General features: G+C 40.8%; 1 long non-coding RNA gene across 1 annotated transcript; it reads left to right on the forward strand.

Annotated features, from left to right (window-relative positions):
- Positions 1-25,595: 25,595 nt before the first annotated feature.
- Positions 25,596-58,379, forward strand: LOC148094343 (uncharacterized). Its single transcript, XR_015714290.1, has 5 exons — positions 25,596-25,674; positions 40,266-40,367; positions 45,567-45,759; positions 56,982-57,056; positions 58,342-58,379. It is a non-coding gene; the product is annotated as an uncharacterized LOC148094343 (long non-coding RNA).
- The last annotated feature ends 2,569 nt before the right edge of the window (positions 58,380-60,948 follow it).

The following is a 60,948-nucleotide window of genomic DNA, read 5'->3' on the forward strand; positions in this document are numbered from 1 at the left end:
TTCTAGACCATGTCTGTTCCTGTAGTTTTATAATCTTTGTATCCAACATAGTATGTCTTTCAATTTTATTCTGTACATTCAAAGATTTTTCAACTATTCTTGGACCTTTGGATTTTTATACCCATTTTAGGGTCTTATTGTCAATTTTCACAACACAGAATTTATTGGGATCTTGAATAGAATTATATGTAATCTATAGATCAGTTTGCAAACAAAGACAATCTTTATAATCTGATCTTTGAACATAATATATCTTTCGATTTATTAAGGTCTTTAATTTCTCTCAATAATACTTTTAGTTTTCTATATAGAGTTCTAACACATCATTCACTGTATTTATTCCTAGGTATCTGATGATGCTTGATGGTATTTCAAATGATACCTTCTTAAATTTCATTTTAAATTGTTGTTTCACTATAGAAGGCAATTTAATATATTATATATGCATTTATCTTAACTGTGATCTATTAGTTATTATTTCACAATTGATTTAGTGGTAACTCAATATAACAACATGCATCCCTGATTTATTAAACTATAAAAAATATATTTTATCACTTCTTATATAATTTAAGGACCTTAGAATATTTTAATTTTATTCACTGTGGTTTGCTCTTTCAGCCATTGTTGTCACATAATTTCATTCTATATAAACTTTGAATGTTGAAAGTCAAGATAATTTTTTAAAGGCAATATTCATTTAATTTTCTACTGTTTACCCTTTCTTTTACTCTTTATTTCTCACTACTTCTCTTTAGTTTTATCTCAGACTATTTTGCTCTTGCCTGAGGATCTCTTTTAGAATTTTCTAATCACAAGTCTGCTGCTGATAATTACTTTTTTCATTTTTCTCTGAAAATGTCTATTTTTACCTTCATTTTTGAAAGAAAGTTTTTGGAGGTATTATAACTCTAGATGGACAATTATTTTGTTTCAACCTTTTGTCTTCTATTTTTATAGTGGGCTGAATTGTGTTGAAGTCCTAACTAACTTCAAAGTGTATCAGAATTTGACTGTATTTGGAAATAAGGTATTTAAAGAAGTAATTAAATTAAATGAGGCATTGGGGTGTGCCCTAATCCAGTATAACTGGTATTTTTATAAGAAAATAAATTTGGATATTTCTTGTCAACCCCTTCTGGCCTGCAAAGTTTCTGTCGAGAAATCGGCTGAAAGTCTTATGGGAGAGGGCCCTTGTAGATTATGAACTTCTTTTCTCTTGCTGCTTTTAAGATTCTCTCTTTGTCTTTTACCTTTGGCATTTTAATTTTGATATGTCTTGGTGTGGGTTTCTTTGGGTTCATCTTGTTTGGGACTTTCTGTGCTTCCTGGACTTGTGTGTCTAAACCAGGTTAGGGGTGATTTCTGTCACACAGGTTTTGAATTCCTTGCTTTCTCTCTCCTTCTAACACCACCATGATGTGAATGTTGGTACATTTGAACTTGTCCCCAGGGCTCCTTATACCATCCTAACTTTTTGGGGGGGATTCTTTTCTTTTTGCTGTTCTGATTGGGTGTTTTCTAATTCCTTAGCTTCCAAACCTATGATTTGATCCTCTGATTCATCTACTCCACTGTTGATTCCCTGTAATGTATTCTTCATTTCAATTCATGTATTCTTCAGTTCTGACCTGTACTTTTTTATGTTATCTAATTCAAATTTATGTCTTCTAGCTCTTTGATGATGTTCTCACTAAAGGAATATAGTCAATAATATGGTAATAACTATGTATGGTATCAGTGGGTAATAGATTTATCGAGTTGATAATTTTGTAAGTGAAATAATATCTAATCACTAGATTGTACACCTGAAACTAACATAATATTGTACGTCAACTGTAACTGAAAAATTTAAAAATTTTTTAAAGTGGAAAAAAAAGAAAATTTGGGCACAGACACAAAAAAGAACACATGAAGACATAGGGAGAAGACAGCCATCTAGAAGCTAAGGAGAGAGGCCTATGAAGGAATGAACCCTGCTGACATCTTTATCTCATATTTCTATGCTTCAAAACTGTCCTTCAAAATAAATTTCTGGGTAAGCCACCCAGTCTGTGGTACTTTGGCATCCCTAGCAAACTAATACACTTTTTGACTGATTCTCTCAAGAAGTCAGCTATCTGTGTCATTGTTTATCCTTTGAAGATATTATGTATTTTTTTCCTGGCAATTTTTAAGGTTCTCTCTATGGCTTTTGTTTCTAATTCTCACTTGAAGATATGTTTTCATTGATTTTTTGAAAGAGAGGAAAAAGGGTGGGGAAGGGAGAAAGAAAGAGAGAGAAAGAGAGAGAGAAAGAGGGAGGAGACATCAATGTGAGAGAGCAGCTTTGGTGAGTGGCCTCCCATACACGCCCCTACTGGGGATAGAGCCTGCAACCTAGGCGTGTGCCCTGATGGGAACTGAACCTGCAGCATTTTGGTATATGGGATGATGCTCCAAAAAACGGAGCCACCTGGCCATGCTTCTATGTCTTTTGTTTTTAACATTTTAATGGGAGAAGCAAAAGTATAATTTTTCTGTTTTACTCCTCTTTTGATTTGTAGTGGTCTTTGAAGCTGTGGATATCTTTAGTTAGTTTTGTAATATTCTAGGCCATTATCTCTTCAGATATTAATTCTTTACTATTTCTTCTCTTCCACTTTCTAGTACTCTGATTTCATATATGTTAAAAATGTTTACCAGATGAGATATGTTCTTTTATGTTATTTTTATTGGTTTGTGTCTCTCTGTTTGGATATTTTCTTCTTATTTATAATTCACCAAACTTTTTTGGCTATGTCTATGTGCTATTAATTCCACCTATTTAGTTCATAACTTGTTATATTGTTCTGTTTCAGCAATTTCATAATATTCTTTTTAAAGTTTTCAATACTAAGAAAATTCATAGCTATTTTAAAAACTGTGCTTGATTACTCCAATATTTGAATTTCCTCTGAATCTATTTCAATTCAGTTTTTCTTCTGTTTGTTTTTTTTCATCAGTTTTCATCTCTTGTTTGCCTATTTGTCTCTCTCTGATCCAGGGATTATTAATGAAACTTTGAAGATATGATTTGAGACTTTGGAAATGATATCTTTCTTCAGAGAGGATATAGTTTTATTTCTAGGAGGCATTTAGGACATATGCAACTCACTTTAAAGCAAATAAGAATTCACTTGATTCCAAAAGGTGGTTTTGAGTTTTTTGGGGTGAGGAATCTATGTCAACTTTATCTTTACACTTAGGTATTGTCTTTTGGGGTCCTAGTTGGACGCCTAAAGCCATTACTCTTTATGGCCATTTATATCCAATCCAGGCATAACTTTCTTCTGAAGTTTTTAGTCTCTCAGCTATTGCTTTTAAATCAGCAAATGTAGTACATTAAAAAGAAGCACCAAATGTTGCACTCCCCTCTCTGGATTCTGCATTTTACGCTATGATCTGGGAATATTTCCTTTAACTTCAGTTGAATTTCCTCAAGTATTTCCTAGAGTGAAGTTCTGCTAGAAATAAAGCATAATCCACTATTGTTTGTCTTAGAACGTCTTTGTTTCATTTTCATTTTGGAAGCATATTTCAGTGGTATAGAACTCTGGGTCAGCATTTACTTTTTGCTATTTAAAGATATTCTATTTTCCCAGCACAATTTATTGAAGTAACTATATTTACTCCATTGTTTGTTTTTGCCTCCTTTGTAAAATAGTAATTGAACATAAAGATGTGGGTTTATTTGGGAGCTCTCTGTTCTGTTTTATTGATCTATATCCCTGTTCTTATGCCAGTACCAGGATGTTTTGATTATAATGGCTTTGTACTATAGTTTGATATCAGGTATTGTGATACCTCCAACTTTGCTTTTCATTCTCAAGATTTCTGAGGCTATTCTGCGTCTTTTTTGGTTCCATGTAAATTTTTGGAATAGTTGTTCTAGATCTATGACATATGCCATTGGTATTTTACCAGGAATTGTGGTGAATCTATAGATTGCTTTGGGTAGTAGAGACATTTTTTTCTTTATTGGAGCACTTATATATTTATTTACTTGCTTATTTTTTATTGTACAAAATATTACAGATGTTCCCTTTTTTCCCCATTGACCCCTTCTACTCACCCCCCCATGCACTCCTCTCCCAGGCCTTTACCACACTATTGTCTGTGTGCATGGGTTATGTATATATATTCATCAGTTAATCTCTCCCACCCACCCACACTTTCGCTGAGATTTGTCAGTCTGACCCATGCTTCCATATCACTGAATCTATTTTGTTCATCATTTTATTATGTTCTTTAGATGCCACATATAAGTGAGATCATGTGATGTTTGTCTTTCTCTGACTGCCTTATTTCACTTGGCATAATATTTTCCAGGTCCATCTGTACTGTCCCAAAGGGTACGCGATCCTTCTTCTTTATAGCTGCATGCTATTCCATAGTGTAAATGTCCCACAGCTTTTTTATCCACTCATCTACTGATGGGGACTTGAGCTGTTTCCAGATTTTAGCTATTGTAAATAGCACTGCTATGAACATAAGGGTGCATGTATATTCTTTCTGATTAGGGTTTCCAGATTCTTAGAATATATTCTGAGAAGTGGGATCACTGGGTCAAAAAGCAGTTTCATTTTTAATTTTCTGAGGAACCTCCATATTGTTTTCCTTAGTGGCTGTACCAGTCTGCATTTCCTCCAGAAGTGTACCAGGGCTCCCCTTTCTACACATTCTCACCGGCACATGTCATTTGTTGATGTGTTGATGGTAGCCATTCTTTTTTTTTTTACTTACAAATTAATCCAAATCTATTCATTTATTAATTTCATATAGGATCAGTTCCTGCAACGCTGGTGTTTTTTTCCCTATATCAGTAGGGAGTCTTTAACTTTCTGTGACAGCTATTTTTAACATCCTTTGTTAGGAAAAAAAAATTTTTCCCATACCACAAAGCAAGATTCTTAGTATCATCATTATTAACAGGTACTGTAAGAGTCTCCTATTGCTGCTGTAACAAATTGCCACAAACACATAGTATCTTAAGACAACACACATTTGTAATCTTAGTTTAGGATATCAGAAGTCTAAAATAGATCAGCAGAACTGTGTTACTTCTCGAGGCTTTAAGAAAGAATCTTTTCTTTTCCAGCCTCTGGCTTGTTGCTTCTTCCTCCATCTTCAAAGCTATGTATGTATCTGCTCTCCTCTCTGACCTCTTGCCTCCCTCTTCTAAGGACTCTTGTGATACATTGGGCCCACCTGATGTAATTGAATCAAGTGCAGCAGGAACTCCAATGAGCCTGGGCAGCAGCTGGGATCCTCTGGCACCAGGAAGAAGTCGTAACCTGACTTCTGGGACGCCAGCTTGAGCCTCTACACGGGCAATCCTATAGCGACAGCCCAGGGCCAACGCTAGTCCACCTCCTAAAGCAGTGCCTTGGATAGCTGCCACCAGGGCCTTCTTGCTTCTCTGCATTTCATCTACTAAATCTCCTAAAGTCAACCTAGAACTAATGGGAGGGCTGAAGCCGCGGATATCAGCACCTGCAGAGAAGTTGCCATTTGCTCCACAGATCACAATGGCTTTTACTGCAGGGTCTGTTCTAGCTTTCTGCAGTCCCTCTTTTATTCCATTTAAGACAGCTAAACTGATTGGCTTGAACGGCGGTTTCAGAGGCGAACCGGCGCCGGGCAGGGCTGCAGCCGAGCGCTCGCCCAGGTTTCCTCCGCGCCGGGCGGCCTCCGCCTCCAGCCTCAGTCTGCGCCCCGAGCCGGCCGCGGACCCCCGACGGCAGCCGCTCTGACAGGTGTGAAGCGCAGCTCGCTGTGGCTTTAATTCGCGTCTCTCATGATTGGTGGTGCTGAGCATCTTTTCATATGTCCCTTGTCCATCAGTGTGTCCTCTTTAGAGAAGTGTCTGTTCAGGTCCTCTGTCTGTTTTTAATGGGATTGTTTGTACTTTTCGTGTTGAGTTCTGTACGTTTTTTATAAATTTTGAATAATAACCCCCTTACCAGATATATTATTGTCAAATATGTTTTCCCCTCAGTGGGTTGTCTTTTTAGTTTGTCCATGTTTTCCTTTGCTGTGTTTAAACTTTTTTGTTTGATGTAGTCTCATTTGTTTATTTTTTTTTTTCTTTGCCATGTTCAGGTGATCCATCAGCAAAACAATATTACTAAGAGAAATGTTCCAGGTTTTACTGCCTGTTTTCTTTAGGAGTTTTATGGTTTTGAATCTTACATTTAAGTTAATAATCCATTTTGAGTTTATTCTTGTATATGGTGTAAGAAGGTGGTCTACTTTCATTTTTTTGGAAGTGTCTGTCCAATTTACCCAACACCATTTATGGAATAGACTGTCTTTACTCCATTGACTGATCTCTCCTCCTTTGTCAAATATTAATTGACCATATAGGTTTGGGTTTCTTTCTGGGCGTTCTATTCTGTTCCATCGATCTATAGGTTTGTTTTTATGCCATTACCATGCTGTTTTGATTACTATAGGCTTGTGGTATACTTTGAAATCATGTTGCATGATACCTCCAACCTTGTTTGTTTTTCTCTCAATTGCTGTGACTATTCAGGGTCTTTTGTGGTTCCATATAAAATTTTGGCTTATTTGTTCTACTTCTGTAAAACACCATTGGTATCTTGATAGGAATTACTTTGAATGTATAGATCGCTTTGGGTAGTATGGACATTTTGAAGATGTTAATTTTTCCTATCCATGAGCATGGTATATGCTTCCATTTATTTGTATCTTCTTCAATTTCTTTCTTCAGTGTCTTGTAATTTTCCAAGTGCAGGTCTTTTACCTCCTTGGTTACATTTATTCTTAGGTATTTTTTATTCAGTTATATGTGGGATTGTTTTGTAGTTTGCCTTTCTGATAGTTCATTATTAGTATATAAAAGTGCAACTGATTTCTGGATGTTTATCTTATATCTGGCTACTTTACTGAATTCATTTGTCAGTTCTAATAGTTTTTTGGTGGAATCTTTAGGGTTCTCTATACACAGTAACATGTCATCAGCAAATCATGACAGTTTTGCTTCTTCCTTTCCAATTTGGTTACCTTTGACTTTTTCTTGCTGTCTGATGGCTGTGGCTAGGACTTCCAGTACTATGCTGAGTAAGAGTGGGGAAGGGGGACATCCCTGTCTTGTTCCTGATCTTAAGGGAAACTATAGCAATTTTTCTTCATTGAGTATGATGTTAGCTGTGTGCTTGTCATATGTGGCCTTTATCATGTTGTGATATGTTCCATCTGTTCTTACTTTGCTGAGAGTTTTTATCAGAAATGGGTTATGGATTTTGTCCAATTTTTTCCTGCTTCTCTTGATATGATCATTTAGTTTTATCTTTCATTTTGTTTACCTTTTTGTGTTTCATGTAAATTGATTTGTGGATATTGTACCAATCTTGTATCCCAGGAATTAAGTTCACTTAATCATGATGTATGATCTTTTAAATGTATTGCTGAATTCAGTTCGCTAATATTTTGTTGAATATTTCTGTATCTATGTTCATCGGGGATATTATAGTATACTTTTCTTTCTTTTTAGTGTATTTATCTGGTTTTGAAATTAGGATAATGTTGTTTTGGTAAAATAAGCTTGGGAGTCTTCCATCCTCTTAAATTTTTTGGAATAGTTTGAGAAGGATTAGTGTCAGTTCTTTGAATATTTGGTAAAATTTACCTGTGACATCATGTTCAGGACTTTTGTTTGTTGGAAGTTTTGTTTCTTTTAATTATTACAGCTTTTATTTCATTAGCTGTAATCAGTCTATTCAGATTTCCTATTTCTTTTCTGTACACTTTTAAGATTGTGTATTTCTAGGAATTTATCGATCTCTTCCAGATTATCTAATTTGTTGAAATATAGTTGTTTATAATCTTTTCTGATAATCCTTTGTGTATTTCTTTGGTGTCAATTGTTCCTACTGTTTCATTCCTGCTTTTATTTACTTGAGTCGTCTTTATCTTGATGAATCTGGTTAAAGGTTTATCAGTCTTGTTATTTTTTCAAAGAACCAGATCTTGGTTTATTGATCTTTTATATTATTTTTTTAATTTTTATTTTGTTTATTTCCACTATGGTCTTATTATTTTCTTCCTTCTACTCGATTTGGGCATTGTTTGTTGTTTATTTTCTCATTTCTTTAGGCATAAGGTTAGATAATTTATTAGAACTTTTTCTTATTTCTTGAGGAACACCGGTATATGAATTTCCATCTCATGACTGCTTTTGGTGTAATTAATAGACTTTGTCTTGTTGTGTTTCCATTTTCATTTCTCTCAAGGTACCTTTCAATTTCTTCCTTGGTCTAATTGTTAACCCGTTGATAGTTTAGTTAAACGCTACTTAATTTTTTAAAATCTTCATCTGAGGATATGTTTTCATTGATTTTTTAGAGATAGAGAGAGAGAAACATCCCTCAGCTGCCTCCCATACGTGCCCACACCAGGGATTGAACCTACAACCTAGGTAAGTGTCCTGATAGGGAATCGAGCCCTCACCCTTTTTGTGTATACGACTGTGCTCCAACCACATGAGCAACCCAGCCGGCGCAGCTGGGTGTTATTCAGCCTCTATATGTTTGTGTGTTTTTCAGTTTATTTTGTGATTAGCTTTTAGTATTATACACTAAAGGCTTAGTGTATAATACTAAAAGTTAATTTAGTGTATAATACTAAAAGATAATCCGAGAAAATTCTTGATATGATTTCAGTTTCCATAAATTTATTGAAACTTGTTTTGTGCTCCAACCTGCTGTTTATTGTAGAAAATATTCTCTGTGCACTTGAAGTATATTCTGCTTCTTTGAGGATAAATGCTTTGAAAATATCAATTCAATCCATATGGTTTAGTGTATCATTTAAGATGACTGTTTCCTTGCTGATTTTCTTTCTGGAAGATCTATCCATTTATGTGAATTGGGGTGTTAAAATCTCCACCTGTGACTGGATTACTGTGGATTCTCCCTTTATGTCCATCAAGATCTGCTTTATGTATTTAGGAGCTCCTATGTGTGTGAATAAATGGTTACAAGGGTTATATCCTCTCGTTGGATTGATCCCTTTATCACTATGTAGTGTCCCTTTTGACTCATATTATAGCCTTTGTTTTAAAGTCTATTTTGTCACATACAAGTATTGCTACCCCACCTTTTTTCCCGTGTGCATGAACTATCTTTTACCATCCGTTTACTGTCAGTCTCCATATTTCTTTCATTCCTAGCTGGGTCTCATGTAGACAGCATATAAATAAGTCTTGTATTGTTATTCAATCAGCTACCCTTTGTCTTTTGATTCCAGCATTCAAGTATTTACAGTTAAAGTGATTATTGACCAATATGTATTTAATACCATTTCATTCCTTATAACTATATGCCTGTTTTTCCTTTCATATTCTTTTTTATTTTATTTTTAAATATTATAGTAGTCCCTTTTTCTTCCCAAGGACCCGTTGCACCCTGTCCCCTCCCCCTCCCCAGTCCCTCTCCCCACCACTGTCCCTGTCCTTGGGTTGTGCATATATGCATATAAATTCTTTGGTTACTCTCTCCCCTTCCACCCACCCGCCCTCCTGCATCCCTCTGACATTCGTCAGTCTCATCTATGCTTCCATGTCATTGAATCTATTCTGTTCATCATTTTGTAAGTTCTTTAGATTCCACATGTAAACGAGATCCTGTAATGTTTGTCTTTCTCTGCCTGGCCTATTTCACTTAGCATAATATTCTCCAGGTCCATCCATACTGTCCCAAAGGGTACGGATCCTTCTTCTTTACAGCTGCGTAGTATTCCATGGTGTAAATGTCCCACAGCTTTTTTATCCACTCATCTCCTGATGGGCACGTGGGCTGTTTCCAGATCTTAGCTATTGTAAACTGTGCTGCTATGAACATCGGGGTGCATATATTCTTTCTGATTAGTGTTTCAGGATTCTTAGGATACATTCCTAGGAGGGGAATCACGGGGTCAAAAGGCAGCTCAATTTTTATTTTTGTGTGGAACCTCCATACTGTTTTCCACAGTGGCTGCACCACTCTGCATTCCCACCCGGAATGGACTAGGGTCCCCTTTCTCCACACCCTCGCCAGCACATGTCGTTTGTTGATTTGTTGATGGAGCCATTCTGACAGGTGCGAAGTGAGACCTCATTGTGGGTTTTTTTTGTGTTTTTATATATATATATATCTTTATTGATTTCAGAGAGAGCGAGAGAGAGAAAGAAACATCAATGATGAGAGAGCCATTGATCGAGCCCACACCCCAGGTATGTGCCCTGGCTGGGAATCGAACCCCGATCGCCTGGATCCTAGGTCGACATTCAACCGCTGAGCCACACCCCGCCAGGCTGATTGTGGTTTTAATTTGCATCTCTCTGATAATTAGCGCTGTTTAGCATTTTCTCATGTGTCTCTTGGCCCTCTATGTGTCCTCTTTGGAGAAGTGTCAATTCAGCTCCTTTGCCCATTTCTTAATTGGGTTGTTTGTCTTCCTCTTGTTGAGTAGGATGAGTTCTTTGTATACTTTGGAAATTAGGCCCTTATCAGATACATCCTTGGCAAATATGTTTCCCCAGGCTGTTGGGTCCCTTTGTGTTTTGAGGCTGTTTTCTTTTGCTGTGCAGAAGCTTTTTAGTTTGATGTAGTCCCATATGTTTATTTTTTCTTTGGTTTCTCTTGCCCTAGGAGATGCATCAGTGAAAATTCCAGTACGTGGGGTGTCTGTGACTTTACTGCCAATGTTTTCTTCCAGGACTTTTATGGTTTCATGACTTACATTTAAGTCTTTTATCCATTTTGAGTTTATTTTTGTGTATGGTGAAAGTTAGTGATCTAGTTTAATTTTTTTGCATGTAGCTGTCCAATTTTTCCGAGCACCACTTATTGAAGAGACTGTCTACTCCATTGGATGCTCTTGCCTCTTTTGTCGAATATTAACTGCCCATATGGTGTGGGTCTGTTTCTGGGGTCTCTGTTCTGTTCCATTGATCTATATGCCTGTTGTACAAATACCAGGCTGTTTTGATTACAATGGCTTTGTAGCACAGTTTGATGTCCTGAAAAGTGATCCCTCCCACTCTGTTCTTTTTTCTCAAGATGGCTGCAGCTATTCTGGGTCTTTTTTGGTTCCATATAAATTTTCAAAATATTTGTTCTAGGTCTGTGAAATATGCTGTGGGTATTCTAATGGGAATTGCATGGAATTTATAAATTGCTTTGGGTAGTATGGACATTTTAATGATATTAATTCTTTCAATCCATGAGCATGGTGTGTTCTTCCACTTGTTTACATCTTCCTCTATTTCTTTTCTGAGTGTCCCATAGTTTTCCAAATACACATCCTTGGTTAAGTTTATTCCTAGGTATCTTATTTTTTTAGTTGCAATGGTAAATGGTATTGCTTTTTTAGTCTCTCTCTGAAAATTCACTGTTGGTCTATAAGAATGCCATTGATTTCCAGATGTTGATTTTGTATCCAGCTACTTGCCAAATTTGTTTATTAAATCAAATAAACAAATTTTATTGGCCTATTCAGGTTTTCTGCCTCTTCTTGATTCAGCTTTGAAAGGTTGTATGCTTCTAGGAATTTGTCCACTTCCCCCCTGTTGTCCAATTTGTTGGCATGTAGTTGCTCATAGTATTTTCTTACAGTCTAGTAGTACTTTGATGCAGTCTTTAGGGTTTTCTATGTATAATCTCATGTCATCTGCCAATAATGACAATTTTACTTCCTCCTTTCCAATTTGGATACCTTTTATGTTTTCTTCCTGTCTGATGGCTGTGGCAAGGACTTCCAGTACTATGTTGAATAAGAGTGGTGAAAGTGGACATCCCTGTCCTGTTCCTGTTTTTAAGGGAAATGGTTTTAGTTTTTCACCATTGAGTATGATGTTGGCTATAGGTTTGTCATATATGGCCTTTATTATGTTGAGGTATGATCCCTCTATTCCCACTCTGCTGAGAGTTTTTATCAGAAATGGGTGCTGGATTTTGTCAAATGATTTTCCTGCATCTGTTGATACGATCATATGATTTTTGTCCTTCATTTTGTTTATGTGATGTATCACATTTATTGATTTGCAGATGTTGTACCAGCCTTGCATCCCCGGAATACATCCCACTTGGTCATGATGTATGATCTTTTTAATATATTGCTTTATCCTGTTTGCTAGTATTTTAGTGAGGATTTTAGCATCTTTGTTCATCAGGGATATTGGCCTGTAATTTTCTTTCTTTGTAGTGTCTTTATGTGTTTCTGGGATTAGGATGATGGTGGCCTCATAAAAAGAGTTGGGGAGTTTTCCCTCCTCTTGAATTTTCTGGAATAGTTTGAATAGAATAGGTGTTAATTCTTCTTTGAATGTTTGGTAAAACTCGTCTGTAAATGCGTCTGGTCCAGGACTTTTGTTTGCTGGGAGTTTTTTGATTACTGCTTCGATTTCATTAGTTTTTATTGGCCTATTCAGGTTTTCTGCCTCTTCTTGATTCAGCTTTGAAAGGTTGTATGCTTCTAGGAATTTGTCCACTTCCCCCCTGTTGTCCAATTTGTTGGCATGTAGTTGCTCATAGTATTTTCTTACAGTCCTTTTTATTTCTGTTGGGTTGTTGTTATATTGCCTTTTTCATTTCTGATTTTATTTATTTGGATCCTCAATCTTTGTTTCTTGGTGAGTCTGGCTAAAGGTGCATTAATCTTATTTAACTTTTCAAAGAACCAGCTCTTGGTTTCATTGATTTTTTTGTATTTTTTTCTTAGTCCCTATGTCATTAATTTCTGCTCTGATCTTTATAATTTCCTTCCTTCTACTTCCTCGGGGCTTTTCTTGCTGTACTCATTCCAGTTCTTTTAGTTATTGTGTTAGATGGTTCATTAGATCTTTTTCTTATTTCTTGAGATAGGCCTGTAATGCTATGGATTTTCCTCTCAGGACTGCTTTTGCTGTGTCCCATAGATTTTGGGTTGTTGTCTGTTCATTTTTGTTTCTTTCCATGAAGTGTTTGATTTCTTCCTTGATCTCATTGGTAACCCATATTCATTTTTTTAAAAAATAACAGCTTTACTGAGATGTAATTCATATACTATACAACTCACCCTTGAATTTTTTTTTTTTTTTACAACTCACACTTTTAAAGTATACAGTTCAATGGATTTTAGAATATTCAGAGTTGTGTTACTATTCACAACAACCAATTTTAGAGCATTCTCATCACCCCCAAAATAGTTACTTGTTTTTGCTATAAGGAATTGTGTTTTGAAGTTAACATGTTTTGAATTGAGGAATGACCCTGTGATGATAATAAATGTTTAATTTGCCTGGTCCCTTAACTATGTCCTTTAAGAATACATTATTTCTTCTCTTGAGAGATCTTGGTACCCGTAAACTGCCCAGTTAACTAAAGTGAAGGTGCTAAAGCACCTCCATATAAGGGATCAGGATGAACCAGTATATCATGGTCACATCATAGGTATCACACATTTGTATTTTTCTGACAAATTCCTGGCAGGTGTCAGTGAAGTGCCTCGTTCTAACAAAAGCAGGATATTTCATCAATTTTCCGACAAATGGAAGTGAGAGTGTCTTTCCCAGTTTTTGCTGAGGCACCAACTGCATGGGGCTGGCACTGGGAGCCCTTAGCTCGTTAACTATCCCATGCCTCTTCTAGCTGGTCTGCACTGGATGGACTGGTCCCCTTGCCAGAAGTAGATAGAAGTCAGGAAAGGTGACCTAAGGACTGGGGGGCTAAACCAATTTTTACAGAAATCAATTTTTATAAACCTCAACTTCATAGAATTTCATAATCAGCTCAGGTGGTTTTCTGGCATGCATAAATGGCAAATGCAAATAGTGGCCTTAAGTTTTAGGATATTGACTTGATCAGCTAGGCTTCTTCCCTTAGACCATCTTACTTATCAATTCAGCAATCCAAGAAGGACCTGTCTGGGCTCACAGCTCTTCCCCTTTGTATCAAAATGGTCACTTCTACACAGGCATGGGTGCAGCAGCCGTGATTGTGCCACTGAACCCTGGGCAGAATGACTGGATCCAGACTTTGATGCCTCTCCAGGCTGAAGCAATGGGCTTTTTACCTTGAAGAATTTGCAGTGTGGGTCCTAGCCAGTGTTTTATCATTGCAGAGGTTCTTGTCTGCTTAACTATAACTCATGTAATATACTATGCTGATGCCCACATACAGGTGTGTACAAAGGTGTGCCATGGGTCACAGGTAATCAAGGCCCAGTCACCCTAATACCACGCTGTCACTCCTCACCCCTGTTCCTCAGAGTTATTGGGCAGTTCTCAGTTTACAAACACGTCCTTGAGGAGGCAGCCAGTTGCCACTCGTATCAGAATCGAAATTGAAGAGTTGCCTAATAGACAAAAATGAATAGAATGGACCTGTCACTGTTAATAGTTTTTTTAGATAAATGCTTCTTGCACAGGTACAATGGTCAGTTAAAACTCTCCCATTTCAAAACTAGTTCCAAATTAATTAGTTTAGCAAATGCTCACTGGGCACTTATTAGGTGCCAGAGCTGGTGATGCCACTGGGGATACCATGGTGAATAAGTCAGGTAACATTCCTCCCTCTATGTAGACAGTTTTTCCTTTCATTTATAGGTGAGATTTTTAGCTAAGGGAAAAAAATATTCCTTAAACTTATAGACTTAGAATTTTGATAACTTTAACCCATCAAATTAGTGGGGGTAAAGTAGAGTTTCTTAACCTCACCCAAACATACCTGAGGGTACTCTCCCCCCACCAACAGGATCACTCTTGTGATGGCTCAGTCAAGTGTGTATTGCAGGAGAGAACAGTAGGAAGGATTGTAACAGTATCTAAGGGCTTGTGTAGTTTGAGAAAGCCCTTCAGGTAATTTTAATACCCTTTATTTATTTCTTCTGTTGCTAAAGTCTTTAGATGTTATTGTTCCTGCATATGCATGTGTTCACGTATTTTAAGTGTTATGTAATCATAGTTAGAAGCTCTGGATGATTCTGGTGATACTACAATGGTGGGAGTGAGTTTGTGTGACCTGGTGATGCAGGAGGATGCAGACATGAAGACAGAATGTGGTAACCTGTTCCAGGAAGACTTGATCATTAATGATAAAACCCCAGCAGTCAGACACCACCAGAGACAAACGTGGAGTCTAAGTTAGTTCTGTTTATGAACTTGTAACAAAGGAGTGTGCTCCAAGGGACCCACCAAAGGCCTCACCAAACAAAGAAGAGACAGGGTTATTGTACAGTGTGCGGCAAGGGTGGAGTTTAGGTAAGACTTGAATGGAACGGGGTTGTGATTAGACTCAGAGCAAGGTTGTAAGTAATATTTTATTAGCATTTAGTTATATTACTGACATCAGGTCAGGGCTGAAAGGCTGATTCAGAGTCTCGTTTCCTTGGAAACTATAACCTTAAGAGAAATTTGGAATGCTGGGTCCCCAAATCTTTTTTTTTTAATTTATTGTTGAAAGTATTACGAATGTCCCCCCCCCATTGATCCCCTCCACCTGTGCCCCTCCCAAGGCCTTCACCCCACTATTATCTATGTCCACAGGTTATGTATATAAGCATATAAGTTCTTATGTTAATCGCTCCCCACCCACCCACCTCCTCCTTCCCTCAGATTTGTCAGTCTGTTCCATGCTTCTATGTCTCTGGATCCATTTTGTTCATCAGTTTATTTTGTTCATTAGATTCCACATATGACTAAGATCATGTAGACACTTGTCTTTCTATGACTGGCTTATTTTGCTTAGCATAATACTCTCCAGGTCCCACCATGCTCTCATAGGGTCAGGGATCCTTTTTTACAGCTATATAGTATTCCATGGTGTAAATGTCCAAAGAGATGCTTGATATGTCATTCTGCTTCAACTTGTAGAGACTTGTTGTGTCCTAACATGTGATCTATCTTTGAAATTGTCCCATGTGCACTTGAGGAGAATGCCTATTCAGCTTTGGAGTGGAATGTTTTGTAAATGTCAATTAAATCCATCTGATCTAGTGTGTCATTTTAGAGACACTGTTTCCTTATTGATTTTTTGCCTGGAAGATCTATGCAGTAAAGTCAGTGGGGTGTTAGAGTTCCCTACTATATGACCTTATTGCTCTTGATCTCTCCTTTTAAAGTCCTCCAGAAGTTGTTTTTTGTGTGTTTTTTTTTCCATCCTGTGTGAGTCTTTTGTTCTGAGGTGGGTCTGTTGTAGACAGCATATATTTGGGTCTTGTTTTCTTATCCATTTAGCTACCCTATGTCTTTTGATTGGGAGATTTAATCCATTTATATTTAAGGTTATTATTGATAGGTACTTAACTATTGTCATTTTATTTCTTTGTGCCTATTTTTCTCACTCTCTCTAGTTCAACATCTTATTACAGCAGTCCCTTTAACATTTCTTGTGATGCTGGTTTGGTGGTAATAAATTCCTTTAGCCTTTTTTTTCTTCTTCTTTTTTTTTTTGTCTAGAAAGCTCTTTATTTCACCATCTATTTTGAATGATAGTCTTCCTGGATGGAGTAGTCTTGGTTTCAGATCCGTGTTTTGCATTACCTTGAATACTTCATGCCATTCCCTTCTGGCCTGTAGAGTTTCTGATGAGAAGTCAGCTGACAGCCTTGTGGGAGCTCCTTTGTAGGTAATAGATTGCTTTTCTCTCGCTGCCTTTAAGATTCTCTCTTTGTCTTGAATTCTTGGCATTTTAATTATGATGTGTCTGGGCATGGGCCTCTTTGGGTTGTTCTTGCTTGGGACTCTCTGTGCCTCCTGAACGTGAGTGACTTTTTCCTTTACCAGGTTAGGGACATTTTCTGCCATTATTTTTTCAGCCAGGTTCTCTAACCCTTGCTTACTTTCTACCTCTTCTGGCATTCCTATGATGTGGATATTCTTACATTTCATGTTGTCTCACAGCTCCCTTAGAATGTCCTCCTGTTTTTTAATTGTTTTTTTCTTTTTGGTTCTCTGATTGAGTGATTTTTTTTCTACCCTGTCTCGTAATTTGCTGATCTGATCCTCAGCTTCCTCTAATCTGCTGTTTATTATTTCCAATTTTTAATTTATTTTTTATTTCTATGTCTATCTTAATTTCCTTCATAGTTTCCATTCCATTTCTCATGCTGTTAAGCATCCTTATGATAAGTATTCTGAACTCTATGTCTGATAGATTGTTTATCTCCATTTCATTTAGTCCTTCTGGAGGGTTCTTTTGTTCTTTCATTTGGGGCTTGTTTTTTTGTCTCCCCATTTTGGCTGCCTGTTTGATTTGTTTCTGTGTATTAGGTAGATCTGCTAGGACTCTGTCTTCTGGATGGTCTCTGGTGCAGGCCAATGTCAGATGCTGTTTGTGAATGGTCTTGAGTACCCTGTTTGAGGTTTTCCATACACCACAGCTTCTGGTTCCCTCTGCTGTGGCTGGGTGTGTTTGGATAGGACCAAGATGCACACCAAGGTCTGCTTTTCCAAGCCCTGGGTTCAGAAGCAAATCAGGCAATGACTCAAAGCATCCAGAGGCTGTTATTCAGTCTCTTAATGAGTCTCAGGTTGTGGAAACTCCACAGGGTGGGGCAAGAGGTTTTCCATCAGGGTGGGGCAATTGCATCCCCCCCCCCCCCAGGAAAAAGCTGCTTGGAAGGTAAATGTCTGCCTATGAAAGATGTCCTCTGCTGAATCAGGGAATGACTCAGCACCAGGGTCTAGATGGGTGCCCTCTGAGCTTTATTCCTCCAGCCAGCCCCCCTGGGTTCTCTTCACACAGCTCCTGTCCACTCTGCTTTCCTTCTGCTAGAGCCCAAGGTGAGTGGCTCCACATGAGACTTTGTGAGTTGGCCCTTGAAGAGGGTGCCTGCATTTCCAGACATCTCTCCCTGGCAGGCAGAAACCCTGCTGCTTTTCACAGTCACATGTCATGTGGGCACCTTTCTCAGTTCTGGTGCTTTGAGCTGGGGAGCCCAGCTTGGGGTTTAGACCCCAGAATTCTCAGTGGGAACCCCCCCAGCTGAGATATTCCTCTGGACCTTCAGCTGCTGCCTGTGGGAGCCCAGCCAGCCCTCTTGTGCCTCCGCACTTCCTACCAGTCTCTGTGCGGTCTCCACTTTTCCTCCTTGGTTATGAGGGTGCTCTCCATCTAGTCTTCAGTTGCAGTTGATTATTCAGGGAGGTTCTTATGTACATTAGTTGTAATTCCAGTTTGGTCCTGGGAGAGTGTCAGTGTAGCTTCCACTCAATCTGCTGCCATCTTTGAAATCCCTCCCCGAAATCTTTTACCTGGGCTGGAAATCAAGGCTGCTTCCCTGTGTCAAAGTGACCTACAGCCTCCCATCATCTAGGCAAGAATGAGTGTTCCATTCTTATTGATACTCAAACAGCTAAGTTTTCAACAGCAAATGATTTTAGAGAACAAGTTTTCTTAGCCTTGGTGTCAGTTACCAAAAGCAGTTTTTACAAATCCGCATTAGCATGACAAGATATGAAAGTAAAGTTTTGACTGAGGCACTAAAGACAATATATGTGAAATTCTAAGGTAATTGCCAGAGCAGGAAACAAATCTCAAAGGTAATAATATCTTAGCCCTTTGGTGACTCTTGAAAATCTCCCATTCAATAACAGATTTAGGGTTGCCAGGGGGGAGGGGGTTGGAGGACTGGGTGAAAAAGGTAAAGGGCTTGAGAAGTACAGATTGGTAGTTACAAAATAGTCATGGGGATGTAGAGTACAGCGTAGGTAATATAGTCAATAATATTGTAATAACTATGTATGGTGCCAGTTGGGTACTGGAAATATTAGGGGGAAAACTTTATGAAGTATATGATTGTGTAACTACTATGCTGTACACCTGAAACTAATACAAAATAATAGTGAATGCAAATTGTAATTGAAAAAACAAACAAAAACACACCATTCAGCTCTGGCTGGGTAGTACAGATGGTTAGAGAGTCGTCCTGATACGCCAAGGTTGCAGGTTCAATCCCCATTCAGGGCATATACAAGAATCAACTAATGAATACAAAAATAAGTGGAACAACAAATATCGATGTTTCTCCTTGTCTCTCCCAAATCAATAAATAAAAAAATTTTTTAAAACCCTCACTCAAAATAGGGTCATGAAGGGCCAGCAGAAGTGGAATTTAGTAAAGGATCTGTGAAGAATGTTCTTAAGGAAAGCAATACTGAGTCCCACTTAACCACTCATCCAAGATCTTCTGTAATCTCACTAAAGAGGGCATGTCAAGAGGACCATGAGGGCAACTTGGGTGGTGTTCTCTGGTATTTGGAGTGTCTGACTTTCACCTGAAATATTCAAAATTGAGAGGCTGAAGGTATTGGCTTGAAGCAGCAGTTCAGAGAGAGAGAGTAGAGGAGATGGAGAAAGAATACTCAAGACTTACATGCTCTGGGACCCAGCTGCACTTCCACCACTCATTGGACTAAAGTATGCACCAGTGTTTCCTAAGGACCAGATGAGAGCCATTTGTGTGAGAAAGCTGTATTGGAGATGTTTAACTCCTGCTCAAGAGGAGCACCTGGAGAGGCCAAGGGACTACTCTCCCCTTCCCTCCAACAGGAGAATCTGTATAAAGTGACCTTCAGGGAACAAGAAACCAAGGGTGGAAGTGGCAGTCAGACCAAATTTCATTGCCCAGGTGAGATGTTGCACTTTCAGGCTTCTGAGAGTGTCAGAAAGCACCCAAGGGGGGAGTGTAAATTTTAGTTATTGGCCAGGCCCAGAGAAAACCCTCCTGAGATATTACCAGTTGCGCATAACTTGCTATCCTCAGACTTTCTCCATATCCTTTTAATATGAATTGGAGGGGGATCCATGGGGATAGAATGAAGATTCCTTTCCCCCTTTCTGGGAGAACAAAGCCTGCTTGCATCAGACCCTAACTGGAGAAGTGGGGGGGAGGCCTATCTTTGAATGAAGCTTGAAGTGTTGATCATTGACATTCACATTACAATTTCTGAATTAAAATTGTATTTTGTAGTTTCAACCAATCAAAGGATTTTTATTATGTAAGAGCCATCAGAAAATTTATGGGACCACTCAAATTTTCATCGAGGCCCAGGGGCAGGTCTCCCAGTGAACACATATGGAAGGTGCAGTGGCCAGCAAAGGTTGGCCTCCTGCTTCCCCATCCCATGTCTGGCTTGTTTCTACATGCTGGTCTGATGGGAGCCACGAGCACTGTTTCTGGCATCCACCAACTTGGCACATGCTTTTGCCCTTTGAATAAACATACTCCAAGGGTTGCCCTTAGGGACATAGGGAATTAGTAGAAGACCTACATGGGAATGGCAACTTGAAACTGGAAAATACAGGGGTACTTGGCATTTGGAAGCCAACTGAAGTAGATTTCAAAACAGCTGGAAATCAACATTGAAGCCTTTTGCCTTGGCCTCTGGGCCTCCATTTTAGTGTGAAAAGACAGGCAGACTTTTGCTGAATACAAAATAGAGCCTCATTGACTGACTATTGAAAATGCAGGAGGTTAAAGGGTCTGCTTTAAGAAGAAAAAAAAGTTAAAAAATATGAATAGTAAAATGACAATATACACATACCTATCAACAATTGAATCTAAAAAACAAAATAAATGAACCAGCAGATCAGAAACAAACTCATAGATAGAGAGAACATTTTGACAGTTGCCAGATGGGAGGGAGGTTGGGGAGATGAGTGAAAAAGGTGAAGGGATTCAGAAGAACAAATTGGTAGTTACAGAATAGTCACTGGGATGTAAAGTACAGCATAGGGAATACAGTCAATAATATTGTAATAACTGTGTGTGGTGTCAGATGAGTACGAGATTCATTGGGATGATCACTTAGTAAGTTATATAATTTCTAATCACTGGGTTGTACACCTGAAACTAATATAATATTGTATGTCAACTGGAATTGAAAAATAAAAATTATTTAAAGTAAAAAAATTAATAAATAAAATTAACTACCCTTAAAAAACAAATAAGCAAAAAATAAAACAAAAACAAAAACAAAACACAAAAAACGAGGGGGACATTTTGATCTGATAATCTGGCCAGTGCCTATTCCCTGGGAAATCTCTGCCTATTAGCAGCAATGAGCCTCTGAAGCCATGTTGATGGCTCCCCTCTCAATGTCTCCCAGATCATAAGTGATGGGGTGGAGGGAAGGGGAGACCAGGCTGGGCCAATAATATTTTCTCTAAATAGAATTTGGGATTCAGTCAGTGGGGTTGATTCAATCTGTGTGTGTGGAGAGAGGTAGCGCTATTCTGGCTCATGGATTTAGGAGCCAGGAAAACTGTTTTCCAGAGAAAAATAGAGCAGAAGTGTAGATAGAGGCAGATTTGAAGATAGAGAAAACTTCAGCTGAGACCCTCATGGCTTTTGCAATCCTGGCTCCTGCCTTCCTGAGGACTGACTTATTTTTGCCCTTGGATTCTGTAAGACACCACTCTATCTTTATAATTAACATGTGAACTCTATAATTGGGGTGAAGAGGTTACTTTCCAGTTTCTTTGAAGCACTGTGCCATATATTTTAAAGATTACATTTTTAACTTACTTAAAAAAATGTATTTAGTTGCTGTTTCTTTTGATTCACCTGCCACTATCAAGCTGGATGCACTGGGATACTCTGACATTTCCTAGCATTCCCTCTGATTGGCCCTCCGTAGTGGGGCTGGATCTCTTCCCTTATAAATCTGCTAAAGGTGTAAGTTCAACTTCTCACCTTTTATTTTCTTTTTTTATTTATTGATTTTAGGGAGGAAGGGGGGGGAGAGAAAGAGAGAGATCAATTTGTTGTTCCATTTATTTTTGTATTCATTGGTTAATTCTTGTATGTGCCCTGACTGAACCCGAATTCAGTTTGGGGATCGAACCTGAAACCTTAGCATATGGGGCAATGCTCTAACCAACTGAGCTAGCCAGCCAGGTCCTTATTTTTCTTATCTATTTAAACATAATTAGATCTCAACACTAAGTTACTTGCTCAGAGTACTCCAGAACACATTTTCAGACTATTGTTTAGGAGTCCATGTATTACAAGTGTTCCCTAAAATATCTGGTAGGTAATGAGGTCACTGTCCTTTAAAGAGCTTTACCTTATTCTCAGGGAAAAAGAGGGAGAAGAGGATTTGTCCTAATCTTTGTATCAGGCTTCTTGTCCTTACCTCTTTACAAGTTCATGTTTACCTAAACATTACTTTCCTTTCTTAGGTTTGGTTTTTGCCAAACTCCATTTTATTTTATTTTATTTTATTTTATTTTATTTTATTTTATTTTATTTTATTATTTTATTTTATTTATTTTATTTTATTTTTTAATTTAATTTAATTTTATTATTTTATTTTATTTTTTTTATTTTATTATTTTATTTTATTTTATTTTATTTTATATTTTACTCCTATTAAATTTATAGGGCTGTTGGGGGAAGTGCTTCATTTCAAATAGCATATTTCAGAACCTCATGGGAATGACAAGAACAAATAGAATAGTAAGACAGCCAGAGAGAGTGAAGTGAGTGGGGTCCCCAGGTAAAATATGTTGACTTGGGGCTTGGCTGATGTGGTCTGGAGCTCAGATTACTTAACTGTGGGTCATTGATAATCATCGCAACTCTACTCCCTCCTTTCAATTTTAAGTCTGAGTCACATGTTGAAGCTCTATCACATTCCTTATAATTCCCTGCATTAGCTTAATTTTCCAATTTATATCTTCTGAATTTCTACTTTTTTTGATTAAAGCTTTATTTATTTTGTATTTTGTATTCTAAATTCTTCCCATCAGAAAGGATCTGTTTACAGTGAAGTGCATTCTACACTATGTGTTGGATAAATGGTGGTTACTCAGGAAAGAATATGGGGGCACGTCAGTCATAAAGTTCTTGAAGAGAGCTGAAGGGGGCTGAGACCAATACATAGTTTTTGATGGCCCTCAGCTGTTGCATATATTACTGTATGCTCTTCTATTGTGGAGGAATTAGTTCCATGGATATCCTCAAAAGTTTGCCTGTGGGGAGCCGTTGTGGCCCCAGGCACGGAGGAGCTGCCTGGGTGAGCTGCAGATGTGCTCCCCTGCTCCCAGGGAGATGTGGGTGAGCTGCTGTGGCCCCAGGCACAGAGGACCTGCCTGGGTGAGCTGCAGATGTGCTCCCCTGCTCCCAGGGAGATGTGGGTGAGCTGCTATGGCCCCAGGCACAGAGGACCTTCCTGGGTGAGCTGCAGAAGTGCTCTCCTGCTCCCTGACCCAGACCTTGAGGCACCAAGGCGATACTAATTTAGTTTGCGGCCTTAAATTCTAGAAAGGCTTATTAGGAAGCTGGCCCCGGCCTGAAGGGTTAAGGGACAGTCAAGCTACATACTGAGCCAAGGACTCAATCCTTCCCAACAAGTTCCCATTAGAAGCCGAGACAAAGATAGTTACCAAGGTCTGAGCTCCTGCAGGAGGCAGGATGTTTACCTGAAGGTGTGTTTGTGCAGCCTGGAGAGAACTACTTTGTATCAGGCAAGGGGAAGGAATGCGGGACAGGGTGCTATTCAGCAAAAACAACAGCGCTGGTATAAATTGAGCTTGGAAATAAACTCGGGGGTGCAGCCGTCACGAGCTGCAGTCCTCCCGATCCCATCTTTTTTGTGTCTGTCTTTTCTCCATCCTCACCCCTACTCTCGGGACCGTTCGACTCTGCCGGCGGGCTCCGGCATTTGCCTTTACCATTCTCTGCACCTTACTCATTTTCTGTTGTTTTTTAAAAAAATTATAAATAATACATGGTTCATGTGGAACACAGAAAGGTAACAAAGCCACACATACTCTTACCAGGCCAAACTAGAAATGAGGGAACCAAGGCAATAAAGTCACTCATAATTTACACAGAAAGGTAATAAAGTCACACATAATCTTACTTTTTGAAAAATATGCTTTTATTGATTTCAGAAAGCAAGGGAGAGGGAGAAAGAGAAACAGCAATGATGAGTCATTGATTAGCTGCCTCCTGCACGCCCCCTACTGGGGATAAAGCCCCAAACCCAGGCATATGCCCTGACCAGGAATCAACCCACGATCTCCTGGCGGATGCTCAACTGCTGAGCCACACCTGCCAGGCATACTCTTACATTTTAGGCCTGGGTCTTTTTGCATATGACAGTTTCCTTCTGTATCTTATGCAGCATTTAAAAAATGTCCACAAGGCTTCTCAAAATCCAAGTGATGTTAAAGATGAGATGTTATGCCCCAAGATCAAATGCAAATCAAAGAATCACTGTAGAGTAAGGAAGCTCACATCTGACAAAGGAACCTGGGTGTTGAGGGTTCTGTGCAGGTAGGCTGCTGGTCCCTTTAACCACAGCCTTTCTGCAGCCACCTAGGAATCAACCGAGTGGAGGCGGAGCTTTGGGTGATTGAAAGTAGGGGATGGAGCTACAGAGCTGTCACCCATCAGGGCTCCGCTCTGTTTTCTCTTACTGACCTATGGGACAGCTGGTCGGGCTAGGCCGCCTTCGATTTGGAGGCGCCTACCCCTAAAGCAATCTACGCCCAGCGGGAGGTGAAGCCTCGCCTGCCCCGCCCCCTCCGCCGTGGTCCCGCCCCCTCCGCCGTGGCCCCGCCCCTCCGCCGTGGCCCCGCCCCTCCGCCGTGGCCCCGCCCCGCCGCCCCGCCCCACCGAGGGCGTGGTTGAGTCCGTTACTCCGGGAGCTGGAGGTGGGGGCGCCTCCTGCGGGGGTCCTGCGTTCAGCGCCGGCGGCTCTGTTTGTTCTCCGCTGCGGCCGCTGTTGCTGTCTCCCTCCTCCCTCCGAGCCCGGGGCGCACGGGCCAGAGCGAGCGAGCCTCCCGCTGCAACCGCGGCGCAGAGCAGGTAACGGGGCGCGGGGGCTGCAGTGCCGCTTGGAGACCGGCGCGGTGCGGGCGCGGGGATCTGCTCCCGGTGCCGCTGCTTCAGCCCGCGGCGGCTGGCGAGTCACCCGGAGCCACCCGCCCGCCTCGAGGCGCCTCGGCCCGAAGCCCGCGGGGGCGGGGGCACCTTGGGCAGAGGTGGGGCGGCCGGAGGATGGGGCGGGTGGGAGCGGGGCCTCGGCAGCTGCGGGCGGGACCCCTTGGGGACCTCGCTGGACTCGGGGCGAGGCGGCAGGGACCCTCGGAGGGGCGCAGGACGTGGTGGTGGAGGGAAAACTGCGGAGCTAAGTCAGAGTCAGGCACCCCAGGGCAAAGCACCTACTGATAGTAGCATTAAGCTACTCAATTTTTAAAAAGGTGGGTTTTTTTAGTTTAGTTTTTTTTTTTTAATTGAGAAAGGTGTTTCTACTTGGGTAGTATTAATTACACATTTTTTGGAGACAAGCGCTTTGCAACGAGATTTACACATTAACGTTGCTTACTTATTAGCTTTTAATCTAATAACGTGAACTTTCTTCTCAAGTGACAAGTAGACAGAAGCAGGGTGACACCTTTGCGCTGAAGTGGGGAGCGGGGCTGTCGCCAGCAGGGGGAGGAATGTGATGAGGAATGCCTGCGCAGGTTTGAAAGGATGGTGGGAGTGGGACCTTGTTTCTGTCACTCTCATGGGTGAGAGTGGAATTACTCTTTTTTTGTTTTTCTAATTTTTAAACAGCTTTCAAATTTGTTTTAAAAAGCGCCTCTTGAAAGACAGTCTCTGGATTTTTGGATGCGCCTACTACTCATGCAGTAACGCTTTGCAGACAAGTCCAAGGCAAGTAACTATATGGTTTAACTTACTTATAAAGAAGCACTTTGAATCGCTGTTACCTTTTTTGACATGTTTAATATAACCTTTTTTATTAACCATTTGTTCACAAAAGAAATGGTGAAGGTCACCAAGTTTTAGCAGTAATGATACAGTGAGGACTCTGGGAGCAGTGTTCCCCCCTTCCAGGTGCATTCTCTTCTGCAAACTAGTATTTCCATTTATGTAGGTATTGATTGATTGATTGATTTCACCGAGGGGAAGGGAGAGGGAGAGAGAGAAACATTAATGATTAGAGTCATTGATTGGCTGCGGCCTGCACAGGGCCTACTGGGAATCAAACCTGCAGCAACCCCAGCATGTGCTCTGACTGGGAATCCATCTGTGATCTGGTTCATGGGTGGAGGCTCAGCCACTGAGCAACACTGGCCGGGCTCAGTTTAGGTGTTTTAATTGAGAAGCTCAAAGCTTGTCAATTTGAGTGTCCTCCTATCCTCTAGGAGGCGGGTAATATTTATCATGCTCATTTTACAGCTACATAAACTCCACACCCTAGAGATGAAAGGCATTCAGCCCCAGGTTATTTGTCTCTTACTCGATTTTGTACCTGTAATGGATTTAATCCAGGACCCAGCAAGGTCCCTACCAGCAAGCAAGCTTCTGCATACCCATTTGATCACAAGTACATGAGTCAGAGATGGAGATGGTTATTTCCGAATAAAGAAATATTGTCTGTTAGGTTGTTTTTCTTTTTTTTTCCCTTCGAGGTTGCTAAGATAGTCTGAATCACACCAAAAAGGTGTTTTTCCACAGGGGCAAAATGAAACAGTGTCGCTATGTGAAAAATCTCTATTTTAAATTTTGGGAGGTGTTCCAAATTAGAGAACCTTATTTATGTTTGCATCAGTGGACTTCAGTGTTTTCTAATTTGTGGACGGAAAGAGGCAAGATGCCCACCTGACTAGCTCAGGGAAGGCTTGCATGGTGGTGGCCTTGAAATCTTAGAGACTTAAAGTAACCACAAAGGATGGCCTGAAATTAAAACTTCTTTTTAACTAAAAGCAGTTTATTGTGGGTAGTCATGTCCTAAGGCAGTATTTTTCCCTAACAAAGGTTAATCTTCACCTTAACTATGTCTGTCTGTCTTTTGACATCTAAGATGACATACCTGATTTACATGCCTTTGCAAAAACAAAGTAATTATCCTCTTTCCAGACCCCTCAAAGCACTGGCACCACTCTGGGGAGACCACAAATCCCCTCATTATCATTGTTATCATGTTAATTGCTGGCTGTTAACTAGTCTGCAAGCACCTAAGTAAAAGTAGTGTGTGTCTATCATTTTACTTTTTATCCAATCTCCTCCCCACTGGGCTTTCTCCTGCCTCCCTAATCTATCACTAATAGATTTCATGTAACCCACTATGTCTCCTCTTTTAATTGTAATGTGCAATTTAATTGTAAGGTGCAAAAAACTGCCATTCTTGGGAGCATTATCTCAATTTGTTGAGATTCCGCTTCCCGGCACTTGTCCACAGTTTGGCTCAAACTCACAAAAATTCTTCACAGGTTTGAATGTTTCTTATGTTGACAAATTTGAATGGAGATAATATTCATAAGGCAAATAAAAATGAAGTGTAATGTATTTTGGTCACAGCTTATGACTTTGTTTTGGAAAATTTTTACTATAAAATTGGGAGAAAGGTTGAAAATGTAAAAATCATTTCTTCCTTAATGAGAATAAGTCAAGGAAGGGAGTGTAGGTGTTAATGGAGAGCAGGGTTAGGTGGTTATTTGGGAGGAACTTTTGAATGATGTCAAGGCTTGGGGAACTAAAGAGAATTATTACGTTATGTTAAATTTATTAGTCTTCAAGAACATGGAAACGTCTAATGACTAACTGAATGAAATTGTTCTAATTGTGAAATAATTACCTTGTTTCATGGTAAATGCATTGCTGCATGTAACATGTATGCTTTGACATAACTTATGAGGCATCCCAGCCCTGTCATGCAGCTCTGATTCTGTTGATTTGTTTTTGCATTAATGTCTTTACTTAATTTTTCCTGTCCTGTCAAATTAAAATTTCTAGCACCCAAGGAAAAAATTCCATATAGAAACCTTTATCCTCTGTTAATTTGTATGGAAAATGAGTTCTGTCTTCTGATAGTCACAGCTCTCTTGAAGTGTAGGAAACTGGAAGGAGATTTAGGCTGTTTATAAAATAATTGCTTGTGTTCAAAATGTAGGATCTCTGCCCGTTTTTTACTTCCACTAGATGTTGTACTGGGTGCTGCTTTTTAGCGATTTCAGTCACACTTTTTTCATTATGCATTTCACTAACAAAGGTACAAAGGTACTACAACTGTTTCTGTTGTAATTGGGATACAGAGAGAATTGCAATCAAAGATATAGTAAACTTTATTAAATGAGATTATTTGGATGGAAGGAAACGACATCTTAGTTTAAAGTGAAGGAAATTGTCGGTAATTTTAGGAATAATTTCTGCTAAAAAGCTCTCTGGTTCTTGTGGTCAGGAACCCAGACCAGAATGTAGATTTATGGGTTCTTAACATGCATGTAAATTTTTTTTCTTTTTCTTAAATGCTCATTTATATCTTTCTAATCTTTTAGGAGAGCATAATTATTACCCTGCTTCACTTATGAACCCTGCTGATGGTAGGAGCTGTTTCTCAAGCTTGTTTATTCCAATGTTAGGTTGGTGAGGTTGTTAGAAAAGGGAGATGAGCAAACATAGCTGTTGCTTTGATAAAAAGCATTACCCATTTTAGGTATAGAAATGTCAGTGTTAGTGGAAAGTAAGGACTAGGATGTGTGCATCTTGCCAGATGTTTTGCACAAACCACTGGACTACTTATTTATTTATTTATTTATTTATTTATTTATTTATTTTTATTGATTTCAGAGAGAGGAAGGGAGAAGGAGAGATAGAAACATCAATGATGAGAGAGTCATTGATCAGCTTCCTGCTACACTCCCCCTACTGGGGGTCGAACCCCTAACCCGGGGAATGTGTCCTGACTGGGAATTGAACCGGAATCTCCAGGTTCATGGTTTGATGCTCATCCAGTGAGCCACACTGATGGCTATTTTATTTTTAATTTATCTTTATTGTTGAAAGTATTACAGATGTCCCCCTTTCCTCCCCCTTAACCCTCCACTCCTCTCCCACCCCCTCCTCAGGCCTTCACCATACAATTGTCTGTGTCCATGGGTTATGCGTATATGCTTATAAGTTCTTTGGGTAATCTCTTCCAAACCGCCCCCCCTTGCCTCTGAAATACGTCAGTCTGTTGATGCTTCAGTGTCTCTAGGTCTGTATTTTTTTTGTTTCGTTTTGTTTTTTTAAATCTATTGTTATTGATTTCAGAGAGAGGAGAGGGAGAGAGAGATAGAAACATCAATGATGAGAGAGTCATTGATCGGCTGCAGCCCACAACCCGGGCATGTGCCCTGACCAGGAATCGAACCGTGATTGCCTGGATCCTAGGTTGATGCTCAACCGCTGAGCCATGGCCCCCCGGTCGGGCTCTAGGTCTGTTTTGTTCATCAGTATATTTTGTTCATTAGATTCCACATATAAGAGTGATCATGTGGTACTTGTCTTTCTCTGGCTTATTTCACTTAGAATAAGAGTCTCCAGGTGCGTCCATGCTGCCTCAAAGGGTAAGAGATGCTTCTTTTTTACAGCTGCGTAGTACTCCATTGTGTAAATATGCCACAGTTTTACTGTTTTTTAAATATGTTTTTATTGCTTTCAGAGAGAGGAAGTGAGAGGGAGAGAGAGATAGAAACATTAATGATGAGAGAGTCATTGATCGACTGCCTCCTGCATGCCCTTTACTGGGGATTGAGCCTGAAGCCTGGGCATGTGCCCTGACCGGGAATTGAACCAGGGACCTCTTGGTTCACGGGTTGATGCGTGGGTTTCTCTTTTTATGAATTGGCATTTGCATGTTCTTTGCCTCTTGTTTTAGATTTTCTTATCCCCCTCTCTGCTCTTCTGCCCTGATTTACAGGAGTTGTGGGGGTTTTGGGGTATATTTTACATGTTAACCTCATTGAGTTTTAAATGGTACAAATATCTTCTCTTCATTTTTTGCCTGTTTGTCAAGTTTTCTCTTTGAAATCCTTTAAGGAACAGAATCTTTAATTTAAACAAAAAAAGATCTTTATTGTTGGAAGTATTTCAGATGTCCCCTTTTCCCCTCCCATTGATCTCCTCCACCCCACATCCACCCCACCCCTGGGCCTTCCCTGTACTAATGTCTATGTCTATAGGTTATACATATCAGCATGTAAGTCCTTTGATTAATCTCTCCCCTCCCACTCCTCCCCCCACCTTCCCTCTGAGATCCCTGAGTCTGTTCTGTGTTTCTGTGTCTCTGGATCTATTTTGTTCATTAGTTTATTTTGTTCATCATATTCCACATATGAGTGAGATCATGTGGTATTTGTCTTTCTCTGACTGGCGTAATACTTTCACTTAGCATAATATTCTACAGCTCCACCCATGCTGGCCCACGGGGTAAGTGCGGGGAGTGGGCTGTAAGCTGGCAAAGCCCTTATAGTCCCAGAGGCGCAGCCAAAGGCTAAGGAAGCCTCATTCCCCCGGAATAGGAAACACCGAGTAATGCATACCAAGGTGTGAGCAAACAGGTTTGTCCTCACCTGGGAGCAACCTGGGGAACTGTAGCTGGGGTCAGGCAGAACAAGAACAGTGATATCCTGCGCTAAGAATGATTTAGAGATAATCAAGTGCTGTATAAAATAAAGCTGCAAAGCCTGTTTAGTGTGGCTTGTATGCCATCAGCATGTGGTGAACCTCCTGATCCCACTTTCTGTATCCATTGTCTTTTTTTCAATCCCCCACCATTCCCACACTCAGCCCCGCGGGAAGGAGTCGCATGGGGCGTGACAGGGAAGAGATCCTTCTTTTTTACAGCTGCATAGTATTCCATGGTACAAATGTCCCACAGCTTTTTTATCCCCTCATTTACTGATGGGCACTTGGGCTGTTTCCAGATCTTAGCTGTTGCAAATTGTGCTACTATGAGCATAGGGGTGCTTAAGTTTGGTGTTTCGGGTTTCTTAGGCTATATTCCTAGAAGTGGGATCACTGGGGCAAATGGCAGGTCAATTTTTAATTTTTTGAGGAACCTCCATACTGTTTTCCGTAGTGGCTGCCCCAGTCTGCATTCCCACCAGCAGTGCACTAGGGTGCCCTTTCTCCACACCCTCACCAGCACTTGTCTTGTTCCTGTTCTCAGAGGAAATGCTTTTAGTTTTTGCCCACTGAATATGATGTTGGCTGTAGGTCTGTCATGTATGGCCTTTATTATGTTGAGGTATGATTCTCACTTTGCTGAAGTTTTTATTAGAAACAGGTGTTGGATTTTGTCAGATGCTTTTTCTGCATCTGTTGAGACGATCGTGATTTTTGTCTTTCAATTTGTTTATATGATGTATCACACATTGATTTGCGAATATTGTACCAGCCTTGCATCCCTGGAATAAATCCCATGTGGTCATGGTTTATGATCTTTCTAATATATTGCTGTATCTGATTTGCTAATATTTTGTTGAGGATTTTAGCATTTATGCTAATCGAGGATACTGGCCTGTAATTCTCTTTCTTTGTAGTGTCTTTATCTGTTTTTGGAATTAGGCTAATGCGGGCCTTGTAAAAAGAGCTTTGAAGTATTCCTTCCTTTTGGATTTTTTGGAATAGTTCGAGGAGGGTAGGTGTTATTTCTTTTTTGAATGTTTGGTAAAACTCCCCTGTGAAGCTATCCGGACCAGAGCTTATGTGTGCTGGGAGTTTTTTGAGCACTGCTTCAACTTCAGCAGCAGTTATTGGCCTATTTAGGTTTTCTGACTCGTCGTGATTGAGTTTTGCAAGGTTGTATGTTTCTAGGAATTTGTCCATTTTATCCAGGTTGTCCAGCTTGGTGGTGTATAGTTGTTCATAATATTTTATTAACAACCCTTTGTATTTCTCTTGGGGCAGTTGTTACTTCACCTCTTTTGTTTTTGTTTATTTGGGTCCTCTCTTTGTTTCTTGATGAGTCTGGCTAAAGGTTCATCAATCTTTTTTATTGGTTCAGAGAACCACCTCTTGGTGTCATTGATCTTTTGTATTGTTTTTTTAGTCTCTGTGTCATTTATTTCTGCTCTGATCTTTATTATTTCCTTCCTTCTACTTACTCTGGGCTTTTCTTGTGCTCTTTGTAAGTCTTTAAGTTGTAGGGTTAGAGAGTCTATTAGAAGTTTTTCCTGTTTTTTGAGGTAGCCTGTAGGACTGTGAACTTCCCTCTCAGGACTGTTTTCATTATATCCCATAGATTTGGTGTCATTTTGTGTGTGTGTGTGTGTGTGTGTTTAAAATATATCTTTATTGATTTCAGAGAGAGGAACGGAGAGGGGGAGAGAGAGATAGAAACATCAGTGATGAGAGAGTCATTGATCGGCTGCAGCCCACAACCTGGGCATGTGCCCTGTCCAGGAATCGAACCCTGATCGCCTGGATCCTAGGTCGACGCTCAACCGCTGAGCCATGCCCGGCCGGGCAGTGTCATCGTGTGTTTTGATTTTGTTACAGTTAGATCCACCTTTTTTTTCTTTAACTTCCAGGTTTTGTTTAGGAAGTATTTCTTTGTTCTTAGCTAACAAAGGTATGTTTCTGTAATTTGTCTCTTCTTGTTTTAATTCTGCAATGGTTTTTGTTTTTATCTTCATTTGTATTACTACAACTTGTTTATAGCTCTTGTTCTCTTAGAAGTGTGGTCTTTTTAAAACATATTTAAGCCGGTAGTTTCCAGCGCTGGCTTTACACTAGAATTCAGCTAGGTAGCTTTTAAAAATCATTTGTTGCCCCATGTACTGTAGGTTGACTGAATAGTAGTTCTAGTGAGTAGAACCCAGCAATTGTATTTTTAAAAACCTCCTTTTGTGATACTGATACCCACATTGAAATCGTACATCAAAGATATTTATGTTTTTCCAATAGTCTAAAATTTTTCTCCATTGTCTTGTGCCTTAGATTAATTCCTAAGTATCTCAGTTTTTGTTTCTACTGTGACTTTTTTTGTTGTATTCTCCCCCCATCTAGTATAAGAGAATTCTATTGATATATATGTCCATGTACAGCTATAAATTAATCAGCTAATTAATCAGCTAATCTTTCTATATTTAATATTTTTTGGCCTTGCCGAATTCTTACTGTATTTTAATGGCTAGTGTTTTTTTTTGGATGTTTTATGAAGATGATTATTTCATTTTAAATCATGACTATTTGTCTTTTTTCTTCCAATTCTTATTACCTGTCTTTTGTATTTCCTTGCCTTGTTTCATTTGTCTAGATTTGTAGTGATAGCTGAAGAGTTGCATAGATAGTGGCCTCTTGATCACTTTAATACCTTAAAGGGAATTCATCTTGCCCTGGTCAGTGTGTCTCAGTGGTTAGAGCATCCTCCAGAGCACCAAAGGGTTTCGGGTTAAAGTCCTGGCCAGGGCACATACCCAGGGTGCAGGTTCCATCCCCGCTCAGGACGGGTACGGGAGCAACCAATCAATGTTTTTCACATTCACGTTTCTCTCTCCCTCTCCCTTTCTCTCTACAAGAAATGAAAAAATATCCTCAGGTGAGGATTAAAAATAAAGAAAAAACAAAACTTCAACTGTTTTCCAGTGTATTTTATTTAAATTGTTTGATCCACTGTTACATACTTGTTTGGTTATTTTTTTAAATGTTTTTATTAATTTTTAGAGAGAGAGGAAGGGAGAGGGATAGAGAGATAGAAACATCCATGAGAGCGACATCGATCAGCTGCCTCCTGCACGCCCCCAGTGGATCATGCAGGATGGAGCCTGAAACCTGGGCTTATGCCCTGATGGGAATCAAACGGTCCTCTTGGTTCATGGGTCAACGCTCAGTCACTGAGCCACACCGGCTGAGCTTTGTTTGGTTATTTTTTAGGGTAAATTCCTATAAGTTAATTGGTTGGTTCAAATGGTATAATCACATTTAGAATTTAAGGTGTATGTCATGTGCTTTCTTTTTAAAATTAAAAAATTTTGTTCAATTTGATAATGGATATTTATTTTCATTTTGAAATTTCTTATCTATTAGAAATATATATACCCAAACTCAGAAAAAGAGATAAGTGGTTACCAGAGGCGGGGAAGAGGGGTAAGGGGAAGGTCAGAAGGTACAAGATTCCAGTTAAAGGATACATAAGTCCTGGGGATGTAATGTATAGCATGATGACTTCAGCTCACTCTATAAATTTTTCTTTGTTTGTTTTTTAATTTATCTTTATTGTTGAAAGTATTACCCCCCTCCACTTCACTCCCACCCCCTCCCCAGGTCTTCACCCTGTTATTAACTGTGTCCATGGGTTATGCACACATGCATATAACTCCTTTGGTTAATCTCTTCCCACCCTCTACCCCCCTTCCCCCTTTCCTCTGAAATATGATCGCCTGTTGCATGCGTCAATATCTCTGGATCTATTTAGTTAGTCAGATTCTCTTGTTCATTAGCTTCTTCTTAAAGAAGACTCTTCAACATTTCCTGTAGTGCTGGTTTGGTGGTGATGAACTCCTTTAGCTTTTTTTTATTTGTGAAGCACTTTATCTGACCTTCAGTTGTAAATGATAGCTTTGCTGGGTAGAGCAATCTTGGTTGTAGTTCCTTGTTTTTCATCACTTTGAATATTTCTTGCCACTCCCCTCTGGCCTGCAAAGTTTCTGTTGAGAAATCAGCTGACAGTTGTATGGGTGCTCCCTTGTAGGTAAATAACTGCTTTTCTGTAGCTGTTTTTAAGATTCTGTCTTTGTCTTTAAACTTTGGCCTTTTAATTATGATGTGTCTTGCTGTGGGCCTCTTTGAGTTCCTCTTGTTTGGGACCCTCTGTGCTTCCTGGACTTGTAAGTCTATTTCTTTCCCCAGGTAGGGGAAGTTTTCTGTCTTTATTTTTTCAAGTAGGTTTTCAATTTCTTGCTCTTTCTTCTCCTTCTTGCACCCCAATAATACAATGTTGGGCCTCTTGAAGTTGTCCCAGAGGCTCCTTATACTATCTTCCTATTTCTGGATTCTTTTTTCTTTTTGCTCTTCTGTTTGGGTGTTTTTTGTTTCCTCAGGTTCCAAATTGCTGATTTGATTCTCAGCGCCCTCTACTGTTGGTTCCATGTAAATTATTCTTCACTTCAGTTTGTGTAGCCTTCATTTCAAATTGGTACTTTATTATGTCATCTGTTTTCTCAGTTATTTTCGTAATAAGATGCTTTGACATCCTTATAAACAAAATTCTGAACTCTGTATCTGTTAGCTTGTTTGGATCTATTTCATTTAGTTCCTGTTCTAGAGATTTCTATTCTTTCCTTTGTGATGTTTCTATGCCTCCACATTTTGGCTGATTCCAGGTGCTCGTTTCTATGTATTAGGTAGAGCTGGTATGTCTCCTGGAATTTGTAGAGCGGCTTTGTGTAGTAGGTGTCCTGTGGTGTCAAGTGACTCAGCCTCCCCAGTCACCTGAGCTGGGCCTTCCAGGTGCTCCCCTGTGTGGGCTGTGTGCACTGTCCTGTTGTAGTTGAGCCTTGGTTGCTATTGGCGTCACTGGGAGGAATTGAACCCAGGGCCAGTCAGCTGTGAGGACCAGCAGCAACTACAGCCAAAGAGCTGCTGTGCTGGAGACACCCCTATGGAGCAGGATTTCCTTCAGTGGAGTTTTGGTGTTCACCAAGTGCACCCCTTGAGTGTGTCACTCGTGGATTTGGCAGGGTTGTAATCCAGTGTGCTCGAGTCTGACAACCCGGTGCACTGTCTCTGGGGCCTCCCAGTAGGTGCAGAGTCAGCTTGTGCCAATGCCTTGCCCAGGGCCACCCAGCTTGAACTACACAGCAAACCATAGTTGGCTGCTACTTGTGCTGGGCTTGGCGTTGTCCAGGAGAGGCCAAGCTATGAGCCAATGCAGGCTGCCGCTAGTGCCAGGCCGGGGCGGCTTATCAGGCCGTATGGTGCCCGCTGCTGCTTGTTTGAGAGATTTTAGGAAAGTCCTAAGCATGAGGCTCGAGAGGCCACTTGCACAGCAGAGCCTGGAAACGGCCTGGATGAGCTGCAGGTGGGGAGGGGCGGGGCCTCCGGGAGTCATGGGCGGGGCCAAAGGTGGGAGTCAGGTGCTGGCGACTCAAATATGGCGCCTGCCTGCCTCTGTGCGGGGAGGACTCAGCAAAGGAGCCATGGCCTCTGCAGCTCTTCTGCCTGGGAGGAAGCCGCCCCTCCACCTCTCGCCCGGATCTCAGGCAGGGTAGTTCCTCCCGAGTGTCCCAGGTCCTTTCAGGCTGCTGCCTGGCGCTGGGCTCAGAGGGAGCGTCCGGGTGAGTCCATGCGCGGGCCCTTTAGGAGGAGCTGCTGGGGCTCCCGCAGCCCCTGCCACCCTCAGCGACAGTCCCCCCTGGTTTCACAGCTGAAGGTGTGGGGACGTCTCCGCCTGGCCCTGGAGCCCTGGGCTGGGGGCCCGCTGTGGGGCTGGGACCCTTCCCTCCTCCCTCCTGCGGGAAACCTTCCGACCGAGACGGCCCTCCCGGTTTAAACCGGGCCCGGGTGTGGGCCCGCGGTGGCGTCTCCGTGTCGCTGTGTCTCCCCCATCTGCCCACATCTCCGCCCTCCTACCGGGCTCAGTGCTTCTTCAGTTCCCTGGTTGGGGGCTTCTGTGCAGCTGGATTTGAGGAGGCTCTGAGTGAGGGCGGGTCTGTGTGTTAGTTGTAATGTTAATGTGGGGGGGGCAGCTGTTACCTACGCCACCATCTGGTTTTTTCTCCCACTAACATGGTTTTAATTTCAAAAGTTCTATCTATGTTTCCTGAACGTTCCTGCTTTATAGCATCCTGTTCTTGTAGTCGTATCTTTGCATTGTCTCTATAAATTTAAAAAATTTTTTTTGCTTTGTCTTTTTGTATCTATATGAGATGCTAGCTAAATTTATAGCAGTAATCATTTCACAATATATGTAAATCAAACCATTACAGTGTACACTTTAAACTTATACAGTGATAGATATCAGTCAGTTATATCTTAAAACGGAAACAATTGTTTAGGCACCAACATTTCCATCTGAAGTTGACAATTGCTTTTGTTAGCATGACTTTAATTTCCCTTTTTAAAATTGAAATTATCGCGCCCCCTGCTGATTTTGAAAGGAATTGCTGAATAGTTACACAGTGGTACCTCGGTTTTCGACTGTTTGTGTTAATGAACATTTCGGTTTACGAACCCCGTAATCCCAGAAGTAAATGCTTCGGTTTTCGAACGTTTCAGAACTCGAACGGTCTTCCGGGACAGATTACATTCGGAAACCACTGTATCCAGGTATGATTAAGGGACTGTATCCACGCATAATCCAGACTTTGATTTCACTCATATGATGGTCCTGTTTGCTTACACTGCTCCTGTGACAGTGGGATGACAGACATGCAGTTAAACCCATATTTGAAGCAGGCAGAGGAACTAGAGTGAGCAAGTACACAGACGTGAAACAATGGTGTTCAGGGCTCTGCAGGTAGTTCTATAGAAAATTTGAGGGAGGGTGTCAGTGTGATTTTTGCAATGAAAGACACTGGAGAAGAGCCCTGGCTGGGTGGCTCAGTTGGTTGGGGCGTCATCCTGTACACCAGAAGGTGGTGGCCTCGATTCCTGGTGGGGGCACATACCCAGGTTGTGGGTTTGATCCCTGGTTGGGAAGCATTTGGAAGGCAACTGATTGATGTTTCTCATATCTCTTTCTCATCTCTCTCTCCCCTTTCCTCTTTCCAAAATTAAACAAACAAACAAAATGGACAGGATAGAGGGCATGAGTGATTTTTAAGGAATTTTCACTTTGGCATGAGTGCTGAGTCATGGCTTTATTTAAAGTAGTAAAGTGGTCATTTAAGTAGCATAGAAAGAGGATGCTGGCAGCAGTGTGCAGGAGGGGTTGGAGGTAGGGACAGACCAATTTGAGGGTCACTGCATTTGCTCAGTGGCTGATACCAGAGAGACGCACAGCTCTGAGGTAGGAGAGGCTGGGAGACATGGAAGTTCTTTTCCAAAAACTTACAAAGTTGCAGGTATCATTGCTCTGCGTCCCTAATTACTTCAGCAAGCATCTCTTCAAAATAAGGACAGCAGGGGGAGATGTTCCTGGAGATAAAATCAGGAAAGTTAGGTTTTGGTATTAAGGGTAATGGGTTCTTTTATGTCCATGTTGATGTTTCTCATATCCAGTAAGAGAATCCACGTTGGCACAGAGTCTTGGTTTACTGTTAGTAATTTATGGTTATATGGTATTTTTCTCTTCTGAGAGTTTAAGAGATGGATATATGGTAAATGCTAATACATTTGAAATAGAAACTTAAAAAAGTTTAGAAAACATTTGTAATCAGAAAAAATGTCAAATACGCACAGTGGTTAAAGAGAACAGTGTTCTTGGCTGAGGCAAAGGCCCGGGCCAGGCTTCTGCGTGGGAGGAGGACAGGTGATTACAGAGGAGCTGACCCGCCTTTTCCCAAAAGGAGGAAGGGCCAGGCTCGTGGGTCATGTTGAAGGCCCATCTTGGCGGAAATTTGTGTGAGAAAGCAGCTGTGCAGCGAGCACCGGTATGATCCAGCCCATGGCTGATGGAGAGAGGGAGCCGCAGCAGCCAACTGGGACTAGTTTGGGGGGGAGGGTGGTGGTGGGGAGAGCAGGAAGCAGGAAATGCCAAAGGACACTGGGCATAGATGCTCCCCTTTTAGTATCTTTAACTAGTAAGGAATCTGGCTACTATACCTTTGGTCTAATAAGTATTTTACATTATGATCAATGAGATTAGTAACTCTTCCTCGGGAGGATAATATTATTGTCGCTAAAATTAGAGATTCTAGTTCATTCAGTCAACAAATACTTAGAGGGGAGAGGGACTGGGGTGGAGATAAAATCAGGAAAGTTAGGTTTTGGTATTAATGGGGGGGAAATGGGACATCTGTAATACTTTCAACAATAAAGAAAAGTTAAAAAAAAAAAGATAAAAGTGGAAAAAAATAGTTATGGAGCCATTTATTATTTTGGCAAGCACTATTCTAAGACTAGGAATTCAGCAGTGAGCCACACAAACTCCCGGCCTTTGTGTGTCATATTCGAGCAGGAAAGGCAGTACACAAGATAAATGAAATACATGTAGCATATTAGATTGTGATAAGCACTAAGAAGAAACATTAAGTGAGGGTGGGGTGTGTGTGTGTGTGTAAATTTTAGAAAAGGCGGCCAAGGGACTCCATTAAGATGCCAATGGCGGAAAGTCCTGTGAAACCAGAACCACTGTAGCAGTGTTGATGTGCACAGAGTTTTCGTGATTTGCCATTTCTTGTGTGGGTCTGTCTCCTCTTAAGAATGTATGAATGTGGCCTTGGCTGGCGTGGGTCAGTTGATTGGAGCAGCCTCCTGTACACCGAAAACGGCGGCAGGTTTGATTCCCAGTCTGAGCACACACCCAGGTTGAGGGTTTGATCCCCAGTCAGGGTACATATGGGAGGCAACTGATCTATGTTTCTCTCTCCCTTTCTCTAAAATCAATTTAAAAAAAAAAAAAATGTATGAATACGAAGTAACTTAGAACTGGCTTCCATATGGCTTTTATTTTTTTTGTTCCTGCATACACTTGTTTTTTCCAGTCTGATGTCTCTTCTAACCCAAAATTTCCTGACATAAATTAATGGTAAAGAGTTTCTCCTTATCACATTGTATCTTTCCAGAGTGTGCTAATATAAGACAGCGTGTCTGGATGTACACTGAAAGGCTTTAAGTAGTTCTGTGAAATGTTCTTTTATGTAAATGTTTCTCATGATTTGTTTTTTAAAAAATTTTAATATAAATTTTCCTAAATCTTCACTTGAGGATATTTTTTCCATTGCTTTTCAGAGAGAGTGGAAGGGAGGGAGAGAGAAACATCCATGTGAAAGAGACACATCGATTGATTGCCTCCCACAGGTCTCCCACTGGGACCAGGGATCGAGCCTGCAACGGAGGTGTGTGCCCTTGGCTGGAATCAAGCCCGGCGCCCTTCCGTCCGCAGGCCGACGCTCTAACCACTGCGCCAAACAGGCGAGGGCTCACTTGGTGTTTGAACAGTGATTGACATGTTGCCTTCCTTAGCAACTTACTTTTTGTTCCATCTTCACATGCAACCTTGGAAATGTTAACTTTCCCCTTTCCATTTATTTGTTTCACTTTGGAAAGGAAGACAGTCCTTCTCAGAGCTGTGATATGCAAATTAAAAATTTCAACGTATACTCAATAGATTCCAGCAGTAAATATTAATGAAGATTAAGTTGACATAGTTGAAGAAAGTAACATTTAAAGGTATATGACTAATGAAGTACTCAAAGTAACTTTTGGGTATAGCTGACTTCAAATATAAGATTCTTTACTATTTAATACATGAAGTCCCAAAACAGGACTGACTTTGTTTTAGTTAATTTAGGATTCCCTATTTTTATGTATAATATAACATTAGGGTTTTGAGTTGTACTTTTAAGGAGCATATTTCCTTTTGTTTTCAGCTTTGGAAATCATTAAGGAAGATGAGTATGTTTGAATCTGGGCAACATGAACATACACTCTCATGCCAGAGGACAGCCTACCGTGGATGAAAACCTAACTTGGTATACAATTGTTTATATTATAAATGAACAGTGCTTTTAGATTATGTATTATCCTTTATTGCTCTCTACAACAGCTTTAAAAAATACATATGTAAATATGCATCAACAACCATTGTGTATTACATTTAGTTTGCCTCTTTAGTGTTGTCCTTAATGAAAAAATATAGTTAACTTTGGCGTTATGATATAATTAATGTACAACAAGAACTGATTTTTGGAAAGCTTATTTTTTGATAGCTATGTTGTAGGGCCTAAGAAACTGACAAAACTGAACAATTTGCATGACTTCTGTTACCTAGTCAGTAAACACATGAAATCATGTTTATAAATATCCAGATTCATTGCAGATGTTGTTAGTAAGACACATTTTTTAGGAACCATTGTGTTGAACCACACAATACTCAGTAAATAACAATGTAAATACTTAAATGACTTATATTATTTAAAAATTATACCATTGAGTTTTGCAAATAATCAGCGTGTCAGGATGGGCTGGATTGTGCTTCGGTAGCCAACAATTGCAACAACAGAAACTTTGTTGGGTAACATCATTTAACACAAATAGAAAAACTTGCAAAAAAAAAAAATTGTTAATTAAGTTCACTACATTATAGTCTTTGGTATAGCAGTTGGGTTGTCATTCATAATTGGTAGTGATGGTTAAAACCATTTATTATACCCCAAATTTATAGCATAATTGGCTGGTGTTAATACCTCTCTGACAAAGTGTTTATTTGTGCTTCTAAACACAACAGTGATTTATGTGTTTCAAACTTGAGTTTCAAGACAGCTATACACACCTACTATAAAGGCTGGCTTGTGTTTGCAACTATTGCTTAAATCGATTTGCTTTCCCATCTTTGATAATTAAGCTTTCCAATCTTTGATAATAATCTCTGGATTATTGGGCAACTATTCTGGCTAGTAGTTTATAGTAATTTCATTTCTTTCTTTATCTGTTTTCAAGTGTTGTGCTCATTTTTAGAAAATAATTGTGGTAAAAAGTGTATAACATAAAATATACCATATTAACCATTTTTAAGTGTACAGGTCAGTAGTCTTAAGTATATTCCCATGCAACAGCTCTCCAGAACTCTTTTTTAAAACCTTTTTATTATTGAGAGTATTACAGATGTCCCTCTCTTCTTCCCCTGCCATTGCCCCCCTCTACCCGGACCCCACCCCAACCCACCCCAGGCCTTCACCACCTGATTTATTGTCTGTGTCCCTGTATGCATATAAGTTCTTTGGTTAATCTCTTTCTATCCCACCTCCCCCTTTCCCTCTGAAATTCGTCAGTCTGTTCCATGTTTCCATGCCTCTGGTTCTATTTTATTTATCATTTTATTTTGTTCATTAGATTCCTTGTTTGTTTATTTTGATTTTTATATTGTTGATAGATATGTATTGCCATTTTATTCATATCTTTTCTATTTAAATTTTCTTCTTAAAGAAGACCCCTTAACACTTCATGTAATACTGGTTTGGTGGTGATAAACTTCTTTAGCTTTTTCTTGTCTGTGAAGCTCTCTATCTGACCTTCCATTCTAAATGATAGCTTGGGTGGGTAGAGCAATCTTGGTTGAAGGTCCTTGCTTTTTATCACTTTGAATATTTCTTGCCAGTCCCTTCTGGCCTGCAAGGTTTCTGTTGAGAAATCAGCTGACCATCATGTGGGTGCTCCCTTGTAGGTAACTAACTGCTTTTCTCTTACTGCTTTTAAGATTTTCTCTTTGCCTGTAACCTTTGGCACTTTAATTATGATGTGTCTCGGTGTCACCTCTTTGGGTTCATCTTGTTTGGGACTCTGTACTTCTTTCATTTCTAACTGGCCTTTTTTTTTCTCTTTTTTTTCTTTTTTATTGATTTCATTGAAAGGAAGGGAGAGAGAGAAACATCAATGATGAAAGAGAATCATTGATCGGCTCCCTTCTGCACACACTCTACTGGGGATCAAGCCCACAACCTGGGCGTGGGCCCTGACTGGGAATCAAATTGTGACCTCCAGGGTCATGGCTCGACACTCAATCACTGAGCCACACTGGTTGGGCTCATTGATGTTCTCACTTAAGTTCCCTGAAGTTCTCACTAAGTTTTTTAAAGGTCTCATTTAGTTCCTTGAGCATCGTTATAACCATTGTTTTGAACTCTGTACCCAGGAGATAGCTTGCTTACGTTTCATTTAGCTCTTTTTCTAGAGATTTCTTCTGTTCTTTCATTTGGGACATGTTTCTTTGTCTTCACATTTTAGCTGATTCACTGTGTTTGTTTCTATGTATTAGGTAGAGCTGAAAGGTGTTCTGGAATTGGTAGAGTAGCCTTGTGTCCTTTAGGTGCCCTGTAGGGCCCAGTGCCTCAGCCTCCCCAGTCACCTGAGCTGGGCACTCTAGGTGTGCCCCTGTGTGTGCTTTGCACACTGTCCTGTTGTAGTTGAGTCTTGATTACTGTTGCCATCAGTAGGAGGGATTGACCCCCACGCCAATTGGCTGTGAGGACCAGCTGTGACTACAGTGGAAGAGCTGCTATGCAGGAGATACCTCTTTGGAGCAGGACTTACTTCAGTGGGCCTTTGGTGTTCACCGAGTCTGCCCCTTGAGTGTGCTGCTCCTGGATGTGGTAGGGTTGTAATCTGGTCTGAAGCTGACTACTGGGTGCACTATCTTTGGGGCCACCTGGGAGGTGCAAAGTCAGCTACCTCCTGTGCTCTGCCTGGGACCACCTGGCTCAAGCTACAGAACGATCTGCAGAGTGATCTGCAGGTACTGGTACTTGTGTTGGGCTTGGAGGTCCCTAGGAGAGGCCAAGCTATGAACCAAGGCCTGCTGCCCCTAGTGCTGGGCCTAGGACCACTTAGCAAGAGGTATGGGGCAGGCTGAGGCCATCTGCTGTTTGTTTGAGATATTTTAGGAAAGTCTGAAGCCTGAGCTAGGACAGGCTATTCCTATGGAAAAACCACTGCAAATTGGGTTGGGTTGCAAACTGGATAGGGTGGGGTCTCTGGGAATCACCAGCCAGGGGTGGTGAACAGTGTGGGCCAGGTTGATGGAGTCTCAGATACGGCGACTGCCTGAAGGCACTGTGGAGAGGAGGTGTCAGCAAAGGAACAGTGACCTCTGCCAGCACTTTTGTCTGGGAGAAAGCTGCCCCCCAATTCTTACTGAGGTCAGACAATTTAGTTCCCCTCTGTATGTCCCTGGTGCCTTTCAAGCTACTGTCCCAGTGCCGGAGCTCAGAGGGAGTGAATCTGAGTAAGTCAGTCTGTGTGGGCCCTTTAAGAGGAACTGCCTGGGACTCCAGCAGCCTTGGTCTCACTTAGCCCCAATCCCTGATGGTTTTTACAGTCAGAATTTGGGGACTTCTCTTGCTGGCACTGAAACCCTGGACTGAGGAGTCTGGAGTAGGACTGGGACCCCTTGATCCTCATGGGGGGACCTCCACAGCCAAGGTATCCCTCCTGATTAAAAAATATGCCACACGTGGGTGTCAGACCACCCCTCCTACCAGTCTCAGTGTGGCTGCTGCTTTAATTCTCTAGTTCTAGGACTTCCATTCAGCCAGATTTCAGATGGTTCTGAACGATGGTTCTGTGGTTTAGTTGTAATTTGTATGTGGTTGTGGGAGGAGGCGAGTCCAGTGTTTCCCTACACCCCCGTCTTGGCCTTCCATCGTCCTGTGATCTCCAGAACTTGCTTATACTGTAACATTGAAACTCTATACCTAATAAACAACTCCCATTTTTCCCATCCCTTAGCCCTTGGCAACCCACCATTCTACTTTCTGTTTATATGAGTTTGATTACTTTAGATACCTCATCTAAGTAGAATCACACAGTAGTTTTCTTTTTGTGCCTGCCTTATTTCACGTAGCATCATGTCTAGGTTTATCCATTCTGTAGCATGTCACAGGATTTCCTTTTTTATTTTTATTTTTATTTATTTATTTATTTTTTAAATATATCTTTATTGATTTCAGAGAGAGGAAAGGAGAGGGAGAGAGAGAGATAGAAACATCAGTGATGAGAGAGAGTCATTGATCGGCTGCAGCCCACAACCGGGGCATGTGCCCTGACCGGGAATCGAACCCTGATTGCCTGGATCTTAGGTGGACACTCAACTGCTGAGCCATGCCCAGCCGTGCTTTACTATCTATTTTGAATAATAGCCTCGCTGGATGGAGTATTCTTGGTTTCAGATCCTTGTTTTGCATTACCTTGAATACTTGATGATACGGAGTTCAGAATACTGATTATAATGGTGCTCCACAGCATGAAAAAAGATATAGAAACTATGAAGGAAATTAAGAATGACATAGTAGAAATAAAAAATAAAAAAAACATCGGAAGGAATGAACAGCAGATTAGGGGAAGCTGAGGATCAGATCAGCAAATTAGAGGACAGGGTGGAAAAAAATCACTCAATTAGAGAACCTAAAGAAAACACAATTAAAAAACAGGAGTATAGTTTAAGAGAGCTGTGGAACAACATGAAACATAACAATATTTGCATCATAGTGGTTCCAGAAGAGGTTGAACCTAAGCAAAGGTTAGAGAACCTGTTTGAAGAAATAATGGCAGAATATTTCTCTAACCAATGAAAGAAAAAGTCACACAAGTTTAGGAGGCACAGAGTCCCAAGCAAGAAGAACCCAAAGGGGCCCACACCCAAACACATAATTAAAATGCCAAAAATCCCAGGTAAAGGGAGAATGTTAGTGGCAGCAAGAGGAAAAAAAGCTGTTAACTACAAAGGAGCTCCCATAAGGCTGTCAGCTGATTTCTCATCATAAACTCTACAGGCCAGCAGGTTATTTCTTTTAAAGGGGGTATATTAAAGCCAGCTAGCCAGCTAGATACCATTAAATATGTGATGCACATACACCTCACTGAACTCACCAGAGAGACGAAGGGCATTTTTTCTACTGATACTTCTTTAATATACTAACTGAACACCTAAAAGGAAGTGAAAAGGAAGGAAAGGAAAAGAAAAAACCCTCCTCTAACACTGGAAGCCTATCTTAGAACTGGCCTCATGAAATGCCCCGAGATTTGGGACTATAATCACAGTGGACCTTTGGGGCTGACACTGACCTGTCCAATAAACATTAATGCCCTGATGGTCTGGCAAACGAACACCCTTATTATTTTTTCAGAGCATCATATCTCTGATGTAAAATTCTCATGTCAATTGACTCACTTGGCAGAAAGAAACCTACATGCTATGAGAAGACAGAAGATGGGAAAAGAGTTCAGAAGGCTTGGAAAGAGACAGGTGGAAGAAGCACTGGACAGTTCACTAAAATGTGAATATCAACATCATCGAATGCCCTACTTCCTAACAAATCCGGATTATAATTTTCTGAAGTTGGGAATGAGAGTTGTTCCACATCAAATCAGGTATAGTAATTCTTAGCATTTTTGTTTACATACGCCTTTGAGAATAAGATGATGATGATACAGTCAGCCCTGGAAAAATGTGCATGTTACTTACATGCAAAATCCTCTTCTGTAAGAACCACTAGTTATAATACTCAGGCTGGACCCCTATTAGTCTCAATACCCATGTTCTATGTAATCCTGATTACTTGACTGCAGGAGAATCTTTCTTCTATGTAACCTAGTTTCATTCTATAGCTTAAACCCCTCTCCACTGTTCCTGTCCTGTTTGCTTCAGAAAAGACTATTACAGACCTGCTGGTATAAATTTTTCACTTATGCTTACAAAGGGCTATGAAATTTTATCATGATTATTCCTGAAGTTGAAACTTTTCTAATCTTTTCTTACAGATTGTGGCATAGAGTGCTAGTTACTTTCCCATAATCAGTTTTGTCTTCTGTCTTACTTAGTTATATGATTATATATTTTGAGCCTCTCTTGCAGCTAGGTGTGGCCATGTGACTAGTCTTTAAGGCAGTAATATATAAGCATTGTGCTATGTGGATATTCTGGAAAAAAATGTCCCTTATCATTTTGCCCTGCTGTCTGTAATGAAGACAGAATAGCTGGAGATCAATAGCCATCCTGAGCCATGAGTTTGTGGTGTGATGGGCAACACTGTGTGTTGACCCTTCTACTAGAAATAAATTTTATGACAATAGGTACCTTGTTTATCTTGGTCAGAGCAACATCCCCAGAACCTAAGAATGCGTGTAGGCTGTGGTAAAGGCTCAGGTACTGAATGGTATTGAATGAGTGAGTGAATGAGTTCACACCAGACCATGTTAAACAATGATCATAAAGTCCTCACCGGAGATATTCAGCCATCAGGAGCAAAACCAAGGTCTCTGATTCTGTCACAAAATCAAACTCTGCCCTAACTCAAATCATATCACTCCTATTAGCTTCCTTTTGCTCTCCCTGATTTGCTACTGTTATAGAAGTAGAGGATTTTTTTTCTTACTGCTCTGCAGTGTTTTCTTCAAACAAAATCTTTTAAAATCTACTTTCTTGATAATTCTTTCTATTAGTTTTTGGCTTAGCAAGTTTAAAATTCTTTAATATTCAAGGTCATGCATTTCTTTTTGTGTGGATCTGTTGATAAATGCAGGCGCTACTTTGTCACATAATCTTAGGCATCCATCAAGTGTACAAGAGTCATCCAGAATGGTATCTAATGACATTCCTAGGACATTAGACAATAATATTATTACCATGAAATTCGGTCACTAGGTCCTAAGGATTTAACTCCATGTTGTTTACTGAAACTGAACTTCATCGAGCCCTTTCCCACTCCACTGTGGTCTCCACATTTTAATATGTCACTAGTTCTTGTCACTAAACCTTACTTACATCTTTTAAACTATTAAATATTAATAGTCTCTGCTTCCCTGATTTTTGAGCTGACCTTTCCCTCCTGCTGTCCTTTTAATAAAGGGGAACACTCCCTCTGCTCCTTTTTATTTTTTTTGGCACATATGTGATTAAAGGGCTTGTAAATGTTCACACTTTTTTCAATTACATGTCATTGTTGTCTTAAATTTTTCTCTACTCTTCTCCAAAAGTTGGTGCCATTCCTGTTAATTATTTGGGGAAATAATTAGCTTTCTCTTCTACTTCTGTGACATCTGTTTATAGTAGAGCTCCTTGGTTTTGCTCAAAGTTCTTTTGAGCCCGCCCACCTTTGAGGAAAGATATTATTTGGGTATTGTTGGGTACTTTCAGCTTTTCTAAAGTGCACACTTCTGGACACCTCACCCTCTCCTTCTCAGGAGCTTTCCCTGTAGGAGCCTATTAAAATAAAGACAGACAGAGGTCATCCGACGAGCTCTTCCTAAGTCTCCCCTCTACCAGCAATGTCACTGTGGCTGCACAGGTCTGCTCCCTCCTGGCGTCTCTGTCCTTCCAGAGCTCGTCCGTCCCTGCTCTGGGTGCATCCCTCCTGCTCACAGGGGCCTTGCTCCCTTCATTCCCCCGGCTCCTCTAACTTCTGTTTTTTTTTTGCATTGGCTCTTATGCTTTAACATATAAATATACATGTATTTTTCATCTAAGAATAAACATATCCTAGCAGTGTCTTTCCCTCTCACTACTGCCACATCTCTCTTCTCAGCCAAATGCTCAGGAAGAGAAGCCCTCAGTTGCTGTCTTCACTTCCTCGCTTCCTGTTCACTGCTTCACCCCGATGCCATGGCCAATACATTTGTAGCTTTCCTGCTACAAATTGGACTTGGTTAGGCAATTATGTATGGAAGCTGAGACCGGGCCAGGCCTGTGCCCTTGGTAAAGGGGTGGAGTGGGTGCAGGGCAGGGAGGGGGCATCCTGAACCACTGCCTTCCCTGTAAGGTGGGGGCCTGGAGGGAACTCTGGGTGGAATGGGTCCCTCGTAACCAGGCGACCATGGAATGTGCTCTGGTTGGCTGGTGCCAACCAGGTGAACTGCCTTCAGTTGAGAAGCAGCTGTGGAAGGAGGAGGAGCTTCGGCTGTGCTCTCTTCTTGCGGTGGCTGTGATTCTCAGCAGTTGTCTGATCTCCACACCTTTGGACTAAGTCAGGCTGCTCGCCGTCCTCACAGACTAGTCAGCTCAGTGGAGGCGGCCACAGCTGACAGCAGGGGGGGCAGCAGCAGGGGCACAGCCGGGCCTTGAGCCCTGCCCAGGGCCTGGCAGCCCAGTGGCCCCTGTGCTGTACAGGGCTTTGGCACTGTTGGGAGTTGGGGGTGGGACTGTTGAGTAAAGGCAGTGACAGCAGCAGGGAGTGAAGGGTCCTCATGGGGAACAAACTGTCCTGCTGCTGCCTGAAGCCCAATGCCAGCCCCAAGCTGGGCCAGCACTCTCGGGGGCGGCCTCGGGAATATGAGACTCCTGTGTATGGGGGGGGCTCCAGGAACTCAGTGGCAGAACCACCAGCCACGGCTGCCATGGAAGTTGACAACTTGCATTCCCTGTTCTGTGATTGCCACCCCATCCTGCGCCTCAGTGACGTGGAAAAGCCCGATGGTAAGGAGGTGGCGGGTGTTCACTGCTCTCAGGAGTACCTCTGTCCTGTGCTGACCCCAGGGTCCCCTAGCAGGGAGCCACCCCCTCAGGCTCCTTGCCTGGAGGCTGCTTTTCTGGAGCTGGCTCTTCCTGGTGTCCCCACCCCTTATTCCCTTCCCGTCCTGTCTGGCCAGTTTCCATGTTCACTACCGAAACCCCCCAGTTCGTACTCCAACCCAGCTTGAGACACTCCAGTCCTTGGCCCTTCCTGTTTATGGCTCTGTTTAATGTCTCGTGGGCCTCTGTGAAGACTTTTGGGTATATCTTCTCCGTTTTGTCAGTGAAAACTTGAATACCCCAACTTCAGAGTATCCATCCCATCTCCCTCTCCTTACTTATCCATAAGGTACTTAAATGAAGGAACCAGGTAGGGGCTGGGGATACCCTGGCTCCCACCTGTTAAGATAGTTGATACTCAGGACAGTTCACCTGCAAAGATGTTAGAGTTTATTATTTCAATTCAAAATAGACAACTGACATGGACTCTATGTGGTGTTCTTAAGTAGGCTGTTTTCAGTTGGCTGCCTAGAAGCTGCTTTATTCCTCCCAACTGTAATTTGAATACAGAGGGAAATGGTGGGAGAGGGACTTGAAATTACTGAATGATGTGTAATGTGCTGCCAGTGCTACAGAGAATACTATTTTGTTTGTTTTTTTACACAAAGGAGAAACCTCTGAGTCTGATTAATTTATTTACTTTGACACAAATATATCTTCAGAACGTTCGTCCCCATGGCACCCTCTAGGTCCTCTTCCCTCCTGCAGGGAGATTCCTGTCTAACTGTAGGAATGTTGAGGTAAAACTTCTGAAGACCAGGTGCCTAAAGGGGGGTAGGGGGGGAGAGGGAGGAGAGAGGGAGGGAGAAGAAGTACTTGCTGGAAAATAAGCCTGAGTGACAGTGTAGCTAATGGAGACTGGTTTTGAAGTAGAAAACATTCTTTCACAAAGATGTTAAAACCCCATTGGTCCATTTGTTTCATGTAAATGCCAGAGATTATTTCATAGAGCAAATGTACTATAGCTCTTATTCTATTTAAACTTTAGTTGAGCTTTTAATTTCTTTAAATGTTAGAATAATTAGCCGTGTGAATTTACCCAGATGGTGCACATGGCTTTGTAACTGAAAAGTACTCACTTTTCAGAATATTCAAATATTGTGAAATAAATGAACAAATTACGTGAATTAGTTAAGTGTACCTTTAAGCACCAGGCAAGTAAGTACCTGTGAAAACTTCTGCTCGCTCTGCTTGGCGCTGCCAGGTAAGCCTCTGAGTGATTTTATAAACCAGTTAGTATGGGTAGTGTTGGATGAGAGGCTAAAGAGGACCTTGATTTAATTCTTTTAAGGTGTACAACTCACTTCCACGTATATCTCCTTTGGCCCTTCTAACTGCAAATAAGGCCCGTGTATACTCTCCCTCCATTGCTGCCGAGGAAACCGAGACTTAGACTGTGAAGTGACTGTGGCACAGCTGCTGAGCAGAAGAGGCTGACGTGCAGGTGGCAATGTGCCAAATTCAGTTTCTGTGGTGCTTACAAACTCTTTAGATTGCAGCTTATATTTCATATTTCTTCATAAAGTGAGCCCATTTTAACTTCCTCCAGTAGTGATTACTCGCATTTGAAATCACTGTATACAACTCAGAAGCAACGGCTGCTCCCCCTGTGTCTATAAACTCATCACAGTGGGTAAGAGTCAAAGTAGAAGTCACGGGGGACCAGGAATTTCCCCGGGTGCGAGTTGATGTGTTTTAGGGAGTGTGTTCCGACGGCCTCGGGTGGAAGCCGACAGAGCTCTGGACGCAGAGGGACCTTGTGAGAAGCTGGTGAGAGGGCAGGTCAAGGACCAGGGAGTGAGCACAAGCCTGTAGTGAGTAATGTAAACCAGAGAAGCTGGAAATACAGGGTTCAAAGTATAGAATTGCCTTTTATGTTTAATGTGATAGATTTTCTATTTCAAATTGTTTTTAATTTTGGAGACACATTCAATAACTTGATATGAGAAAGCTCAGTTTCAGCAATTGCCTGTTATTAAGTTTCCATAGAAACAAGGTGAAAATAGCAAATGTAAAGTCCAAGGACACTGAAAATTTGCTTTTAATATCTATATTTCAGACAATTTTATATCAACTTCCCTGGAAATAGGAAATACCTACTTAGATGTAAAACATTCTGGCTTTTCTGTGATGGAGAATTGAACCATGTGCCTCTTACACAGAATCACGCTTGAATGATGCTCTGCCTTGTTCTTCTGGAACAGAAGGTGGTTTCTTGAAGTCATTTCCAGGGGATATTCTTAAAAGCCTAGTACAGATTTCAGACAGACTTAAAAGAATTTGTGTAGCACCTTGCCTTTATCTAACAGTATATCGACTATAACCGATGGTGGCCTCAGTAACAGAAAAAAGACACTAAGGTCCTGTCATCCAGTGTTGTTATTACTCACCAACTGCTCACACAGCCTTTCATGTCCTGACCTCATGAGCTTTGCTAATTTGCTGGCTCAAGGTGCTCTCTCAGGGGATCCTTCCTCCCGCTGCCCCTGAGGGGTGCATAGGAAGGAACTGGCAATACTATGAGGAAAAACCTCTGGGCAGCAGATCTTCACTCTTTCCAGGAGCTATTTTAAACCCTCTTTTTTTGGTGACAGTATTAATAAGCATTTGATGTAAAAGATTGGAAAATATAGAAAAGTCACTCGCTTATGCTGAGAACACCCAGAACGTTTATTAATATTTTGGTGTTTATTCTTCCTGAACCTTTTGTACGCATATAAACATAACATTTGATTCTACAAAAATGAGGTCATTGTTTGTGTGCTGCTTTATAGCTCTGTGTTATAAAGAGAAGTAATGACATAAAGCCCCTGGACCTGTGCCTGACCTCTGGAGGGCACTCCAAGGGGTATTTCTATGCAACTACGTGGAGCTCTGCTGCAGGCCTTTTCATAACTGTCCCTGTACCTTCAGATGGTTGGAGCATCACTCAGGTGCCCAGTCTTTAGGATGGGCCATTGTCCAAAGTGAAACCATACACACTCCCATTATAATGCTTTATTCTGGGGACCCAGATAAAAACAGATGCATTGTACTGACCTGTAGACTTCAGATGGTATGCTTTCTTATATCTTGATTTGGATGTCATTTTGCAGTTAAGGTATTTTAACACTAAATGTTCTTACCCCAATTAAAGTCACCATTGGTTTTTCACTGGACAGCAGAACTTCTCTTTTAGTTTTTGGGGATTTTGTGTCTCTAATTCTGAGTAACTACTACTCTAAGATCTGAAAGAAGTGCTGATCTTAGATGATAAATCAGAAGATTGCATTAGGTAAAATGTTAGGAGTTATAAGAGAATTGGGAGAAACTTAATTGACTTGGGGTACACTGAAATAGTTAGATATTTACTGGGCACCATTCCAGATGCAGGACAAACAGTGATACTCAAGGCCAGGCTCCCACCCTAGCAAAGGTTTCTACATTCTAGAGGATCCTAGGGGCGGACAGCACATGGACAGTCAAGAAAGCCAAGGTTAAAGACGGCTGCTCTCTTTAGTGACACTGAGCCGGTCTGAAAATGAGGGAGCCCTGTGAACACGCTCCAGGCAGGTTCCTCAGGTGGGGGTGCGCAGAGTGCAGGCCACGAACAGCAGGCACGGGGGGGGGGGGGGGGGGGCTGAGGAGACTGACGGGCGCCAGGAGGAGGAAGGCGGTGCGTTCAGACCTGCATGCCCGTGGGCCTTGACAAAAAATACAAATTTTAGTCTAGTAATGGGAAACCACTGGAGGATTATATGTAGGGAAATGATGCTAATTGTATAAAGAGAGAGAGGAACAGCGAGGGAGAGAGAGAGAAGCTTCCGTGTGAGAAGGGCGGATGCAGGGGTGTCAGGTAGACGGCGGGCAGAGTAGCGCAGGGGAGTCAACTGTGGATTGAACAGAAACTGTAAGGGCCTAAAATGGGCCGAGTTAAGGAAATTAAGTCTAAATGTAGTAACACGATAGGAATGACAAGTCACAGAAAAATAAACTAGTACGTCCCCACAGTCGACTACTATGGAGCTATAAAAAATAAAATATCTCTTTCCTGCTATGTGGTGATCTCCAGGATAAGTTACATGGAAAAGGAAGGAGAGGACATCCAGTGATGTACATGACAAAGCAGGGGAAATATGTATTTGCTTATTTTACAAAAATGCTGAAATTCCTGCTAATTGTGTGACTTTGGTTCCTTTCCCTTCAACGGGCAGCCAAGGCTCACATTTACTTAAGATGACGTGGGGGTGCTGGTTAATGAGCAGGCACTTCATACACTTCCTTTGAAGTGATGCTAAATGTTCATATTTTGCTTTTGAGTTAATTTCTGAAAGCTTTTTTGTCATTTCTTGGTGCTCTATATATAGTACATAAATTCCTCTTGCATTTTATTTCACCCTTACAGTGTTTTGAGTTCAGTAATATAGGAATTTTATCTGTTTTACATGTGAGAAGACAGGCTCTAAGTTGTATAAATTGAGTTTTCCGAGGTTTGAACATCAGGTTGCTGGAGCAGGAATGTGAATTTCAGATGGATGGACACAGGGATAGGACTGATAGAGTGACATGTCATGTGATCAGCTTTGGGGATACTACCTTTTTTCACACACCCTTTTTCCAGTGTATTAGAGTAATTAAACTTCAGGGTTAAAACAGTAACATTCCATAATTTGAAATGAAATGGAGGTAAATTGTTACTGAGGAATGTTCCTAAAAGTCGAAGACACTGCGCAAAGTACCTTTAAAAATACATAATGGAAGAAGGGTGTACTTCACTGTGGGAACTGTCCCGTCTCGGTCACAGTCACTGACACGTGTTGAGGACTCCAACAAGGCAGCCCTGAGATCCAAGGCGAGCCAGCTGCAGAGGGGGTTTGGAAGCCAGAGCTGGGAGGGGCAGAGGCTTCCTAGGAAGCAAGGCTCAAGGAGCAGCAGCCTGGGGGCCCCAGGAGCGCACCCTGTGCCCTTGGGTGGGGCAGCCAGCTCCAGGCCAGGGGGAAGGAGCCACCTGCCTGGGGGGAAAGTGCAGACTCAGAGAGAGAAAATCATTAGTGTATAATCTACTTGTTAGCATCTAAATTTCATGTTATGGGTCAGGAAACTAATACAATGTACAGTAAATACAATGTGTAGTATAGGGATAGAGCAGTGAGTACATGCAGGAACCTTAAGTAAACAGGTGCCCAGCAGTTGGCCTAGAAACTTCTGACATTTCTATTTAATTGGAATAAATTGAAATCAGTCTTTCTGAAAAATGCTGCTTAAAACCACACTATAAAATAGTGATGCAGTATTTGTCATTAGCAAAAAGTGGAAGTTATATATATATAAAATTGTTGGAGGCTATAAACAGTAAATATTTTATGAAAGGCTCATGCAAATTAATAACCTTAGGGTTCTCGTGGGCACAATACATACAGTACCTGTAAACAAAAGGCAACTCACCAAAGTGGAAATAACACTGTTAACTGTGGTCAAACTATATAATCAAAGAAATGCAAATTAGAGACACTGTGAGGTTCCTCATTCACATAACTGGGATTTGTTTAAGTATTAAAGCTGGAGTAGAAGCTAAAACTGGTATGTTTGGAGGCATTATACTCTTGCATGCCCTCACCTGTTTTAGAAAGCAACTTAGTTGTATACATTGAGCCATAAAAACAACCTAACCTTTTGGTCTAGTCATTTCATTTTAAAGAGCTTTTCTAAGGAGATTCAAAAGTTTAAAACCACTGCCTTGTATGACCAGAGTTCACAGAGTAAAAACCAAGGTACTCCTTGATTCAGGAATGAAATGAGCTTCTCAGAACTCGTCTCAGTTCTGCTCCTGTGGATTTCTCCTGAAAAGGCTTCCTCCTCATGCTGGTAAAGTCAACGCCCAGAGCTCCAGAGGCCCTAAGGATCCTAGAGGTCAGCTCTGCCTTTCTCTGAGGTTCTTGGGAGGTGCCAGACCAGCTGGGATTGATCGGCCAGCCCTGGGGCATGTGCCTGCCCTAGAACTGGGTGTAGGGTAGGGGAAGCTCCAGCTTTTTGTTTGTTACTTGAGCTAATTTTGTTTTTTTCTGCATATTGTCATTTCTTTCATTCCAGCCTTCTTGATTTTTATATTTAGAGCCATAGCAGCACATCTTGTTTTGGGGTGTGTGTGTGTGTGGGTGTGTGTGTGTAAGCCTACTGCTTCCTTGACTGAAGTACATACTTTTCTTGGGCTTTCCAGTGAAATTACTAATTTAGCTATATCATGGCATAGGGACCTATACAAACATGGGTGCTTCTGCAAATGTGTTATTTTTTATTCAAATTCAGTATATTTGCATTATTTTTGGTAGGAAATAGTCTTGAATTCTCTCAGCAGCTGGAGGTTACAGGCTGCTCTGATAGTCTCTGCCTCTCACTTTGTGCACAACTGAGTTAGTTTATTTTTCCAAATAGCTCACATTGTCTCATTTTTCAAATATGTGGGGAAAATCCATTGAAATAATTGTATGAATTTTTTACAAAAAAATGTTGAATAGAATAGTGTCTTCAAAAGCAATTTAATAAACTTGAAATTCAGGGAAGGAGCTTCCTTGAAGCACAAGGCAATTGGTTCAGTTATTTAATTTCTCTGCTGGCGGGACTGTCAAAGCCGACAGCTCAGATGTCTGCTAACCAGCCAGTCCCGAATGACGTTTGGGCAACATTCTAACTGTGTTACTCGGAGGGGAAAGTCTTCTAGGTAAATACATTTGGACATGATGTTAGACTTTATTCATTACTATAGTTTTAACATATCAGTGAACATTTTGATTCTCCAAGAACCAGGGGTATAGTCTATTTATATTTGACCTCCAAATGCCCTTTTAAAAACAGGCCCATTATTACGTGACGTGGGGAATGTCGCCTGAACCATTATTCCATCAGGACCTTGGTCCACTTTCTTACAAGTTTGGTTAAATGGTTTGAGATGGACATTGCTAAGGCCTATCATAGGGTTTGTTTTTTTAAATGACAACTTTATAATCGCATATAGTGGGAAACTTTGTGTTATTAAAATTCAAGTACGTGTTTGGTATTCTTGCCTAAGTAGAAGATTATCCCACCTCGGTGCAAGGTGCGCTGCAGGGGACTGACTTTATGTGTTCACAGCAGATTTCATGTTTGCAAGCAGCCCTATGATCAGGCCGAGAAAGAATTCTTATTGAAGACCCAAATTAATCATGGGGCATGGAAGGAAGAAGTGAGAGTTTAGCTTTGGAAATTGAGAGCAGAACTAAGAAATCACTTTGTCAAAAGTATAAAAAGTCACTGTCATGAAACTATTCCTGTAGATTAGAGCACTGAGCTCTTATGCTGTCCTTTAAAATGCGCCACGATGAACAGCCCCAAGTAAGCCTCTGCTAACTAAGTTCACTATCTGAATGGAGTTAGAATCAGCCTACGTGTGTAAAGAACATTTTCCAAAAGCAGCTCACTTGATTTGGGCCTATTTGATGTATTAGCTTGCATCTGTCACTAATTGGCCACAGTGTAACTTGCTTCTTGAGACTGTTTCTGGAATGAGCTAGTAATATCAGCATAAAAGAGAGTGACTATATTTCTAATTGGTAAGTGGAAGGGGGAAAGCACATATATGATACCCTAATTTAAATTAGATTACTTATGTGCAAGTTTAAAAAAAGTCTAAGATATAGCCTGGGTTGATTCCTCATATCTAGAAAGATCTTGCAATTTTTAATAACCCTGGTAGAATTTTTATGTTGTTGCCTTCACTAAAATTGTTTTGTTACCATTACTTAAAAACTTTTTTGCCCGGCCGGGCGTTGCTCAGCAGTTGAGCGTGTACCTGGGACCCAGGCGATCAGGGTTCGATTCCCGGTCAGGGCACCTGCCCGGGTTGCAGGCTCGATCAATGACTCTCTCTCATCATTGACGTTTCTCTCTCTCTCTCTCCCTCTCCTTTCCTTCCTCTGAGATCAATAAAGATATATTTAAAAAAAAATGAAAACAAAAAAAAGCCTCTTTCAACTTCGTTTAAGTGATTAAAATGGATGTATAGCTATTTTTTAAATTTTGTATTTTTCTACTCAACTAAATCAGTATGCTTATTTCTCTTCTTCCTATACAGAGTGGTATTTACAGTTAATCCCTTCCTACCATCCCAGGGCAAGGACAATTTTCCTAAAGAAATATCAAATGCATGGTAAGTCAAGATAGAATTTAGGTCACAGTTAGGTTTTTATTTGAACAAATCAAAAAAATCAGTTGTTTATGTATGAGGATTGAATTTGTGATTTTGGCTTTATTTTACATAGCGCTCAACCAAATGCTCCATCCTCCCCACATCTAGAACTTTCCAGCTCCTCCCAGCTCCCTCACCTGCTGCAGGGCTGCCCGGGGGCATCAGAGCAGACAGGCCTGGGGGGCCCCCAGAAGCTCAGCATCAGCAGGGAAACTAGTGTCAGCTTCCTGTGTCCTGTTTGTCTTAGGAAAAGAGTCAGAACTGTAGGATTTTATCACCCTGCTTGCCTGCTTATTTTCCTTAATGTTATGTTAAATCGTGTTTTCTTGCTTAAAAAGGCTCACAGATCAAGCTTTCAGTTGATTAGACAGCAGGAGCACAAGAAGGGCAGGCTCCAGTGGATCTGAATTAACGCAGCACAGTAACAGTGGGGCTTTTTAACATGCCTTTTCATGGTACGTGTGCATTTTGACTTTCTGGAGCTGATCGTTTTCGGTAGGATTGCTGTATTTCGGTTTCTTCTGGGACCATGGGCTGCTCTCATGTAGAGAGGGGGAGACAGTAAAGGAAAAGCTGCCTTCAGCCCTAGGAAGGTGCCTGTGATGCCCCCCCACCTTCCAGGAGGCAGCGGGGGGCACAAAGTGCAGCCCAGGACCCTCTTGGAGCTTTTGTTTTTTTTCATTTCTTTTTGAGAGCAAAACAATTTTGTGTTGTAGGTGTTTAGTTAGGTTAGCCACACTCATTTTACAATTTTAACTAGATGGGACCCTTTGTAAGATATTCCAGGTGGTTACCAGTCAGTGGTGCAGGATGCTTCCAGGGGCCTGGCCAGAAACTGGTTCTTGGAGCCATCAACTGCTAGATGCTGGTGACTCAAGTAAAGTGGGTGTAAATGCAGAATTAGGAACCGGGGCTGAGCAGTGGCTCAGAGATGCAGCAGTTAAACTTGTTCATTAGCTGACTCTCACCCGGCCTAATTAGCTTTGCCTTTTCTTCAGTACATGGAGCGACTTTGATTTGTACCTAATATAGAATCTCTCTTAGGTCAAAACAGTAAAACATAGGATAAAGTTTTACTTTATGGGACTCCTCTTGCCAAGTGATTTAAATTATAAATTGTCAAGAAGTGATAAAGGAAATGGAGTGAAATCTGTCTTATTTTGTGTGTTGGTATCTGTCAGGGAATCATAACTGTTTCCCTGAGGCGTTTGTATCTGCATTGATCACTTATTCATTTTATTCTTAGTGCAAGGAAAGAGGAGGAACAGCTCTTCACACCATGTAAGTAAACACTTGAAAAGTTAAGTAAGAAATTAATAATATGAATTAAATTGTCTACCATGATTTTTAAAAGTATATAATGGACCCAGTGTCATCGGCATGTCCCTTTTTTGGTAGATTTTCTAAATCACTTCTGTTATCTTAATTATCAAACTGTTATCTTAATTATCAAACTTACATATTCAGGAAAATTTTTGGCTTAGTAATCCCCATTTTTTAAGGGGTTCTGACCTTTAAGTTAAATTTCAATAATATGGTTGTGATAGAAAGATCTGCCTAAAATTTTTACCTTAACTTTTAATCTTGTTTTTTACAAAATAAACAACAGTATAATAGCTAAGTCAATTTTTAGCACCATCTATTGACTTATTGTCATAGCAGCTGAAAGCTTAGCTTTCTCAACTCCAGCGTGGCCTTCTTTCCCCCCCGCCCCGTCCTCTCAACATGTAACATGGTTTTTATTAAATCAGAATCAATGTTTACACTATTATATTATGTAAATACTTTTTACTACTGAGCCATATAGTTCTGTGGCTGTGCCTTTTCCTTGTATACCCTTCATTCTTTTTCTCAAATACAGGGTGTCCCAAAAGATGTGTATGCACATTGAATGATTATAAAGTCAGTGTTTATTAACATATAGTTCAGTTTCAGAATTTGAAAGAATCTACAGAAGTGAATCATTTTTTGGTCAGTTCCTGTTTTCAAACTGATGACCGTTCTGGTCCAGGCACAGATGATAAGGCAAAGCAATGGAATCACAAACAGCAAGAATTATTTGGTTCTGTATTTTGCTCCCTCAATTTGTTGACTGTTGCTGGTTCTGTACTGTAAACTTTTATCTTTTATGAATCCCTATGAAAGAAGGTCTAGTGGATTGTTAGGATAAGTTTTCTCTGCTCAAAGCTTAGTCTGTCTCCCCCCATTACTTCAAATCAGTTAAACCTAGAAAGGAGTGGAAATTGAGTGGGTTACCAGCTGTTACAGTGTGTATACATTTTTGGGACCCCTATGTGACTGAAACTTGAGCATTTCTCCAGGACAATCCCAAGCCCTTCTTCCTAGTCACCATGACCTCACACAGCCAGATGCAGCAAGTAGGCTGGTCTCCCTGCTTTCAAAATAACTTTTTTTGTTCCTAACAATCTAGTAATTTGGCAGCGAAAGATGGCTATCAGACAGAAATACTACATTTACGCTACATTAACATAATACCTAGTAAGTTTTCACTTTTTTGAGTGTGGAATTAATTTTTTGATTATATTCACTTCTTGTTTTCTAACAAATATTTTTTCCCAAAATTCTGTAACATTTGTCACAGGCCTGTCAAAAATATTTTCAATTTCCTAAACAGAGTTCCATGTTTTATTGGAAGCAATCTCCCCCCTCTTGTTATCCTAGTCTAGTATAGACTTGCTTTCCCTAGGCCTGCTCTGTGCCTGTTTTGTGGCATATTTCTTTAAAGTCACCTGGGAGCTCACATAACTGTTCTCTTGTGTGGGGTCCCCTATGTCTTAGATCAGTGATTTTCAACCTTTTCCATCTCATGGCACACATAAACTAATTACTAAAATTCTGTGGGCCCAACCAGCGTGCCTCAGTGGTTGAGCATCAACCTATGACCCCAGAGATCAGGGTTCGATTCCCAGTCAGGGCACATGCCTGGGTTTCGGGCTTGATCCCCAGTGGGGGGCGTGCAGCAGGCAGCTGATCAGTGACTCTCTCATCATGGATGTTTCTATCTCTCTCTCTCTCTTTCTCTCTCCCTTCCTCTGTCGGAAATCAATAAAGATATATTTTAAAAAATAAAATGAATGAATAAAATAAAATTCTGTGCCACACCAAAAAATATATTTTTTGCCAATCTGACAAAAAAAAAAAAGTTATAAGTTTGATTAAGACACACTGGACATCTCTTGTTGTGTTGGCTGTTGTCATTTTTTATTTGACAATCTCAGGGAAAAGAGATTAGTGTCTCTGCCTGAATAGTCAGGTATTGCATGCTTTAAAAATTCTTGTGGCACCACACTGGGCTGCGCTTACACTGGTTGAAAATCGCTGTCCTAGGTGGTATGTTTTCCCCTGTCTTGTTATACTCGTTTTACTGGAGCACTTTTTCCTGGGAAGGGATACATGGGCAGAAATTTTTTAGAGATCTAGCCTCTGAAATGCCTTCTGTTTAATAAAATACAGAATAATAGGTTGACATTAATTTTTGCAGTACTAGAGGCATTTCTACTGTTTTCTCACCACAGTTGCTCTTAAGTCTGTTGACATGGGATGATACATTATATATTGTTAATTTTAGTGATTTCCCCATCCCTCTCTTCCCTGGAAACTTTTAGAACCTTCTCTATTCCTGGGATTCTGGAATTTATAATATGTTTTTGTTTGTAAGTTTCCATTTTATTGTGGCCATCAAGGCTACAGGTCTGATCTGCTTTCAGAGAATTGTTTTTGATTCTTTCATATATCCTCTATTCCTTTTTTCTAGTATTCCCATTACTAAGAAGTTGGAACTCTCAAGCCAGGATTCCTGCACGATTCTCTAATTTTCCCCCCTTTCCCCCCA

This window comes from Miniopterus natalensis, chromosome 1 (assembly GCF_054644295.1).
Source record: "Miniopterus natalensis isolate mMinNat1 chromosome 1, mMinNat1.hap1, whole genome shotgun sequence".
Taxonomy (NCBI): domain Eukaryota; kingdom Metazoa; phylum Chordata; class Mammalia; order Chiroptera; family Miniopteridae; genus Miniopterus; species Miniopterus natalensis.